The sequence below is a fragment of the Rhinolophus sinicus genome, linkage group LG12 (genome assembly GCF_036562045.2).
Source record: "Rhinolophus sinicus isolate RSC01 linkage group LG12, ASM3656204v1, whole genome shotgun sequence".
Lineage (NCBI taxonomy): Eukaryota > Metazoa > Chordata > Mammalia > Chiroptera > Rhinolophidae > Rhinolophus > Rhinolophus sinicus.
In genome coordinates this window covers 10111561-10183649 of record NC_133761.1, presented here as the reverse complement: position 1 = coordinate 10183649, position 72089 = coordinate 10111561, and the positions used below count along the sequence as shown (strand labels likewise).

The window sequence follows — 72089 nt, the reverse complement described above, 5'->3', positions numbered from 1 at the left end:
TAAATATTAACCTCATCCAAAAATACCCTCACAGAAACATCCAGAATAATGTTTAATTACATTATCTGGGCACTGTGGCTCATCACAAGCAGTCTGCAGGTAACTCTGTGTCTCAGCAAAAAATAAGAAAGCTCAATTGATATCTTCCAACTAAAATAATGAATTCTGTGTTTAGGAATAAGACTAATAGCACAGAATCCAGGATTCAGGGACAAAAGGTGTTCACACACTTCTCCATCTTTCATTGCATGGCATCTAACACACTACCGGTTGCCTGGCTGGGAATTGTTAATGATTTGTGGATGGAACCAGAAGGTCTGGCTTTGAAATGAGTCTACTTACACTTTCTACCAAATGTCAGTGGGGGCCGTCTTCCTGTATCAAATGAGAAATCATCCTAATTTTAATTTTAGACACATTACCATTTTTGCATTGCCATGATTCTTCCTTGCCTTTTATTTTGCTCATGAATTTTCACACGATTTAATTGGCCTTTTGGGCTTTGAAATCCATTTTGCAGTTCTGTGCCCTGGCGTCTTCAAGGAGTGGTTTTCCTGGAGTATTTGACTGCAGATCGGCCTCTGGGGGCCTGCCACCTTTTGGCCAGCCGGCTACACTCCATAGGGAGGACAATTTCTTTTTCTCCTTCAGCACTTTGCATTTTCACAGAAAGTCCAGCATGTGACAAATGGGAGAGACTATGTGGCTTCTATTAGAGAATGCACCTTGTGACTCTCCAAGAAAAGAAAAACGATAAGTAAGGGTATGTTTGTCCAGCATTCAGAAGAGGCTAGAGAGGAAATTTAAAGTGTAAACACCAATTGCCTGTTGACTATTTGCACTGCACTTTGTAGTGAGTTGATGCCACAGGGCAGGCTTGTAAATTTAAACACTTAGAGGGCTGGGCAGGGAGCATAGATTACTAGTTGGGTGTGGTCTTTGGCACACTGTAAAAGCAACTGCCAACTCCCTTGTTGCCAACTGGGAGCGGGAGCCAAGAGCTGGTGGAGTTTTCCACCAAAGCCTGAAATCTGGGGTTCTATGTAAAATATCATTTTTAAGGGCTGGCAATTCATTGAAATTGAAAGTAAGACTCCTGTGAGAATCAACATATCATGTCTGCAGGCCAGGTCCCCACCTGCCAATGGCCAGCTTGTGGCCTCCCTCTGCCTTACACTTTACAAAATTGAGACAATATGCTAGTCTATTATAAACAAACACTCAAAGGACATTTGTTCCGTTCAACCGCATAACAGGATGCTAAGCTGAGACTCTCCAGGCCGCCTGGGAAGTCAAGGTTTTTCCTGAAGCAGATGGAGCTGAAGCTTTAGGATTCCTCAATTGCAGGACCCCTTCCAAGGCCAGGGAGAACCCTGGCAATGTGATTGTATGATCATACGTTTTCACAGAATTTGCAAAAATAAGATACGGTAGCTTCAATTTTTAGAATCACGGTCTATGTCCACTTTGAGTTTTGTCTTTTTCACACTGCCTCCAGTGTCCAGTGGTGGTTTCATGACGGGGGGGCAGATTTTGGAGACCCAGCTCTCAGGATCTGGCTAGCAAGCCGTCTCCGTCTCAGCACGCTTGACTTTTGGGGCTGGATAATATTTTGCTGCGGATCTGTCCTGTCCATTGAAGGATGTTTGCAGTATTTCTGGCTTGACCCCTTAGATGCCAGTAGCAACTCCCACACCCTCCCATCACCCACACCCACTGCTGTGATAGAGTCCCCTGCGGAGGGGAACATGGAAGCCCCATCCACTGAGAACCACTGAACTATGGAAAATTGATTTGTGGAAACATTTAACTTGGGTTGTAAGATAATCATGTGCTTCCAGGTGACAGTTGTGTCAGAGTTTACATTATTGCTAACGGTTCCAGGGTGGACATGGTTTCTGCAAATACTCCGATTGCCCTTAGTGGCATCTCACCCCGCCTCATGACGTAGAGGTATAGGGTCAGGGTGACAAATCCCAGCAGGGGACACGTGGGGTGGACCCAAAAGAGAAGTTGGAAATGATGGAGCTAGAGGGCAGTTTGAGGAAATTTCTTCCAAATCTTACAAATCATGTATGGGAGAAACTTGATAGAAACTTTCCGAGTTCTAAGAACAATTCTAAAAATGTATGTGACATTACAAATGATGTATTATGACTTTGGAAGAAAATTATCTTACCTTATCAATAATAAACATAAATTCCAAACAACCATGCTGGAAGAAAGACTAGATTGCCTTTCTTTACACACTCTTACAAATACTACAAAGTTATTTTGCACAGAGGGGATCGAAGCCTACAGTGAAAAATGGAGCTGAAAATATAGGAGAAAGTACTATAGAAGAGTGTCAGGTAGTTAATAATAATATTATTTTTCTGAGTTTTATGTTAGCAGTATTTGCCAGATTTCTAAAATTTGTGTTATGATTTGTTGCCTCATTCAAGATAAATATTTAGTACCTAGTTTTATATTCATAATTCTACATGTTTTTTTGTTTGTTTGCTTGTTTGTTTTCTACGAAGGCACATCTCCCCCCAGAATTATATAAACTTCAGGCTTCTTTGAATCTGGGATTGCACCTGGATTTTCTATAGCAAAGTGAGAAGGAAATCCCTGGAGTAGTGATGAAGGTAATTCCTATTGTGCCATGAGTCCCTTTCCCTCCAGTGCCCACCTCACCCCCCTCAGTCCCCAAGGCCAGGGAAGAGGACGTTCTGATTTTTGCATCCGATGCAAACAGGTGCTTCACCAGAACCACTCAGAAAGCTTGATGTGTCGCTCCTGTAGCTACAGTGACAGCAGGGCGAGTACCTGACACTTAGCTGGAAACTTCCAAGACAGAGTCAGGCTGACTAGCTGTCCAGGCAACTGCAGCCAAGGAGAGGTGACTGCATGGGGCCATGAACACTCACAGAGTTTATTAGGAGTGAAAATGCACCAGTGTCCCCTGCGCCAGAGAGAGACCAGACCACAAGCTCTCTTACATCCTGCCCAGGAGGCCACTCCGGGGCATGGCTGGGATCCACAGACAGTCCACGTAGGGTGGTCTGCTGGAGAACCGGGGGCTGAGAGACTGCCTCCAGCCGAGGGAAGTGTGTCAACAGGAATTCCTGCTAAATGTTCTTGGGGGAAACCCTGAGGAACCCACAGAGATGCTGCTAAGACACAGGGCCGACCTTAGAGCACCAGGGAGATCTAGATGTGAGAGGCAACGTGAAAATGTTACCAGTAAGTAAGACATGTCCTGTTTCCCTTACCTATTTTCCTCTCCTCAATCCTTCCATCCTCAACATTAGCTGGATAGTTGAGGGAGGGAGGGAGGGAGGGAGGGAAGAAGGAAGGGAGGGAGGGAGAGAGGGAGGGAGGGAGGGAGGAAGGGAAGGAAGGAAGGAGGGAGGGAGGGAGAGAGGGAGGGAAGGAAGGAAGGAGGGAGGGAAGAAGGAAGGAAGAGAGGGAGGGAGGGAGGGGGAGAGGTAAACAGCAGACCTGACTGCTTATACTTACAAAGGCCTATTTATAAGGTTGGCCATGACTGGTGTCTGAGAACTTGAATTTCAGTAGGGGTCCTATCCCTCCAATTGATCAGAGTAGCTCACTAGGCTTACACCATTTATGCCGATAATATGTTTTATGCTGAACTCTTGCTTTCCTTCTGGGAGTATGGAATTTGAGTACATGCTAGGCAAGGGTGCCTATGAGATAAACCCCCAGTAAAATTCTTGGGTGCTGTGTTTCTAATGAGCTTCCTTGGTTGGCAGCCTTTCACACATGGTGTCCCAACTCATTGCTGAGGGAATTAGGCCCACCCTGTGTGATGCCATTGGGAGGGAACTGTGGAAGCTTGCATCCAATTTCCCGAGACTTTGCTCCATGTACCTGTTTCTTTTGCTGACTTTGCTTCGTATCCTTTGGGCATAATAAATCAGAGCCATGAGTACACCTGTACGTGAGTCCTTCTGGGAAATCAAACCAGAGCTCATCTTACGGTGCTCCCAACACAAGGCCCTAGATGTGAGGATAGAGAGAATTTTTACTTTTGGCTGAAACGTGAAGCTCTGATTATACACCGACTAGATACTGTGAGGGATTGAACTGGTGCTGTATTTTTGGCTCAAAATGGGCAGAAATGACATGAGACCGATCAAGTTTTTATGCAGTGATAGAAAAACCAGCCCTACATAATAAGTCGAACGGGGTCATGGAAAACAAAAATAAAATTGCATTCTGATTAGATCTTGCGAAGTAGGCTCGTTCTACTTGTTAATATCATACTTATTATTCCACTGAATTCTCATAGTAACCAGCAGGAAAACAAAGGGCTTTACAAACGAGGAAACCAAAGGGAATCAGAGTTAAAAAGATTTTCCCAGGCTCACATGGCCATGAGTGTATGAGCCATGTATTAGGCTGTCTGCCTCCAAGATGTGAGCTTTTTCCACTTTGCCACATTGACTTTGTTGCTTCGTGTAGAGTGATGGGATCAACCAAAAATCTATAGTTCTATCCTCTGAAAATAAAAGTGACTTTACTGCTCTATGGAATTCCTGTCCATATTCATTAAGTGCGTTATCCTTTGAGATATACATCCTTTCTGCGGCCTTAGTTTAGACCAGGTCATCACCCCTACTTGAACTAATGACGTTGGGGCAAATTGGCTCGTAAGAGAATAGAGCCTGCCCCCTAATCTCATAGACCCTGAAAGCCCCGAGTGGTGGCCTGTGTGTGTTTGTGTTTGCACACACACAGAGTGGGGACTCATTCCTCCCACCTGAATGACATCCGGACTGTCTCACATCTGCTCTCATGCTGATTAATAGATATGAAATCCAGTCTTTCCTTAAATGCCATCAGTTATAGCCTCAGCTGGATTAATTCAACAGGAACAAAATCCAAACCCAACTTCAGCAAACTTCCATCTATTCGACAGTTGAGCTCTCACTTTGCCAGACACTGTGCTGGATATGAAAGATGCAGGAATGCACACCCCATAGTTCATGGATGGCCTGAGGAAGTTCAGAGTCTAGTGGGGGAGACAGACAAGAAAATGAAATAACAATTTCAGTGGGATGTACTATAGCAGAGTCAGGAGGACAGGCTATTTAGACAGGCTGCTTGCTTTGGCTCATCTCCCAGCTCTTCTCTTTTCTGGCTTTGTGATCTGGGGCAAGTTGCTTAACCTTTCTGAGCCTCAGGTTTGTCATCTATAAACACTCAATCAGCACCAAGTATACGTTGGCTGTTACGTGTATGTGAGCACATGAGTATGAGGCTCCGTGTTATTTTAACTGTGACAGGATCACGCCTTTGCTCGTAGGAAGTTTCTCTTCTTGGGGAAGAGGTGCCAGTAAATGGGCAGCAGCTATAATCCAGAATCAGTGTCCTCATGAGGGAAATTTGGGCTGGGTGGGCACACTGCTGCTCAGTGTGATGGCTCTTGGTTAACTGTTCGACCCAGTGGTAGGCCCCACGTAGAACCAGGAACCAGATACCCTGACCACATTCAAAGGAGAGTCCACAGGGTGGTGAAGGGGTGTAAACCAGGTGACATGAAGAGTAAGGGGAGAAGTTAGGGGGATTCATTGAACCTGAGGAAGAAAAGATTCTGATGCCGGAGGGCAGATTTTTATTATCGGAAGGTCTATCATTTGAACACTTCTTGGTTTGGGCTCCCCACTTGCACTCCTCAAATACAGCATTTTGGGAGGTTGATCTTACCTGGGCCCTCCCTCTGTGCTTTGTCCCCATCCCACCCTGCGGCCTCTCTGGACTTCCTGGTATCTCACCTCTCCTACACTGTGGTTCCTTAAATACTCCACGATTGCTTCTTCCTGGGGGCCTTTGTCTGCCCTGTCCCCAGGTACCTGCTCACATGCTCACTTTCCTTAGGAACTCACTCAGTACCAGTGTCTGCACGCACTCCCCTCCCCTGTTTGGTTTCTCTCTGCAGATCACATCTCTTCCCACCTAGCCTGCACACCTCTCTTTATTGTCTGTCTTCCCCAACTGGAAAGTACATGCCTTGAGGGCAAAGCTATTTGTATACTTTGTTTAATGCAGGGTGCAGAGCCAATGACAGTGGCTGACAGTCGGAGATCCCCAGTCCATATTTGTGGAACAAAAGCACATCAGAGTGGACGCTCTAACAGTCAGAGCTCTTGGAAGATTCAATTGGAAGCCTTGGGATAAAGTGGAAATCTTATCATTGGAGGGGTTCACACTTAGGCTAAACAAACCTTGGTAGTGATATTGTAGAGGGCATTTGAGAATTGAGTGACAATTAAGTGTGCTTTGTTCTTTTGAAGCACTAACAGTGCCTTGTTTATCAGTAGATGAAGGAAAATTAGCACCATATTTTAAAAGAGCCAAGCTCTTCCTCTGCAGATCTCAGATTGTGCTGGGAACAGACAGGTACCTAATTGCTTTATTGGTTGGATTTTAGAATAATTAGCAATGATAAAATATTTATCATTTCTATTAATGCATCTTAATTATTAAGTTATGTTTAATGACTAAATAATTTCACTCATAAATAGTTTTTTAATTATTAAAAATATTCAACCATGTCGGCTTTATTTCAGATAAATCACACCATCCTAAACCCAATCTTTACACTTACCTGATTCTAACATAGACACTACTCACCCTGGTGGCGTTTTGCCTTAATTGCATGGCCCAAACTTAAACTGGCATCTTGAGCACTGGAAGTATGAATTCCACTTGCAAAATAAAACAAATATATCCATCTGGGTTGTGTGTTCTATATATTCATTTTCTTTACATATTTGATTTTCTTAATCATGTTTCTTAATGCAGACAGGCCACATTCAATTTTAAAAGAATATCACATGGCAAGAAAATAGGTCATTTAATCACATCTCTTTCTTAATTTTAGACCACTTAAAGTAAGTCTTTTTTTCCTATGCTGGCCATGGCCCCGAAACCCGAGCCCCCTTGTTTGATGCCTTTCCAGAGTGGTGGAGTCTGAAGCATTTTTGTGTCCTCCCCATGAAAAGCCTTCAGCGTCTCCCTCTACAAAACGACAACAGTTTTTGTTAGTTTTCTAGGGCTGGGCTCACCTACCATGTGTACTGTATCCACTTCATTCCCCTCTGTCACATGTGACTCGGCATAAGATCTCTGGGTGCAAAGACAAGACTCTGTAGAATTTTAATGTGTTAGATCTGGGGATTTTCAAATGTTCTACAGTATCTGTAATTTGTTGTTGTTGGTGTATATGTGTGTGTTCTAATCTCATCCTAATTAGTTTAACATATGAAGCACCTTAATTGTCAATGCAAATCTAAATTAGTTAGCCTGCGAATGACTCATCAGAAGCTCACGGGTGAATAGTGTTGTTAGAAGGATTCAACGTTCTTTGTCCACTCTCAATACTAGAGAGTTTGTTCATCGGTGTCGTAGATGTCAGACACGATTTTTAAATAGGTGAAATGACTGGGTTCAGGATGCATAGACTGGCCGGAAGGGTTGTAAGGCCTTTTCCGTTGCATGAGCGTGCAATAAAAATCTATTGATAAAATTACTGCACTTCAGAATTAAGCCTTGGCCTCGGGTTCCAGCCAGCAATGTGTGTAGCTCCTTGGGCAGGATTCTGTCACTTCTGCTCACTGAGGATTTCGAAAAGTTAAATATCCAAGAACTTAAAAAATATAACAATCACCAACCAAGAAATAAGTGAAACATAAATTACATGATTACACGGTTTGTACCACATCAAGTGAGCTCTCAATTTTCTAAATTGACTAAGAGCAGATATCCAAGTAGCAACTATCTTACAAATGAATTGTGTCCCAAAAATGTAATTGTGAGTCATCTGAAATTTATCAACAATACCTACATAGATATTATTGTGATAGTTAAGTATGCTATTTAGTCCACAAACCTGCCTAAACATAATACGACAGGAATATTGTAGCTACAAAGACAAGTCATATTTATAAAAATCCATACATTATTTCTAGTGTCTAAATAATCCCAAAACATGTAAGACTTGATGAAGAAATACAGTTTCATTTATTTGAATCATCGAATTCACTGATTTGAATAACGAGCTAGGAAAATATAGAGAAAGAGTTTTCTGAAGGGGAATTCTGGGCATATTTGCTCTTAACCCACCTGCAAATTATACTTCTTTTATTCCACAAATTAGGAATTTCCTCTTTTATGGTAGATCTATTCTTATAGAAAGCCAAAAATAAATAAATAAATAAATAAATAAATAAATAAATGAATAAATAAATAAATGTAGGGTTACTTGGATATGCAAAGAAGTAACAAGGTGGGAAAGGAGATAGAGCTTCTTGAGATAATTGAATAAGCTATGAATAAGAAATATGACGATAATGTTAGCTAAGGGGAATGCATATAGTTTGGGAATTTTCAAAATGACCTGGAATGATATTAACCTAGTTATGACTAGAGGTGAACCGTGGAGGGGAACAAGGGAACAATATGGCGTGGGTGATTTATTCTGAAGGGGAAAAGAGAAGGGAGGTTAAGGCAGAAGAAAATTGAACTAGGGACTAGAGTTCCACACTCATGTAGTATGTTCACGAGGGTATGGTTTGCTGAAAACAACTGGTCGTTTTTAGCAGTGGCCCTGGGCTGGCAGTGAATGTCGTGGTCCTCTCCCCTTGCATCTCCATTTCTAGGTCTTGGGTTTGTAAACCAGACTTTCTGCATATGTAGAGCGTGATGTATTCTCTGCTTTCAAAACCTCCATTTTCAATCTGAGGTCTTCACGTTTAGGCTCACCACTCATGTCAAATAGGTCCTCCTTGTGACATAATTCATGGTTAAATACAGTTAAATGTAATTATGTTCCTGAGGCAGCCACTACTCAATGCAAAACAAATAAAACAGCAAAATCCTGTTGTCACACAACTAACTTATAAGATTGTATGGGTTCTTGTTTCCAAAAATAATAGTAGGATGGAACGAAGAAGAAAAGTAACAGTGACCAAAGTAATTGAGTACCTACGATGGGACTGACACTGTATCACAGATGGTGTAAACGCCTTGCCCTCATTTATAATTCTATGAAGAGCGTATTATTTTGCTGCATTTTACAAACAATGAAAACAAAAGTCAGATATGGCACGGCATCCTGGAAAGTGACACATGGAAGTCAACAGCACTTGGATCTGACCTTCAGGCTCTGTGTCATTACCCCACGCTGCTACTCCTCGTGCATGAACTTCTCCATCACCCAACAAGCTTCACCTCCAAAGGCGGAACCGATTTATCAAACTTAACCCAGAAGACACAAAAATCATTCACTTCGTAGACTTGGCAAGTTGAATTGCAAGCGGGGTGGCAGTTGTGGATTGCTCTGTCATTGTTGCCAACACCACGGCCAGACAAACGTTCCTTTCTAAATGACCCAAGCGTCCAATAGAGATTGGAGTGACCCTGTCATAACCGAGGCTGGATGTAGGTTCTGTGCCGGCTGCCAGAATTCCCAGTGGTTGTTGGTGTCAGAGGCTCTGTGAGGCCAGTGGAACGTCATGCCCACCTGGGAGCTCACGTGCTAATGGAATTTGTTAACACACCAAGAATTCTGGGCCTTTTTTGTTTTTCCTGAAAGTGCTAATGTCCTAAACAAATGACCCAGAACATTTTGTATTTGTATCAGTGTAGTTTTTACTTAAGCACAAAATCTTCCCACAGATACTGATGGAAACTAGTTTTGATTTTCTGTTGATCTCTAGGGTGGCTTTCTGGGGAAAAAAAAAAGAATAATAATAATTCAGGTTCATTCTCTGTCATCAAGGGTAGTGATTACAGGAAATCAAATCCAAAAGTTAATAATAGCAATTCATGGCTACAAGTAGTATTGAATGGTGCTCATTTTCTCAGCAAAAATGTATTAAGCACCTATTCTATGCAAATCCCTCTAAGGGTACAAATATGAACAAGAGAAGGACTGTGCCTTGGAGAATTTTAGCCTTTAAAAGAGGAGATGAAGAAATTCACATTACTAGTTCTAATAGTGGGTAGAAATGAAATTAGCGTCATAGAAGAAGTACAAATGCTAGTGTGTGTGGTGTGCTTGGAGTTTAAAAGCAGTGCAGGGGCTTTGGGGTCCCAAATATCTGGGTTTCAATCCTGCCTTGTCCATTTACTATGACTTTGAGTACATAGTCATGCTGAATATAAATTTCCTCTTTGTAAAGTGGTCCCAGTAATACCTATCTAATTGTCTAAGGATGAAGTGTCATAATGGATGCAAATATTTACAGAGAACTTGCTCTCTTATAGAGGAGAAAAAGGTTACTTCGAGCTAAGATCATTAGGAACTTTCATGAAAGAGGTAATATTCTAAATGAATCTTGGAAGCTGGATGGAAGAAGTGACAGGCCTATGGCACATTCACAAAATGCTGCTCAGTTTAGCAGAAGTGATAGTATGTTGAATTGGAAACAGGAAAAGCCAATGCTAAGAGATGGCTGAACTGTGAATGAGAATTAATTTGGGTGTTGGACTAATGGGCGTTTAGGCCAGGGAGTCAAGAAATTATGACCTGCAGGTCAAATTCAGTCCATCAGCTGTTTTCATGGGGCCCATGCCCTAAGAATGGTTTTTACCTTTTTAAGTGGTTGGGGGAAAATCAACAAAAGGGTAATAGGAGTATTATATATCAATTTCAGCATTCATAAATAAAGTTTTATTTGAACAGTGTTGAGTAGTTGCAACACACATCCCCTGGCCCCTAACATCAAGAATATTTATTATCTGACCCTGTATGGAGAAAGTTTGACAACCTCTGGTGGAAAATGTCTTCTGTAAGCAATGGGAGTGCAGTGAAGGTTTTTTTGGTGAATAGGGTGGCAATGAGCAAAAGAAGTTTACGAAATTAATTTTACAGTTGAATTTGGGCTGGGAAGGGCATGGCATTTCAGATGAAGGTGGTAAGAGCTGGCTAAGGATGGGCAGGAGAAATAACAAGGAAGGAAATTATTGAAGAAACACTAAAGGCGACTACAAGCCTGCTCGCGCCCTGTTTCTGCGTGCCTCATTTTGGCATTTTCATTCAATTAGAAAAGCCTATGTTCAGATCTTTCACTCACCCAAAATTGACTGAACATCTACTCAATGGAAGAAAATGGGAAGGAATTCCATTTACCCAGGAGTGGAGAGGATCCTAATAGGCTTATTGGCCCAGCTCAGAGTACCAGGTATAGGGTAATGACCCCAAGAAGAGGCAGAGATTGGGTGATGGTCCAAAAGTTGAATTACCTGTTTATTTCCCCCTGCGCAGGACCATGAAGCTGGTCCTCTAAGCAGACTTGCTGTCCTGGGCTGCCACTATCCATCACTTCCCTCCATGGGACAAAAACCCTTTGTGAAAGGGTTATATTTATTCCTATGATACCAGTCTAACCCTGGATGAGGAGGGAATATTTTGGGATCTAGGTCTCACCTAAAAGGAGGCCAGCACCTAGCCAGTTTATCTCTGTCCCAGTGTTAAATATTTTAGAGACACCAGACTCTGGAGCAGCCCTTGTTTACAGACCATTATCAGTAGCAGCCAGAAGAAATTAGAGCAGGCTTATCAGCCTGAGGTGTTTTGTTTAGACTCGTCATTAAAAAAATTAGAATTGCCTAAAGGCTTTCTATACCTTTTGCAATTTTGAAATATAACAGTGTTGCTTTACCATGAATAAATAATAATAATAATAATAATAATAATAATAATAAAATAATAATATGGGCTAAACGGTACATGAAGATTTATCATTATGCAGATCTTGTTATTAAATTTTTATAGCCGAGTTGACTCTCATTGAAAGCAAAAGGCTTCTACTGGCAGGACATTCAGCTGCCTTGGGGAGTCTACCGCTTGCTGGATTTCAAATGTTGTATTCGGTTGTCTCGAGAAGTTCACTGTTCTTCAGATCAAGTGACCTGACATTTTTTCGTTGGGTAAATACGGTTATCATGCGTCTCTGGGGGTGTAGCTGTCAAAACGGATTTGTTGGATTGTAATCAGAAGAATTGGCTGATGATACGGTTTTTTTCCAAGTTGGAGAAACTGGTTCACAGATCTATAAGCTATTTAACTACTTCAACACTGGCTCTGCCATTTGTCAAGCATTTGACTGGGCAAAGGCAGTGATTTCACAGGTTGCCTCTCCAGTCTATTCTCCGTTCTCCACTCTTATGAGTCCCCTAAGTTTTCACACATATGCACCTTTCACATTCCTCATTCAGAGGAAAGTGGTCCCATTCCCAGCCCTAGGAATGGTCCTTATTAGAGTTAGCACTCCAGCACACGACAACCCTTAACAACAGTTATTGATCCAGGAGTTGTCACATGACCTAAGGTGTCCCTGTCGGCTTGAGGGGAAGGAGGTTGTCTATATCAGGAAGCAGGGGGAGGGTGGTTCTCTCTTATGCTGGTCAGAAACAAGCAAACACACGGCTCAGATTGTCACGGTGCCCCGTTTTGCGTGAACAGATCAGATGGTACAGACACAGGGTGAAGCTGACACTGATGACGGAGAACTTAGGTCCTTGTGTGACATCTGGAGACTGGCTATCACAGTTACAGGCAATAATACATTTCCTTGTTGATCAAGTTTAAATAGGGGTTTCTATTACTTGCAGCCAAAGCATTCAAGTGGATGGTTAAATGTCCTTACAGCTAAGCTCCCTCATCGCTAAGTAGCCACCTCATAGGGTTTTTATGAAGATTACATGCAAGTCGGTACTCGGTGAATTCAGCAAACACTCTTTTATATTCTCCTTAGCAGATAGTGTAATTCTGGGCCGAAATAATAGATACCTCATTATATTTGTTGATTCACAGTTTATTATGTGAAACCTGCTCCTTTTGTCAGGTGCTAACTAGCTTTGTTTTGATTTTCTCTTTGTTTCTACATTTGCTTGAATAAATACTTTAACCAAATTAGAGAACTGTGGTGTCAGCATCAGCTTTTCGCAATGAACACTTCCCTTACTTCCCAAGCCTCTTTTGCCCTTTCTCTCAATCTTTAAAATAAGATAGAAATCTGGAAAAGAGATTGCTTTGTCCAGGGTCTCGTGTTGCATTAACCAATCATGTGCAAAAATCGTTTTCATATTTTATTTCTCTTTTCATTTAGCATCATGAGTTAACAGCGCATTTAAAGCCAGAATCCACCTTGCAGCCCTCCCCCCAATTTTGGTCCACTTTTGCTTTTTTTTGTTGGTTTCTCCACTTTATGGTTCTTAAAATAATTCCGCGCTGGGTGGACAGCTTTCACAATAAGCTCTTGTTAATTTTATGTATTTGCAGAATGTATAATTTGTTGGTCGGAATATGTTAATGTGGTGTTATGATTCTCTCCCTGTTGTCTTTCTTGCATGAGCATTTCCTTATTAACCCACATCTGGCGGCTGACTGTGAGTGTGTAATTGAAAGGGTGTTATTAGGTTTGCTGGTGTAGACCACAGGAACCCAGGTGGCACAATCTTGAATAATATGTTTAATTGCTTCGTTAAATGGTATGTATCTTTTAGACCTTTCATTAAGTCAGTTCTCTTTGTGACATGTTTGCCACAATTGCTCTGGGCCAGTCGACTTTAAGCTGCCATTACTCTAGGGAGCTTTGAAGGTGCTTTGGGGAGTCATAGACTAGAATGAGGGGGAAATCAGTGTTGTTTGGGATGCGGGCTGGTGGATGCCTCCTTCGAACATATCTCAACACAGCCTTTCTGATAGTGGTGATATGAGCATTGGAAGAAACATGACGTCTTTTTGTCATTCTGGGTGTAAAGTCATTTTTAAAAGGTATCTGGGAGTCTGGTCAAAGATAAGACAGAGAGGTCTAGATGGATAGCAAGAATCAGAGAGGTCTGGCTGCAGAGTTCTGACCACAAGGCACAGCATCTAACTGACACTTGGGATTAATCACGGCAGGTTCTGCACTAAGTCTTTTTAAAACGCTATTTTATTTAGTCCTTATAACTACCCTACAGAGAGGCATTATCATCTCTGTTTAAGATGAGGTTTACCTCCCTGAATGTGTTCAAGGCGATTTAGCTTGTAAATAAAGGAACAGAAGAATAGGCTTCAAAGCTTGTATCGTGATTTTTCCAAGATCCAACATATTCCGAATATGAGAAGTTTGTGGGCCTCCCCTCCCTGGAGTGAGAAGTTTATGGGAGCAGGGCCTATGGAATTATAAAATGGAATACAGATGTGTGGCACAATAGGGAGTCCAACTTACGTCGGGGAACAACTGGCTTATCTCGCAGGATCTAGCATATACTCCGTTTTCTTTTGTCTGATGTCAACGGGCTAAGACATTTGGGCTGCTTGGTCTGTAAGGGCCACTTCCATGACAAATGCTCTCATGGGCATTAGCCTACAATTCAAAGGTGGTCCCGTGTCCTGGCCCCTGACATAGATCCCATCCTCACGCCTCTTCTCCAGGCCACTTGGGCGCCCATCTTCCGATCTTTCTCCTTCAGACCCCTGACCAACCAGCCACGCCATTTGCCTGGCCACGTGCCTATAATTTCTTTATCTCAGGCCATCTCTCTCCCAACACGAAGTGGATGACCAGGTACATTAACGAAAGCTCTGCTTACAGGGAAAATTAACCTTCCCACCATTTTGGGGGGGCACGCTCCATGTGCCTTTGTTCAGTAGCAATCCATTTTTAGCTCCAAACGACATACCGAGCTAACCCATCATTGAACCATGCTGAGCCCTTTACCTCCTCTGTCAGGTGGTCATAAGGTGCAGACAGACAACGATACACCAGTGCAATAGTGGTGGGTGGCTTGAGGAAATGGGCCACCTCCTTCCTCACAGAGCCTACTTACACCTCATGAACATTTAGTTTTTGCACATTTTTCTCCAACTGTGAGTGCTTTGAGGGCACACCGTGACTGTGGAAACCTACCCTCCAGAAGAGATCCTGGCATAAAGTAGGTCTTCAATAAATGCTTATTGGAGTTAATGATGCATAGGTGACAGAGACAGGACAAGAAGACAAACGTATGCACTTAGTTTAGTGGCTGTTCTGCCATATCTTCCAGACTTATGCCCCATGAAATGCTTAGTGAAAGGGCTGGGGTGGGGATGAATGTGGTGGGGACAGGGACATTTCTGGGTGAGACCTGGGTGACCATCCTAATTGGCCAAATGACCTAGTTTTAACTCTGAAGTTCCTAGTTCTCTTAATCATAACTCACATAAACCCACCAAAGAACCCACAACTTTTGCCTTTTTAAAAATTTCTCTTTGGAACCCAAGCCCTGAGAGGCTTCAACATCAAACAGAACCCAACCTGTGACAATTTCTTTTCATTTCCTCCCTCCCTTTTTCTGTCTTCCAGGAGGGAAGACGTAATACTGAGAACACAAAGACTGAACAAATTGTTACATCATTTCATTAATTAAATAAAAAGATCTTAATTTCTATACTAGAGATTGAGAGTTTGAGAGTGTACGATGAGAGCTAATAGGATGAGGGGAGTCTTCCCCGAGGAAGTAGTGTTTAGGCTGAAGTTAAGAAGACTGTATTAGGTGCAATGCAGCCATGGAGTGGGAAAGGAACGTGACCATAGAGATGGAGGAGGAGATGCATTCAGTGAAGATGGAGAGATAGGCTGTTGCCAGACCATAGGTGGCCTTTGGAAGCTGCATGAATTAAAAGTGTTGGCAATCCATGGAAGTGTTTTAAGGAAGGAGTTACAGAATAGACTGGAAGAAAGCTAGAGAGACTATGAGCATCAAGTCAGGAGCCTATTGGCAACAGAACGGGTGGCTTGGATTAAGTTGGTGGTATGAGACATGGAGAGATTCAAGGGAAATAGATTCAACTTGGTGATTAGTTTGGAGGTAAGGCGCAGGGAGAGGGAGGTATCAGCGTTGAGTTCCAGTTTCCTGGCTCCAGTAACTGGTTGGATGATGTTGCCAGTTATTGAGCTCGGGATAAAGAAGACAGGAGCAGATAGAAGGACCAAAACACGAGATAGTGTGTGTTGCTCTATGAAAGAGATTGTTTTAAATGAGAATTTTTATGTATTTCCATTTTCTCATTGGCTCTTATGATCAAATAAGAAATCTGGAGCCTTAGAATGAAGAAAATCTTTTAAGATTTCACATTACATGAAAACTTATAACATTTTGATGTAACAGTAGTAGAAACCATTATCCATAAAATAGATGTTTTTGATGAAAATGTTTCCATTCCCGCTGCTCTCTCCACATGTCTCTGTGGGCAATTGCATCTCCTCCCACATTTCCCACTATCACTTATAATTTAATGATTCCCAAATGTTTATCTCTCGCTTGGACCTCTCTTTTCATATCCAGGTCTTTATAGTAGCTGTTTACTTGACGTTCTCATCTGGATGTTGCTCAGAGTATCTTAACCTCAACTACGTCTATGCGAGAAAAACTCATCCCTCCTCATCTACTGTTTTGTATTTCCTATCCTGGTGAAAATCTTTGCCATCTACCTAGTCTCCCAAATTGAGCTTGGAAGAGGACTTGTCTAAACAAGTCCCTCCTAAACATCTTTCATCTCAGTGCCTTCTTTTCCGTTCTCCTTATGGCCATCTTGACTCAGGTCTTCGTTTGTTACCTTGATGACCACAAGAGTTCCCACTAGTGATCACTCCCCTGTGTTTTTCTCTCCAATCTGTTCTCTGTACCACCATCATAATGATTTTTCTAAAATGTGCATTGGATCAGTGTTCCTCCCCAGCCTCCCATGGCGTACTGGATAAAACTCAACGTCCTTATTAAGGCATACATGCCCTTCCATGATTCATTTTGCTCCACCCTTGTCCACCTTTCTAGCCAAGGTTGAGCCCTAGGGAGCCACTGTCCTGATCAAACTCTATTATAGCTCAGTGACTTTACACATTTCCCCTGCTTCAAATGACACTTCCCTTCTCGTCTCTGTATGATTAATAGTTTCCTAGTGCTGCTATAATACGTTACCACAAACTGGGTGGCTCAAAACAACAAAAAAATGTATTCTCACAGTTGTGGCCACTAGAAGTCTGAAGGTAAGAACTGGCAGGGTGATTCCTTCTAAAAGCTCTAGGGGAGAATTCTTCCTGCTTCTCCAGCTTTTGGGGGCTCCTGGCATTCCTTGGTTTGTGGGTGCCTCACTCCAATTTCTCCCTCCATCTTCACAGGGCCTTCTCCTTTGTGTCAGTGTCTTCTCTTCTGTCTCATATGAGGACACTTGTCATTGGATGTAGGGCCCACCAAGAAAATCCCAGATGATCTTAAGACCCTTAACTTAGTCACATCTGTAGACTCTTTTTCCAAATGAGGTCACCTCCACAGGGTCCAGGATTTAAGATATAGGCACGTCTTCTTGGGGGTTGTCATTCAATGTACTGCAACTTCCCTACAGAATTCCTAACCACCTTTCAGCACCCATTCCAGAGTCTCCCTGCAGTGAAACTACCAGACTTCTTCAGACCACCAAGCCACATGGCACTTCCCCGTCTTTGGTACCAATGCTATTCTTACAGAGTTCTCTGTTATAGCGCTTACCACACTTGGTTGCATTTTTTTGTTTATCTGTCAGTCTTCCCTATAGGCTATGAGCTCCTTGACAGCAGAAACTCATTTTCTTTCCTTTGTGGTTCCAGAAGCTACCATGGTATAATCTCAATTAGTATTGAGTCAGATTATAAGATGGTGGGGCATTTGCATCTAGAGACTATCACATATGCAAGAGGAAGCAGTGAGTTAAACGTCTTGGAGAGAGACCTCAATGAGAATGAGTCAGATTTATAATGTCTTTTTATGCTCAGTACAGAACCTGCCTTCACTGGTTGAGAACTTTTTCTTTAGTTTACCTTCCCAGAAGAGGCCTAAATACCCTTAAAACCATCTCTCCATTTCCCAAATCCTACTTCACATACTGACTTAAGGTCTAAATGGAATCAGCAAAGGTCCCAGCAGGAAAACAGAGGAGTGAAATGAAGGCCCCCAGGAATTCTCAACGATGAACTAAGGAATGAATCTTCATTCACTCAGAGGTCTAAAGGAAGTCATTAATTATCACAATCTCAGTTTCCATACTTAAAAAATAGGGGGGGAAACCACAACATTTCCTCTTTTCTTAATTTAACTCTTAATGGCTTTTTAATCAAGCTATTTGACTATCTACTATGGGGTCCCCTATCACACAGCCAAGAAGTGTTAAAGCCAGGTCTTAAACCCAGGTCTGTCTAATTGCAGCCACTAAGCTGTATGGGTTATTTCCACTTCTGTGCAAGCAAACAGAGCAGCAAAGAAATCTGGTGGACAAGTGTCGTGCAGGGAGACCCTGCTCGCTGCGCCATTTGTCATGCGGGAGACCCTGCTCGCTGCGCCATGTGTCGTGCAGGGAGGCCTGCGGGGTCTCTGCTCCCGCTCCCCATACAAGAACGCAGGATATGGTGAGGCCGAAAAGGAACACCCACGGAGCCATAGGTAGGGGAGTCATACCACTATATTCTCTCTGGCGGCACTATACTCTCACTGGAGGCTGGATCCACACTGTCCGCAAACCGCCATCCACGCTTGCCAGCCCAGCCGCCATCTTCTTGCTAGGCCCCATTCTTTCTCTTCTCTCATTCTCTCCTCCTCGTAGCCACAGCAGTTATATTGTGGCCAATGGCTCACTGGTTACAGCTGACGGCCAACTAGCCACAGCTGATGGCCATGCAATCACAGTTGGCCATTTACTACCTGAGCCAGCACCTGTCCACGTGAGGCCGAGAGCCTGGAAACCACTCTCTGGGGCTCCGCCCCCACAACAAGGTAGCTGAAATACCTCCCAAGCAGACTAAGAAAGACGACTTGAACGGGACCATAGATTTGTAATAATGTATTATAAAGTATGTTTAAGGAACAATGAGTAAAGCAATACAGGAAATCATAAGACAATGTTCTCTTTAATCAATTCTTGGACTTGGCATTTCAAGTTTATGTCAAAATGTTTGCCTGTGTTCTCTTTTGGAGTATCCTGGGAACACTGGGATTTCTTGCTTCGAAGGGCATTACAATTTGATTCGTTTCTCACCATGTAAGTACGATATAGGCATGTTTCTCTGAGGTGAGTCTATGGAATTATATTCAATAAATATTGCTTTTAATTTACATAGTCTGAGTGGGCAAGTGGTATTATGGCAGAGCGGTGGGAGGCAAGGAGGGTCTACAGAGATATGTAATTTGATTTCAAGTTTGCTTTGCTATGTCAGTTTCAGTGTTTAGTCGGTCTAAATTTCAGGCTGTAATTGATAGAACCGCAGGTAGTCGAGGGATCATGTCTTATACGAACACAAAGGCATTAATAAGCAGGTAAGAGACAAGTCGGAAAACAAAGTCCACTGAGAACAACCTCAGACTCGGTCTGTTTTGGAAAATTCAAGTTGTTTGGTAAATCCCCTGATGATATGCTTTCAGTTTTAGGCTGGAAAATCCTCATAAAAAGTGAAACCAAATAAAAATCAACAGAACCATGGAATTTGGAAAAGGTGGGAAAGATTTACCGACTTCTCCAAGAAACACCCTACTGTTGTAAAATGCATTCTGAGATTGTCGTTGTATGTGAGGTATTTGAAGACATTATGTACAATTACATCTGAATAAAGATGTGCCTCCACTTCCGGGAAGAGTTTACAAGAACTTTTGCACATTCTAGTACTTTAAAATTGAGGTAATATTAATAAGATACGCTGTTTGCCAAGTTTTTACTAGGTGCCAGACCCTGTACTAGACTCTTCATAAACATTAACTATCTTTGTTTAATTTCTTAAAATAACTCACTGTTGTTACGATTTCTCTCCATTCATCTTGTCTCTAGAATACAGTATAGTCGCTTCTACCTTCTGTTTTGCTGACTCATTTCACACTTTCTTGCATTTATCTCTGGCTGCACATCTCACCTTTCATGTTTCATCTCAGTACCACCCCCTCCACACACACACACCTTGCTATTTATAGCTATAAACCTAGCACAGAACATAGTACCCAAGGCATGTGATTTATTTGTCGAATGGATGACCATTTGGATACCCTTGATCTTCAACACTCTTCTTTGGATGTAATGCCTAGCCTCCCTTCTCATGGCTTTAGGGAAGAGAAATTCTTGCTTTCTCCTCTCATGGACTAGTTCCACAAGCTCTGGGCCACCAGACAGCCCTTGGAAGTAATTGGTAGAGGCATCAATGGCTTTTTTTGGGAAACATAATCTGGAAAGAAACTATAGGATGGGAAGGAGGCCAAGAGGAATGCTAGGTGTTCACTGCAGGAGTCCAAAGGAGAGGTAATGCTGAGCCAGGGAGGATGCAAATGGCCAGTATTTTTCACTGTTGGTGCCGCTGCCACAGACATTAAGACCAGGAGGCAGGGCAGATGGAGGAAAGGCCAAAGAGACAGCCAGGGCAGGGTTCAATCTCAGGTTCCTAAATGCCAGCTGTGGGACCTGAGTTCAGTTATTCCTCCCAAGCCTCTCAGGGCTCATCTGTACACGGTGAGAGTCTTCTTTCAGAGGGTTGCTGATATAGCTTTAAATTAGACAGTATTGGTAAAGTACTTAGCACAAGACCTGAGCACATAGTAAGTACTTACTGTCATCAGCCCAGGAAATAGCTTCTACCTAACACGTTCTGAAACATGAAAGTACATAAGGTGCCTTGGCATTTATCTTCTAATGTAAACATTTACTGAGTACTTACTGTGTGCCTGGCACAGCATTAGGCATCAAAGCCTCAGCAGGGAATAAACCAATGTCCCTTAGTCTCATGGGAGGAGCCAACATTTTAGTTCAGGAGCTACAGACAAATATAATAATATTATTATTATTTACATATTTCATTACGTAATGATTAAGTCCTAACAATCAAGTAGCTTAAATGTAGAAATTAAAGGAGGAGAGTTTATTGAGTGATTGGTTGATTGATTGATTGATGTTTAAAAGAATTTTAAGAAGCATGGAAAGTGGCATTAATTTTAAAAATACAAAATTGCATGTAGACTAGGACTATAGAATCATAATGGAAAGCCAAGGGGGGAGAAATGATGCATAGCAATCATAAAAACATCAAGATACTATCCTTGAAGGATCTATTAAGCCCTTAAAATAGTTGTAATTTTCAAAATTCCTACAGTGACCATGCCAGCGTTTTGTTTTTTAATTTCCATTAAAATGCATGCCGTTTATAAATGTAGTTTTTGATTGGCAACATAAAATAGCTCAGCAGTATGAAAGGTAAGCAGTGAAAATTGAGTGTCTCTTTCATGTTGGACACCAGTCCCCTCCCCACAGACGATGGCGATTCTGGTGTGTCCGCCCAGATACATTCTACATATGTATTATCAGTATTTTTATTTTGAACCCCCTGAAACTTACAGCAAAGGTGCAAGTACAGAACGCAGATTTTTTTCCTACACCATTTGAGAGGTGCCAATCCAATGTCCCATCACCCCTGAATTTTTTAATGTGCATTTCATTTCTTATACATAGATTATTCTCTCTATAACCAAGTTGCAACCATCAAAATCAGAGTTAACCATGATACTTCACTGCCACCTAATCCTCAGACTCTATTCAAATTTCTGCAATTGTCCTAATAATGTCTTTATAGCCTAGAACCGTGGTGCATTTAGTTGTCACATCTGTTTGGCTTCCTTCAACCTGGAACAATTCTTCAGCCTCTCCTTGACTTTCATTAGGTCGACACTATCAAACATTACGGGCCAATGACTTTGTAGAGCCCCTCATTGTCCGTGTGTCTCATGTTCCATCATGACTAAGTTTAGCTTATGCATCTTCGGCAGGAATATTGTAGAAGCAATGTGTTTTTCTCATTGCATTTTGTCACGCAGGGTGTCATGCAGGGTCTCTGCTCCCACTCCCCACATAAGAACGCAGGACATGGTGAGGCCAAAAAGGAACACCCATGGAGCCACAGATAGGGGAGTCACACCACTATATTCTCGCTGGTGGCTGGGTGGGAGACACAGGAGGCAGGAGCCACACTATCCGCAACCTGCCGTCCACTTCTCTCTGCCAGCCAACCCCACTTGCTAGCTGCAATCCGCCATGCTAACTGCAATCCGTGCTTGCCAGCTCAGCCACCATCTTCTTGCTAGCCACCATTTTCTGCTAGCGTAGCCACAGCAGTTATATTAGTGGCCAATGGCTCACTGGTTACAGCTGACGGCCAACTAGCCACAGCTGATGGCCATCCAATCACAGTTGATGGCCATTTACTACCCAAGTGAGCACCTTTCCACGTGAGGCCGAGAGCCTGGAAACTGCACTCCTGGCTCTGTCCCCACACATCTTATCAGGAGGCACATGATATTGATTTATGCCTTTATTAGTGACGGTAACCTTGACTGGATAAAGGGGGTATTTGCCACGCTTCTCACTGTGAAGTTCTCTATTCCTCTCTGTTGTTAGTAATTATTTTGTGAAAAGGCTGTTTGAGCTAAGTGCATATGCCATTGTTCATCAAACTTTTATTCACTTACATAGGTATATACTTATGCTCTAATTTATTTATCCAAAAGCAAATGTTGGTATGTCACTCACTGCCCTTCAGTGTTCTCAGGGACTTGAAAATATGCATAGGCTCAGAAGAAACAAACATATGATGTAATTTTTATACCACACTGTAATTTTCATTTATTCACTTATTTATTCAACAAGTATGTAAGGAGCACTTCTTATGAGCCAGAAATAGACAGTTCACATGTATACAAATAACATTAGCAACAGTGTATGAAATTATATATGTGAAAATTACTTAACTTTAGTATATACTTATAATTAGTTATATTGTATTTAATACTTTATAATGCTCATATAATAGATGCATATGTGTATATTTATTTAATTTATTACAAATGGTTGTTAAGTGTTAAGCTAAAGTTGTAGCTAACACATAAGGGTCATGCAACACACATTATTACTAAGTGTGTTTTTTTTATTATGGCCATCCTACCAACAGGAAATTGAGATTCAAAGACTACAAGTGAATTTTCTAAAGTCAAGCTATCATTGGTGACTCAATTCAGTCTGTTTTATTTTAATGGTGTTATCAGTCAGCTTTTTATCTAAGGCTTATAAAGTCTATTTTATTTTAATGAAGTTATCAGTCAGCTTTTTAATCTAAGGCCTATGGGATTTAACATTGACCTAAATCCTAGCGCTGTCTAATTCTAAATTGCATGCCCTTTAATCTAGAAGTGGCCTTCAAGTCTCCGGTCTGGCCTGTCGTATAATTCTCATTCTCTCTCCCTCTCTTCTTTTCTTTATTTCCCCTCCTCCCCCTACTCTAGCAGCTTAGTTGATATTCAATTTAAGATATCAAAATCCCCAGAAATTTGAAGGCAGATTTCATGTCTGCAAATAAAAAAGCGTGGAGTTTGAAATGATGTAAGAGACAACTGGCAACTTGCACAGAAATTATAAGAAGACAAAAGCATCCAAAATGTGTCTGTACTAAAAGAGAAAACACTCTGAATTCAAGTTCGCCGTGTTTAAGGAGGACAATCATTGTCTGTCAAACATCCGTTTCCCATCATTAGCTTTTCTTTTGCTGTGACACAATTCAGCGGGTAGCCTACCATCAGGCACGAGTCAAGTGCCCAGAAAAAAATCCGTTGCATGAATGACCGTATATAGTTCAGGGGTTGGCAAAGTTTTTTCTGTAAAGACCAAAGTATAAAATATTTTAGTCTTTGTAGGACATACAGTGTCTCTCTGAATCACTCAGCTCTGCCACTGTAGCAAAACGCAACCATAGCCAACGTGAGGATGTGTCTGCAGAGGAAATCAAAGAAGGTCAATGCAAAAAGAATAGGTTCAGAGAGGTGGGCTTTGATGGGTGATGCATTTGGCTTTTAAAGGTCTTTGTAAGAACTTTTGACATTTCTCCCAAAGCGATGGGAAGCTACCCAAAGGTTTTAAGCATGTAGGTGACATAACTGGATTTGCATTTTAAAATAATAGTATGGCCTGCGTATGGAGAGCTGAATGGAGTAAAGCAAGGATGGACCCTGGGGTCTTTGAAAGACCTGAGAGCAGCTTGATCCAAGACAGTGGCAGTGAAGATGGAGAAAAGTAGGTAGATTCAAGACAATTTAGGAAGTTAAATTGATTGGACCTGGTGGTGGGTTAATTGTGGGGCGTCAAGAGGCCTCACAGGGTGCAAGTGTAGGTTTCTACTTGCACAATTAGATGGGGGTTGATGTCATTCACGGGGAGAGAAGACACTGAGGAGGATTGGCTGGGGGCGGGGTCTGAAGGTGGGAGTAGTTCTTAAGTTCAGATTTCAACATGTTTATCTGGGAAAGTGGAATGGCTGCTTTTGCCACATTCGAGACACTACATTAGTTAAGTAGGTATTAGTCTAGGATTCAGAGGTCCATTCTAGGCTAAAGATACGACTTTGGCAGTCATTGACGTGTAGTTGATTATGAACCCCAGATATTGAAAGGTGGCATTTCGTAGAGAAATAATATAAAGTGAGAAGAAAATACACACATGCTGTGCTTCTGCAAGTGGGGTACAAGAACCCCAGAGGAATGTCGTCTGTATCCAGGAATGCTCAAGAAAGGAAGGGAGATTTCAGGTCATAGAAAGAGCTAAAATTCATGGAGCACTAGTTCCATTTGAATCTTTGGAATGGAGAATGCTATGGAGTGTAACACAAAATTCACAAAGCTCATAAGACAAACAAAGATAATTAAGTAATGTGTTTGAAGCTGTTGCCTTGGCTAAAACCTCAGCTCCTCAACCCAGGGTGTGAGAAACAGCCAACAAAGTAGTTAGGTCATAATTAAAGCTGCTTATTAAATAGTAGTTCCCTTTCTTTCTGTTCCATGTGTGTAGTCACTGATTTAAAACTGACAGGGAAGAATGTCCTGCTTTTGCATGACACCTGCTTAGAGACTCCTACAGCAGAGTTAGCACACCTTAGTAGGTCAAAGAAGGGAGACTGGCTGCAACCCTATGCCCTAGAAAATAAAATTCTTATCCAAATGTTTCACAAGTGACAGGACTGTAATGTGTTAGTAAGTGAAAAGTTGCCCAGGCTTTTGCAACCTCAGACCATATTACTTCTTTAGAGGCACTAAGGAACAAATAACAAGGAATTCACACTTAATATTAGGGTCAGAGCTAACATGTACACAATCCCTCATCTGTGCCAAGTTCAGTTCTTACTGTGTTTCCCCGAAAATAAGGCCCAGCCGGACCATCAACTCTAATGCATCTTTTAGAGCAAAAATTAATATAAGACCCACTCTTATTTTACTATAATATAATATAATATAATATAATATAATATAATATAATATAATATAATACTGGGTCTTATTTTAATTTTTACTCCAAAAGATGCATTAGAGCTGATGGTCTGGCTAGGTCTTATTTTGGGGGAAACATGGTAGTTCTTCTCTGATATTAATGCACTTGCTCCTGTAACAGCCCTATGAAATTGGTGCTCTTATCTACATTTTTCAGATGAGAAAGCTGAGCCACAGGGAAGTTATGTCATCATCCAAGGCCACACTAATATGAGGTGTGATCAGACAATACAGTGAATGTTTAAATAAAAAAAATTATCACAGTAAAAGACACATTGCCATTAATACCCCTCAAAATACTCCCCTTCGCTTCGAACACACTTATCCCGTTGTTATCCACTTCTGAAGCAGTTCTGGAAGTCCTCTTTTGTGAATGCCTTTAGTTGCGCTGTCATGGCTGCCTCCATGTGCTGAATCATTTTGACTTTGGGAAAGAGCCGGAAGTTGCAAGGTGCCAGATCCGGTGAACAAGGTGGATGAGGACGCATTGTAATGTTTTTATTTGACAGAAATTATCTTACCAGAAGCAATGTGTGACATGGAGCATGGTCATGATGGAGGCTGTTTTACAACACACTTTAAGACACACCTCTCAACCATATCTCACACCCGACTAGCCTCACCAAACAAGTTGAAACTTAACACACACTGTTACTAAGGTTCGACATGCGACTTCCTGTATTCAAAATCCCTGCCTTTCCATTGGATGGCAGTTGGGGCAGCATTCACTGTACTTTTTGATGACAACAGAAAGGCTCCATGTCACACATCACTTCTGGTATATGGCAATTGCTGTCAAATAAAAACATTACAGTGTGTCCTCATCCACATCATTCACTGGAGCTGGCACTGTGTGACTTCAGGCTCTTCCCCAAAGCCAAAATGACCATGAAAGGTAAACGTTTTCAATCGATTCAGGACATCGAGGCAGCCACAACAGTTCAACTAAAGATACTAACAAAAGAGGACTTCCAGAACTGCCTCAGAAAGTGGCAAGAACAATGGGATAAGTGTGTTCGAAGTGAGAGGGAGTATTTTGAGGGGGATTAATGGCAATGTGCCTTTTACTGTAATCAATGTTTTTAAATTTAATCATTCACTGTATTTGTTGATCACACCTCGTATATGTCAGATCCAGGATTTGAACCCTGAAAGTCTGGTTCCACACTGTGTTCTCTTAACCAGGAGTCAAGCCCTGCAGGGTGACTCAGCGATAAATCAGCATCTCAGAATGAAAGAAGCGAGTGACAGCCATCAACCAGCTAAATGTCAGTGCTGGTGCCATCACTTAAGAATCCGTATTTAGGGTGAACATAGTTAAACCCCTCTTCATAGCCCTCTTCTCATATTCTCCCTGGTTATGATTCCACTGTGCCATGTCCAGTATCTACTCCACCACAGAAACTCACAAAGTAGGAACAAACAAAACATGGCTCTAGAAATCAAAGTCAATTAAGCAACTGGCATATCAAATAACTTGAGGCTCCCAGGGATGGTGGATATTATTCAGGGAAGGCGTGATGGAAAAAACTGAGGACTGCAGATACCACCTCTTGGTGTTATCAGAAAAAGCCTTTTATCAGAAGGAAACCAAAGCGTAATCAACATGCATTTCCAACATCCTGACAAGCAGCCACTGTATCAGATGAATGCTGTATAACTTAATTGTTTCTGCCACCTCCTGATACTTTGGCTCTGGGGTAATGTGGTACATTAACAGATCGTTGATGGATAACAAGAATCCTTTTTTTTTTTTTTTCTGCTGCCCAGTCTTTCATTTGAGGCTCTTCTCCCACCCAAATACACACACCAGCTCTCGCATACATAATTTTGATTCAAATCACATAAGCCTATAATTTCCAAAGGCAACGGCGGTGAAGAGCAAAGCCGCAGAGCCACCCCATACACGACGAGGTATTGAAAGGAGCAGAGGTGGACATCACAGGGATGCTCACCTGGGGACAGGTAACAAGTTCAAATTTGTGTCAGCCTATGCTTTCATGGGTCTGAATTAAAAGACAATAGGGAAGATGCGTCAGATCTGAAACTGATCTTATTCGGCCGTGGCCTTCCATTACAACAAAGTCAGTGCAGATAATGAGATGCAAACTCAAATGTGATGAATCAGTCTATAGCAATGAGGGAGCTCGCTGTCACTAGAGTTCAATTTGTCTGGGTTTGAATCTAGACCTTGGGCACATCAACCACTCTATGCCTCAGTTTCCTCACTTGAAAATAGGGATGCAGGGAAGTGAAGCACAAGGGGTGCAGAGGAACTTGTGATAGTCTGACACTGCAGTGGGGTAGCAAATATACACACACGTGTGTGTATGTGTGTGTGTGTGTTGGGGCTGGAAGGATCGGGGAGGCAAGACTATGGAGTCTAGGCAGGGATGTGATCTTAAAAATGTTGTTTTCAATGCTTATGACTTGAAAATGATCTACTAGATGATAGCACACTACCGATTCAAGCCATGAACAAATTTCAGTTGTGCCAAGATAACTGTCTTCTCAGTCTTCGGGATGGTTGGGGGAGACCTAGAAGAGCCACGGCCCATTGCAGGTCACCTCCAGCTGCAAGCATCTTTGTTCTGCGACCACAGCGAGCCGTGCCAATATTCGTGTTTTTTACTGATGCTTTGATGTAAAGTGTGGGAAGCACTGCAATAGGCAGAAAGGGCCCATGGGAGACATTGCGAAAGAGTGTCCCATTCAGGGAGGCTTATGTGACATGACGCACCTAAAGTGTTCAATTAGCACAGAGACTGGTTTATAGTAAGTGCTCAGTTAAGGTACATATGTAGCTGTATATGTGCTAAATTGAGAGAATATACACTGAAAAATATTTGCCATAGTTTCAGTCACAGAATTAAAATAAAGTAGATTAACAAACAATAGCTTATACAACCATTTTTATAGCATTTTATGTATGACACATTAATGACTTGCCCCTTTATGCCGTGTTTACTGTGCATATAGATTCAAGGAGCTCTCAGTCACTCCCCAACTGCTCGGGAGTGCTAGGCCTTCACTTTGAAATCCATCGCCCCAAAAACTGGTCAACCAATCAAGGCATCCTCACCGAATTCTTTCAGCACTGCGTCATTTCTTGCCTTCGGATAAGGGTTATGGAAGATGGGGAATTTAGAGACAAATCACGAATGGTCATTTTCCTTAAGAAGGTTACATTCTAGTAGGGAAATTAGATATATACATACATAGCTGTGATGCATGATAGAAAGTGGTAAATTCCATGAGACGGATTGAGAAAGACCTGCTAAAAGAATATAAAGAAAAACGCTATGAGAACAAAGCAACCTCAGCTATGTTTGGGAGGGTTAGAAAGGCTTCATGGGGCAAGTGTGATTAAGGCTTGCTCTGTCATTCGCAAGAGAGAGAACCCCAAAGGAAAGGGGCTTCCATCAAAAACAGACAGTGTGGATTTCTATAACGGATATTCCAGGGAGGGTGCAGCTTCAGGAAAAACTTGATCCAGGTATCACACAACTGGGACCAGAGCCTCTTTCTTTCTTTCTCAGTTTTGCTTCCTCTGTGATGGCTGTATTCTCAGACAAGTTCTCCCCTCATTCCTTTACCCTCCCAGGTTCAAGTCCAGTAGAACAGGGGAAAAAAAAAAACACAACTTTTTTTTTTTTTCCCCGGATGGGTCTCACAGCAGTCCTAGAACTACCTCAGATTTGACCAATTTGGTTAAATGTCCACTCCTTGGGCAGTTACTATGATGGCGGGGGGGGGGGGTATTGGTATTGAATGCTCTCCTTGATTTAGGAGTAATCGCATACTCTGCTTCTGAGCACATGAGCTGAGGTGGGGGTGGGGGGCAATTTCCAAACAGGGTTCTGTTTCAAGGGGAAAAAAAAGAGTATTATTTGCAAGATCGCCACTAAAATGAAACTATCTACCAAAGAGTTTGCTCTCTGATGTAGGTCTTACATGAGGTGAGAACTGCTGAGACCAGAATAGAGTGGAAGGAAGTAAAGAGAAGTCACTGGCACACTTAATGCTGTTACAGAATTTCTTCATAGTGCTCACAATGTGCCAAGCAGTTTTAACCGTCTTACCTACGTTAACTCATGAACTCCCTCTCGTGACTTTATGAAATACAGATCATCATCATGCCCATTTTACAGATGAGTTAACTAAAGCCAGAGGGGTTAAGTAACTTACCAAAGGCTTCACAACCTGTCTGGGGTGGAATGGATTTGTTCTAATCACTCAGACTGTACTGTCTGTGCTTTTAACCATTAGGCCATGCTACTGTTGTCACGTGACTGCATTGATGCATGAATGACCCAGGGACCCTGACTCTAGCCTGTGCTTCTAACCTTTCATTATGCTGGCCTCCCTGTGCCCTGATGTCCACAGACTGTTCTTCATTGTTTCTCCTTTTGTTGTTCGTTCTTGTGCATTGGTTTTGTTCTTAGTCCAAAACAGATATACCTTCCTTCTCATCATTTGAGATCCTGCTCTTCCTTTTTATTTTATTTTTTTCCAAAGAGTAGGTGCTTCTGAGTCCTGGGTGATTTTAGAGGTGAGCAATTGACTCTAGAGAGTATAAAAAGAGAAACAGTGTGGCCAATATTCGACTCCCCTCTTCAATGGGTTATTACTTGAAGATAAGGCTGGATCCATGAGGAAAAACCCTCTATAAAAACACTGGATTGTGATCACACTTTGAGTCAATGAAATGCATTTCTCATTTGTTATAATCACTTCAGGACTTTCTGTTCATCGTCTGTACCTGACAAAGGTAGAAATATAAAGAGAAAGGCAAAAGGAGAGAGCAGAAGTAATGAAGAAGAAATAAAAGAGTGTGTAATGTACTCCTGCAAGGGCTCGTCTTTAAATTTAGTGGTAGAAACACAGGCACCAGCATTCAAAGCGGTAGCAACTGACTCGGAATGATTTGATCCACGGGCTCAACTAAGAGCTTTGCCACAGGGAAGCCGTGTGCATAAGTGGTGGCTGTACAGCCATGATTTGAATTGTTGTTCCCCTCTGGGAGCCCAAACAGTTTTAAAGAGAAACTGCCGTTGCTGATTTTGCTTTCCATCAACTTACAGCATAGAGGCAATTGCTTCTTTAAAAATTATATCTAAATAACACGTCAAGATGATACATGCTTGTAAAGGAATGCTTGTAGAATGTTCAACACAGCTCTTTCTGGCACAATTCAACGGCGATTTTCAATTTCCTTTGAAAGAGAATATGCAGTATGCAAAGGGAAACCCACAGTCTATCTACAGAGATGAGAAGTGTGCTGCCAGATCGAAGCAATGTTTTTAGTTATGGTTGTAGTATATTAATGTGGATGTTTAGGGGTGGATTACTTTTTCTGTAGTTCACTGAACTCAATGTTAGGATATGCAATTCTTTTTCCCTTTGGGCTCTACATGCATTATCAGAATGGAGACAGTGAGAGCAAAGCAAAAAGCAAGCAAACAGGGTTAATTTTTAAAAAAGAAAGTGATGGGAAAGTACAAGCTCTAAGCTGTAGTTTTGGTGCTACGTAATCAATGAGCTATTTGAGCTTAGATAAGAGACCATTTTTCCAGCTCTCATTTTTATAATTTACAAACAATAAAAACTAGCTCTATTGCTGTAGACATTTGATGAAATAGCACGTATATAGATTTATCAGCTATATCACCTTGAGGAAATTACCTTCTTCATTTTGACAAATATTTATTGAACGCTTACCATGTGCCAGGACTGGGCTTGGCGTCAGGGATACAGTAGTGAACAAAGAAATACTTACTAGGTTCTCCTGCTGTGCGTATAGTCTTCTTACCGCGAAAAACCTTAAACAACTGATCCTGCTAAGAAAGGTATAATTACATGCTGAGCTCAGGGCTTGGCAGGAAAGGGACATGGTCCTCTAAAGCATGACCATAGATACGGACTGGCACTGGAACATCAGGGAAAGCTTGCCTGAGAAGCCAGCCTTGAGCTGAGATCTGAAGGAGATAACAAAATGAAAGAGGGACTGGATGTCCAGCCTGCAGAAACAGCATGTGCAAATGGCCTGAGGCCTCAGAGAATGCCGACTTTAGTAAACTAAAGACGGGGGAGGCTGGAGCAAGAGTGTGAGTTGGAGCACATTTCCAGAGCAAAAGGGGGAGGAAAGCCAAGCCAGAATCAAAAGGCAGCCGGCCAGAGTTTTGGTTTCCTTCCCAGTGACAGTAAGAACCTTAACTTCTTCACTTAAAATGGGGGGCAGGGGAGAGGTGAAGACTTAATGAGCTTGATTATACATGGAAATCACACAGCACTGAGCCAGGATACAGTAACTTGCAAAAAACACTGATCTCAGCCCATGGTCTGAACTATAAAAGGCATCCACTGTTAGTCCCACTTTTCAGCATTCGGTCCTTATTTAATGAACGTTAACAAAATCTGGTTCATTTCCACATGAAATATTTTCCTTCTTTATAGCTGAATATCAAATAGGAGATTAATACTAGTATCATAGTATTGGATCCTTGTATTCTATGGATGACTTGCCAAAAGAAAGCTTACCTCTATTCCTTATGTAAAACACATAAAAAAGTACAAAAATCATTGGTATACAGCTGGATGAATTTTCACAAAGTGTACACATATATTTAACCACCACCCAGATCAAGTAAGAGTACAACACCAGTACCTAAAGCCCTCCCCATGCCCCCTTCCCATCAGCCCTGCTTCCTTCCCGGTGGTAACCACTATACTGACTTTGGCTACTGCTGATTCATTTTGCCTTTTTGGGAATTTTATGAGTAAACTCATGCAGTAGGTATTCTTTTTGATCTAATTTTTTGCTCAACTATATTTGTAAGCTTTTCCTAGATTGTTGCATGTGGCAGACATAGAATTTATCTGTTCTAGTGTTGAAAAACATTTGAGAGCATTGAATAAATATTTTTGAATGTGCAAACTAATAAACTTCCCTAAGACTCCGTTTCCTCATCTGTAAAACAAGTTCAATAATACAATCAATATTTATTCCATAAGATTGCTGTGAGGATTAAATGGGACAACGCATACAGAAAGTCTATTTGGGGACTTACAATAAGTGCTCATTAAGTGGAATCTATTTATAATTATTTCAGGAGTCCCTATCAAAAGGATTTAGACAATAGGGGAATTATTATAAGTAGAAATACTGCCTTAATCAAAAATGTCTAGAATAAGGTTCTAGAATCATGAAGGAATCGAACCAAAAGAAATATTTGCCGTCTATCACAATGCTATACTTGGAAGCTTGGATTTCGCCCATCCCAGTACCATGTTCTGGACAAACAATGAAGCAATTACACGGATGCTTAAGCATCTTCATTGCTTTGGGTCTTTCATGCTCTCATCCTGGCTTTGCAGCTCTGCTGTCCTGTTCTACCCGGCCCTCTACCCTTGGCATTGTCACCTGGTTTCTGCAACACACTTGCTCTTTGGGTTGGCTAACCCTCCTTGACTTGTACAGATTGACATTTGCCGGTTTTTATGCCTAAAACTACATTTGACCTACCCTGAAAGTTCCTTCTACTCCTGGTCACATTGTCTAGGGTCCTTTGCCCTAATTCAAGCCCAGCATATCTAAAACTCTGAAGAGAATTCAGACATTGTGCTGACTACATGTGGGGCACTCAGTCTATAGACATTGATTGGCATCTTGGCTGTCGATTAGAATCATGGTTAACAGGAATCGGTGAAAACCTAATAATAGATTCATACACCAAGGTCATGGGAGTGGCCTTTAGGAAATGGTTTGCTTGGTGTATCATTGATTACAGAGAAAATTGTAACAGCCCCAGGATAACTGTGGAGGGCTAATTCAATTCACGCAATGTTGTCACATTTCTGACTCCTCTGTTTGTGAACCACACTCAATCAAAAGTCTTTCTGCCATAGATGCGATGCCAACAAGATCTCTGAGTCTGACACAGAGCTCTCCTGTGGCTATAGTGAATTCAACTACCTGGTGGCTATGTTGGCTGAAATGACATCCAGACGTGTGAACCTTAACTTGTCCAAGGTACAGTTTATTATCATGTCCTAAGCATTTTGCTTGTATTCGCCAACTCTAGTCAGAATCCAGGGTATTGTCTTTGATACCTCCCAACAGCCCTCACCCACCACATCCGATCAATAACCAAAACCTGTCCATCCTATCAACTAAATAGTCTCTTTAACATCTGCCTACTTCTCTTCATTCCCACTCAGTTTTCTTAGAATGCCTAATTTCTAGTCCATCATAACACATAAGACTTCCAATTCCCTTGGCTGGTTTTTCACTTGACATCTCCACCCCCACCCCTGCATTCTCCATCCTGCAGTCAAAGAGATCTTCTTAAATTTCATACCTGATCGTGTCACTTCCCTGTTGAAAATCCTGCCACAGTTTCTTCTTGTCATTTGGATGAATTGAAGCTGACTGTTTAGCATGGACCATGAGTTATTTCATGATTTGTCCCTGGGAGTTCACCACTTGGAAACTTCTCCTCTCCAGCCCTTCTGAAATAGTTGCTGTTCCAAGCACATGTCATTTTCACACTCATCTGTGGACCTTTTCTTGGAACATTCTTCCCCTCATTCCACCTTCTCCAGGAGAGTCCTAACTACCATCAGGTTTCCACTTCAATAATAGCCCCTCCAGGAGAGGGCTACGGGTCCGTTGCTTCCCCAATGCTCTATGCTTACTCCATCTAGCCAATCGTGGATTTTGCTGAAATTACTGGTTGACCTGTTTTATCTCTTCCTCAACTATAACTGGGTAAGAGCAGAGATAGTCTATTCTTGTTTTCATTTTATCACCAGAATTAAGCACAACACATGGCAGAGTACCAGCTCAAAACATATTTGTTGAATAAATCAGTAAATGCATTAAAAGTTAACCAAAGATGTGCTTATAGGAAAGTATCCGTCAGCTGCCAATTTTGGATGGCAGTGTACTCCATATCAAACCGAAAGCATCTCAGCATATTGTGAAAATATATACTTACTCAAACTTGTCCTGAAGAGACAGATAATCTGGCAAATGCCAGACGCTAATGGGGAGCATTGAAGTAAACACCACATTCCAAGCCAGTCATGTTTTCCCTCATGTACTGTGATGGCATCACTGACCCGATATCATTCATTTTATTCTTTCCACAGACATTTACTATTTTCAGCCAAAAAATCCAAAGACCATAAAATTTGAGTCTGTTCCCACTATTTAAGATGAGTATACATATTCTTGCTCTCAGTGTCTAGGGACTTACAGATTTCTCGGTTGGAGAATAAGGTAGCTACAATGTCGGAAGAAAACGTGTTAAATTTGGAATCAAATACACGGGTTTTGCCATTTATCAGCGGAAGGACATGCTATCAATTCTATCACCAAAAACATCTTTAAATCCTTTTACTTCTCTCATCTTTCTGTTAATGTCCAAGCCCGGGCTACCATTTTTTATCACGTAGTCTCCTCATTGGCCTCAGTGTCCCCAGTGTTGTTGTACCCAGTGCCATTCTCCAAGCTTCAAATAGCCAGGATGATCTTTTCAGAGGACACATTTGATCATGAGATCACTCTGCTTAAAACCCTTCGGAGGTTTCCCATTGGTTTCAGGATACAGTTCAAACCCCTTATCATTGCTTAGAAGGGTTTACGTGATTTGGCCCCTGTCCACCTTTTCCCTTCCATCTAAGACCACATTTCCTCTCGCTCTCCTTGTTTTTTTTTGAGGGGGAGGGTATGGGGGAATCTTTATATGAGCGATGCTCAGAGCTATTCATAGCCCCTGTTGTTTGTGACTAGTCCACACTCCTAGTTATGTGGTCCTCTGCCTTCCACCAACCCTGACGTGGAGCTCCCACTGCTCTCTGCGCAAGCTCCACGCTCTAGGAATGTGGAAAATTGTAGAGTGCACAGCTCCCCAGGGAGACAGACCTGTTTTCAATACCTAAGTGCATGAGTATTTAAAAAATAATAATAAAAAGAAGGTGAATAAAGATGATCACTACTTGTTATACGTGCAGGTACTATACCAGATTGGTTTTCATATGTCACCACTTTTAGGTTTCAAAACAACCAGCCATACAACGATTCCCATTTTATACATAGAAATCAATGTGTAAAGAGGATAAGGGTCTTTCGCAAGTCATCCGGTGAACTAAGAGAAGTAGGGATTTAAGCCAGTCTGATGACTTCAGAGCCAGATCAACTTCTGTCACACACGTATACATCATATACAGGGGGAAAGGTGTAATAAATACTTAGTGTGCTGCCTAACGCATATTAACATTTTACTATAAATAATTGTTCCTGGTATTGCTCCATTGTAGGAGGGACCAATCCTATCTCCTCCGTCTGACCACCTTGTTTTCTGTCCTTCGATGTTAGGCTCAGGCATAGCGTTTCTCAACCCCTACCCTGGACCACTTCTTACTGTCTCCATCATTCGTTTTGGCTTTTCCCCCCACTCACTGTGCAGGATCGTAAACACCTGGAGGGCACTGGTTGCTTTTCATGGTTTTCTGGCGTCTCTCTCAGCACATCACAGAGTGAAATGTAATTGCAGGCCACTCAATAAGTGATTGCTGGATGGATGCATTAAACCTCATAATCAATCTTCTGACCCTGAACTCATTAGTACATACTCTAAAGAGCTGAGATATCTTGAGTTAAATTAAGCACAAGGAAAATAAAATGGAGTTTCTGTTTTTCAAGAAAGAAGAGCTTTGTGAGCCCAATCAATGGTTGTTAACTGGGGGAGATTCCCCCCAGGAGCTATTTGGCAATGTCTGGAGACATTTTGGGGGTGTAACTGTTAGTAGTGGGTAGAGATGTTGCTACCCACCCTGCAATGCACAGGACCGTCTCCCACCCCAAAGAATTATCCAGCCCCAGATACTGGAAAACAATGCTGAGACTGAGAACGCCTGAGTTAGATGAGGCTATCAAAAGAGCATTCCACTTCCATAGAATTTATTACGCAGTTTATAAATATGTACTATGCATGCTTACTATATGTGATGTTAGGTTCTGTGTCAATGGATAAAGAGCAGAACAAAATCTCTATGGCTAAAGACTTTTAAATCAAAACTTCAAAGATCCTGGAAAAACTGATGTATAGTTAAACCTCACTAATTCAAAATAACTTGAGGGAAATCCATTGCTGACTTCGCAATTGATGGAAGAGCAGCCAGGCTTATTATTTGACAAACGATACAATAATTCATTGTGGCAACTAACAAACGATGCTTATAGATTCTTAAAATGGCTTTTGTGAATTGATAAAAATCATCTGTAACTGACGTGTTTATAGTCAAAGGAGTGATAAAGATGTTTTGAAAATAACTTGAAAGCTATTTATAATAACCTAACACTTCCTGTCTCACACCTTTACAATCTCAACTAAGACTTGCAAACTGTGCATCAAATAGCACAAATTCTAACTAGCAAATATTTGATGACAAGATCCCAATCACATAATTCTTCCACTAAAATATATTTAATACATACACACACACACACACACACACACACACACACACAAATCATAGCGGCCAGATTTTTGTACAGAATCTAAGAACAGGGTTATGAATGAAACAAAAAATGGCTCTAAGGAAGCACAGGATAGTAAAAGCAGAGATTATATTTGGTGTATAATTTATGTACCTGTAGGGAAGAAATTTTTATTTTTATATATTTTTTTATTAGTTTCAGGTGCACAAAACAAAGTAATAGTTAGATGTTTATCATTTATATCCCTCACACTGTGTCAACCCCCTCCCCCCATCTACTACCCCTCTGACATCACATACAGCCATTACATTTCCACTGTCTCTATTCCTAATGCTGTACTCTGCTTCATATATATATATATATATATATATATATATATATATATATATATATAATTATAGTTGACATTCATTACTGTTCAGCTTCAGCTTCAGGTGTACAGTGCAGTGATCAGGCATCTACACCATCTCTTAAGTGGTCTCCCTAACGAGACAAGTGTCCATCAGATACCCTACAAAATCTTTACATTATTGATTACATTCCAGGAAGAAATTTTTATATCAATTTTGCTACTATATTTTAATACACTATTTTTTAAGCAGTTTTAAGTTCACAGCAAAATGCAGCAGAAGGTAGAGATTTACCATTCACCCCCTAACCCCATATATGCACAAACTACCCTATTATCAACATCCCACATTTATTATAATTGATGACTCTACATTGTTATACCAGTATCATCCAAATCTACAGTTTACATTGGGGTTCAATGTTGATATTACACACTGCAGGTTTGGACAAATGTGTAATGACATATATCCATTATTATAATACCATGCAGGGTAGTTTCACTGCCCTAACACCATTATTCTAAATTTTAAAATAAAAGTCAGAATAGATGAAGCATATAGTTGTTTCTCAATACCAAGAAGATAACTTTCCTGTTCAAGAAAAGTATGCCTTTCCTTGGTCACTTACACAAAGATATTCCATCTCCAGAAGCAAACTGGAAACTGTAAATTAGACATCAGATATAGAAACGCTTGCTCATTCTGCCCTTAGTTTTCTCTTCAACCACATTCTCCCTTAGAGTGTGGAGGAAATCGCTTGGTATATTTCCATCCTGAAGGATGGAGAAAGTTGTGCAGCCTCTGACAAAGAGGAGAAGACTGCTTACAAAAGAGATATCTTACAAAACAGTGAGAACCAAGAATTCCTCCAATTCTGAACCCCTCAAGACGAGGAAAAACTTGATGAAATTAAAATGTGAAAATTTTTCAGGTGAGCCCGATTAACTTGTAAGAAGATATTTGTATCCCTCTTAGAGAACCTGCTGTACAAAGATGTTATGCGGCAGTTTAGATCAAAAGTTGCCTTAAACACGGGCATGCTTACCAGGGAAGCTCCCTAAAATGAATGTGTCCACATGCTTACACATGTCACCCCTGCAATCAAGAAGAGAAGGCAGATTGAAAAATCACAACTGATATCTCAGCTTGATCTCTGATGACTGTATTGTTCAAAGAATGCAACCACTTTCATGACAAGTGGAATTTCTTCAGAACTTGGCCTAAAATACCTGAGACTTTTGAAAACGAGACTAGTACTGACAGTATCAATTACACATGTGCAAGGTCATAATAATGCATTCCACAGATTATTAGGAGAGGCTTCTTGGTGCAGTGTGATGAGGGCAGGGGGTCAGACTAACACTAACTAGTCAGCCCCACCACCAACTAACCATGTGGCCTTGGACGTGTCCCCTCACTTCTATGAGCACTGGTTTTCACATGTTCACATGGGAATGACTTCGGAAGTGTGTTGCCTGAGACAATGATTGCTTAAATCTCAGGACCAGGAAAAGGCAGAACAGTTGGTGATGAGGGATTGACAAGAAGACAAAGACGAGCTTGATGTTGGAGGCGACACATATTTGGTTTGCAGAGGATTCATCCAAGCTGGGTTCCATTTCCTCACTCAACACGATGTTGAACCTTGATTGGACATGCTGCTCTTATCTATGATGAACGAATTCGCTGACACATGAATACACGTCAGGCCCCAGCAGAGTGTCTGATGGAGGAATTAAACTAGGAACAACACGTGCAAAGTGTCTGCCTTACAAGGCTTATCTGTAAGAGCAAATAGCTACTAACCACGTGTGCCTGTGTACAAGGTTGTATAGAGAGGAGAGATAACTGGGTCCTTTAATTTGTAATATCTTATCTGTCAATTACTGTGTTTCCCTGAAAATAAGACCTAGTCGGACCACCAGCTCTAATGCATCTTTTGGAGCAAAAATTAATATAAGACTCAGTCTTATATTATATTAAAATAAGACCTGGTCTTATATTATATTACATAAGATCCAGTCTTATATAAATAAGACTGGGTCTTATATTAATTTTTGCTCCAAAAGACACATTAGAGCTGATGTTCCGGCTGGGTCTTATTTTCGGGGAAACACAGTATTTGATGACTATCTTCCATTCTAGAACTCCTCAGAGTCCCTCTCATTATAAAAATAATATTAATAATAATTACCTTGTATGGTGATCGCTATCCACATACACGTCCCTTTTAAAACGTGGAACACTCTCAGAAGGTATATATTGTTACTTGCATTTTACAAATGAGCAAATCTACACTCAAAGACAATGGGATTTGACCAAATCCCCACAACTGCTAAGTAAAAGAAGCAGGCATCGTCCCTAGGTTTGACTGCCTGGACATCTGAATTTGCCTGGCATTCTTTTTATGGAGATGTGTGGCTTTGTTGTGTAAAACTGGAGAAGCACAGAATGCCTGGGATGGACTCTGGGCCTACCATTGTTTCTAACAATGAATTATGGCCGTGGTTGCCTTGTAACCCCAGCTTCTTACTACACTAGCTTGGCGACCACCTGGCTGGAGTGATTTATTGAAATATAGCTGTTCTTGTTTGGATGCACATAAGTGCATCGCCGGTGCACCTTGGGGTAATTATATTGTGGTTGAAGACCTGCCATGGCAACCACCCATGGACTTGTTTATGTCCTGGAGCTATGGTGCATGGTCCCCCAGAGGGCGCTTCCTCCTGCTAAAGTTTGCAATGGATGGTGCAGGTTGGGGTCGGGGTGGGGGATGAGCCTATTACCATGGAGACAGAGATGCTGATAAAGAGCAGGCATCCTAAGGAAGAAACATCTGGAAGAGCAGTGTTGCATTCCTCAGAGGGTGCTGGTAGAACTGAGTAAAAACGCTGACCTTTTTCTAAAGGCCCGTAAATAATTTACCACTTATATCCTAAGTGTGTTCCCTCCATCTAGTTTTGCTTCAGACATTCAAGTCTTTAGACAATGATCCTGTGCCAGTTCAAAACAGATTCTAATTCTTGAAACATGCTCACTTTGATAGGCTCTTGGGTTGCAATGAGGTAACGACTTGGCTCAGCTACCTTCAAGCAGGCATGGATGTGAATGGGTTTGTTTTTGCATTTGAATTCCCTTTGGATGGCACTTCATGGCTCTCGGAATAAAAGTTTCACCAGAGAGCCTCTATTTTCAGCTGAATTTAATTAAAATTTCAAGAACAGGTCTTCCCCTCTGCAGTGGAACCCAACCAAATTCTGCAGATAAAAAGTGAAGAAAGTTAATTGGTGTGTATTAAACAACCTCTTTTAAAACTCAGTTTTACTCATCTGCTGCTATGAAAAGGCAATACTTACTTCTTAGAGCTTTTACAAGAATGAAGATGTGATGCAGGTGTGGCAAATTCAAAAGTCTGCAGAACCATCGATAGACGACTGGGTTAAGAAACTGTGGTACATTTATGCAATGGAGTATTACTCGGCTATAAAGAAGAATGAAATCTTACCATTTGCAATGATATGAATGGACCTAGAGAACATTATGCTAAGTGAAATAAGTCAGACGGCGAAAGAGAAATACCTTATGATCTCACTTATATGTGGAATCTAAAGAACAGAATAAATGAGCAAACTAATCAGAAACAGTCTCAGGGATATAGAGGAAAAACTGATGGTTGCTAGAAAGGAGGGGGGTGGGGATGAGGGAGAAGGTGAGGAGATTAGAAATCACAAATTGGTGACTACAATACCGCCATGGGGATACAAAAGATAGTTTGGGGAATATATATCAATAATGTTGTAAAGATTTTGTAGGGTGTCAGATGGGCACTTATCTTATTAGGCAGACCACTTCAGGAATGGTGTAGATGTCTTACCACTGCACTGTACACCTGAAGCTGAAGCTGAATAATATTGTATGTCAACTATAATTTAATATAGATAGTCACAGGATATGGAGTACAGCATAGGGAGTAGAGAGAACGGAATTGTAATAGATGTATGTGATGTCAGAGGGGCAATAGATTGGGGGATGGGTGTTATCACTTTGTGAGGGGTGTAAATGTCTAACTATTACATTGTTTTACACCTGAAATTAATTAAAAAATAAGCTTAAATTCTACAAAAATAAATAAAGAAAAAATAAAACACCTGTTCTTTCATTAACTAAAAAAAAAAAAAAAAAAGACAAAAGAAAATGACTGCAGGGCCAAGCTGATCATGTATGTGGGCAAAATGGAGTGAGTGCCAGGCAATAGGGCAGAGTGGGGCCTGCAGCCAACTGGGGAGCCCACATCAAAACTAATGTAGGCATTTGCTCTTGAGCTTGGTCATTATTTTTAAAGAGAAGCCAGAAATGGGAAAAATGGTGAAATTCCCCCAGTTTTAAACAACAGCTCATTAAAAATATTGCATCATTGAGTAGGTAAAAAAACACACAAATACATTTAAAAAACATACGTCCTGGATTGCCTTTGAGGCCTCAGGTGACACATGTTAAAATCTTAGCACAGGGCCTGGTACCCAGGCAGCGCTCAGTAAATGTTAGCTATTCTTATTTGTTTTACTGGGAGAGATGCTGAGAGGTTTGTACTTTTCATTTACAGGTGAGGCCCAAAAATCTGAGCCCCAATGTGAAAGAGCCTGACCTAAGTCTTTCTGTTCTCACGCCTCAGTAACCTACACAGTAGTGGGTAGTTAAGAATGTTCACTAACAGCTTATAATGTTTTATGCTGACCTGATTCCCATGATTTTTTTAATAGCAAAACATTATTCTTGCTGCTTGCATCACTGTTGTATTGCATGTTTGTCTTAAATTCAGAGAAATAATACACAGAAGCTTCAAGCGACTAACTTCTTTCCTTTTCTCTCTCTCTCTTCCTCTCTCTCTCTTTCTCTCTCTCTGTCTCTCTCTCTCTCTCTCTCTCTGTCTCTCTCTGTCTCTCTCTCTGTCTCTCTTCTCTCTCTCTCTCTCTTCCATTCATTCATAACCAAAGGCTCATGTATAGAAATCTTCAGTTCAAAACATATTCTAATTTTTAAAACATGCTCTATTCACAGGCAGGGAGAGGTGATTTCATTAAAAAAAGAAAACAAAATGGCCCAGGGGCTTATTTTAGATTTACTGCTTCTAGGCTAAATTACTTGCATTGTGACAGCAGCAAGATCTGAATTCATAGCTGTAATACCCCTTTCTTATCTTCAGAGAGAAGCAGTCTCTAAAAGTCTTCTGTGTTCTCCGCCTAAATGCTACTTTCTCCAGTGCTCTGTCACTTTTAGGATAAAGAGATTTCATTCTTGGTATTGCTTTCAAGGCAAGAACTATGAAGGTAATAGTTTATGTTCTGGCTTCTTTGTTTTCTAGGTCCAAACATGTATACATACATTCTAGTTAGGGGAACTAAGAAGCACATCAAGGTCAGTTAAGAGAGGTGAGCTAAGGACCCAGGAATCAGTACAGGGTCAGTGAGTGGAAAAGTGAATGTCTGATGCAGGAAGTAGAACAAGATAAAAAAAAAATAATAAATTAAAAATTTAAAAAAATTAAAAATAAATAAATAAATAAATAAACAAAGGTCAATTCCTGTCCCAGGAAGTAGAAGCTGGTCAGAGAGTGGAAAGGTGAGCTTGTGATGAAGGAAGTAGAATAAGATAGGCAAACTGAGGAAAAGTAACTTAGGTAGAAAGTGGTTCTTGGAAGCTGGGGAAGAGGTTTTCTTTATTTTGCTGTCCCCACGTCAAGCAAAGGCCAACAACACCAGGGGACATTTGCACAATGACTCGTTCCTTTCAAATTAGATTGAGTAGGTTTCCCACCTCTGCAGCTGTGAGGCTTTGGGAATTTACTTAAACGCTCTCTGCCTCAGTTTCCTCATCTGTAAAATTGAGATACCAATGTTGTTTCACCTCACAGTTTGTTGTGAGAATCAAACGATATATGTAAGTGCTTAGTATGATGCCTGATATAGAGTAACTCTTCCATAAATATCAGTTATTGTTATGATCATTTTTATTCACATTTTAAATGTTTCAAATCGCCTTCTTAATGAGCATATGCTTTCACCTACTGGCATGTCTCTCACTTACCTACCAGCTTCTTTACTGCACCGAAGCATCGACTAGTCATTAATTAATAGTCAATAAAAGGATCCATGGTGAGACAGGTTTTCTCATGCTATTAAATGCTATGGAAATCACACCTGCTCATTCAGTGCCAGAGTCCCGCTGCCCCAAGGCACTTTCTTCAGAGTAAATCTATGATGAATAAATTGATAACAAAGGAGTTGTTTATTTGCTGGTAAAAGGATTGTGGAAGGAGTCAGAGAGATTGATTTTGTTTTGTAAAACAGATTTTCATGTAAAAGATAGCTTTAAATCAGAAGGTCTGAGTTTGGTACCCAGAAAGCCTGGGGCTGGAAAGAGAAATCCTTGCCTCTTTTTCTTGACATCATTTGTCAGTTGAGTGGGAATGTCCTCTCTATTGTAGGCGTGTAAGTATGATGGAAATTGTGTCTACTTGGCTTGAGGTTCTTATAAAGATGAGTTTGGGTAAGTGCTATATAAGTATTAATAAAAAAGCACACTGAATCTCTTCCATCTATCCCCATAACGGTGTGTGTTTTCATCCAGTATCTATTTTTGCTATTACCTGCTTGCTTTTCATTGCTCATTGATCGGCATTTTATTTGAATGCTGCAAAATATTTATTGCTTGTTATAAGGTGTGATTATAGGTCCCTGGAAAAGTGAATGTCCACACCAATATATGGCATGTGTCCAGTGATAATGGATGATAATTGATTTCCATTGGTTTGCTGGTTACTTAAACCACTGAGCTGTTATAAAAGCAGGACCACTAGACACAGTGTACACCTAACCCCTGCCCCAAGTCTCCACATTTCACATGACTCAGGGAATGTCATTTCTGCAAAGTAATAACCACTCTTCATATGTGCATCATGCTCTAAAATTTCAAAAGCTCTTTCTCACACATTTTGTCATTTGATTTTCATCACAAACCTGTGAGTCCAGCAGGGCATTATTAGTTCTATGTTATGTAGAAGGAACATAAGCCTGAAAGAATATAATCAGTTCATAAAAAGGAGGAGTGGGGATTTGAGCTCAAGAATATATGACTCCAAGGCCCTTGCTTTATCCTCTGTTCACAGGCAGGGAGAGGTGGTTTCTCAAAAACCTCTCTGCTACTTAGAGTGCCTCTTTTTCTAAAAGGATCCGTGGACCAAAGAATACTTACAGGCCCAATCAGAGCAACGAAATGCAGCCATTTTTATCCAGGGTGGCTCTGATCCTGTTCTAGTTCATTACCTCTTCAAAACTGTCAAGAGAGGGTCACAAAGAAATGGGAATTCTCTCTGAGTTTCAAATTTGTCAGGACAAAAAATCATCCATAGGTTGCTGATGTCACTTGGCACTGGTGTGGTGGCATAAAGAAGTGAAGGAGAGTCAAACATGGGTGTGGAGGATGGATCCATCTGTTTCTAGCTCTGTTATTGTGCACAGTTTCTCTGATCCTCAATTTTGTCATCTGATAAATGGACACAGTAATAATATTTGCCTGGGACAGATGGCAGGAAGATTGAAAATAGTTCCTGTAAACTGCTTAGCAAAGAACTTGGTTTCATAACCACTTAAAATAAATAATATGGTTACTATTATTTATACTAATTTTGCCTTTGCTATTTGAATATTATAGGAAGTTCCTCAAGCATATTTTGCCTGTGAGGTCTTACCTGTCTCTGTTTCTTTAGATTCCCGAAAGGATGAGTAAAGAAACTAATGAATAAGTGTTCTGTGCTCATGCCTTCTGTGACCCATTTTACCTTCTGCAAAGATGAATCATAATAATTACCATATTCATTTCTAAATATTCAATTAACTTTAACAAGTGTCATCTGAGGGCCTACTATGTGTCAGGAGCTCTAGGTGGTTAAGACATGGTCTTCAGCTTCTAGAAGCCTTTAGATGAATGGGGACAACAATAATTCCCACACAGGTTTTAAAACTGCGTTGCAAGTGGTTATATGCCCAGAATGATATAAAAACTCTAATAGGGTAACAGACTAGGGCTTACAAGGCTGTAGTCAGAGGATACTTGGAAGCATTTTCCTATTAGAGTATAAAGTTAAAATCAAGAAGAGGAGGAAAACAACCTTGGAGAGGATTTCTGGAGCCAGGTCATGGGATGCTAGTGACAAGATAGTGGGCTTAAGTCAGAGATCGCAAAACAGTACACTATGAGCCACAAACAGCCCATACAGAATATTTGATCTCCTGGATATTTCGAAAAATGAATTCACATAAATATAAAATGTGGTTTTACTCACAAATCCCAGTTGGCTACCTTCTGCAGAAATCACTCAACCCCCATTTTCACATAGTATCAATTAACTGGGGCTGAAGTATGGCAGCCTATAAAATACTAAGCATGCATTCTCAGATTTGCCACAGTTCCTTTTAATGACACTTGGCCTATTGCACTCATTTTTACCACATGTTATACACCTACTGGCATTTGAGACTACTTTTGGCTTCTTCTGTTATCCAGCCCTTAGCAAGCATTTGAAACTACGCCTATCAGAAAACTAGGTATCATTCTATTTGTCGTGTGGGTATTGCCTTTCAAAGAGTCAGCAAACTGGTTCACTCCCCAGATCCCAACAATCTCATCGAGCCATTTCTATCTAAATCCAGCAGGTTCAGGTAGAGGGGGAAGCAAGAGGCAACAAATTAACAAGCATAACGCCAGTCCTACTGCTTATGTCTATTAATAATCACAGTAGCTAATGTTTATTTAATTCTAAGTACCAGCAACTGTGCTATTATGTTTACCTGTATCATTTCAATTCATACTCTTACAAGAGAAATCCTATTATGATCCTCATTTTACTAATAAGAAATATGATATTCAGAAAGGTTGATAAAATGGTCAAAGTTGGGCTACCTTAAACACACACTCTTAAACAAGCTGTAGTTCTCCATACTGGAGGTATAATACTCTAAGTGGTATTATGAGTGGGAAGAGAAAGGCAAAAACAGGAAGCACTATGATGGAGTGCATATATTGGGTTTTATAATGTTTCTTATTCTGCATTTTATGTGTTCAAATAAATTATCTTTTAACCTAATTAAAATTTCCTACTCAAGGAAAACCTAGTAAGAATTGGCCTAAGAGTCATGCACATCAAGCTCCCATCCAGGTATAGGGCCAGTCTAAGACCTGACCAGACCTGCAGCTGACAGAAAGCAGAATTATTTTGATCTACAAACTCTGTCAATAAGCCTGCCAAGATCTCCTCAAATAGCAAGTAAACAGAAAGCAATTTGAATAACTTTTGAGGAAAATTGCAAGATACAAGAAAGGGAACTTTGTCCTGAAAAGTCAGAAGAATAACAAACTTATGAAAATTTCAGATACCAGTTTGGTATTTTCAGGAGAATGTAAGAAAACATGTCTTTCTGAAATAGAAGGAGGCCACCATAATAAGAAAAGACAGGCTGAGATAAAAGATATTAGAATGAGATGAATATACAGATGTATGTTGTAAAATATGGTGAGAAAGCCAAAAAAATAAATGCGATGGCACAATTAAAAGAATTACTGGAAACAGAAAAAGGAAGAGTCAGAAATTCTGCTTCTTGAATGGCTGACTATGTAGTTCAGGCTGACGTCCTGCTAAGAAAATCTGGGGGAAAAAGTGGAGAAATATTTTGAAAATTAAAAAAAAAAAATTCACATGCAAGATAATATGATATAAAATCAAGAAGAACAAGAAAATTGGATCCAGAGGTGATCCACAACTATAAGACATAGATTAAAGCAAACAAATAACTGCATCAAGTAAAAGAGAGGATTGACAATTTGACAGAAATGTGGAAACTATAAAGGAATCAAATTAAGTTCTAGAAAGGAAAAAAAATATATAATAGCTAAGAATATTAATTTATATATTATGTGTTAAGGAGCATATTAGACAAAGCCAAAAGTAGAATTAGTTAACTGAAAGATAAATCCAAATAAAATATCCAGAATAAAGTATGTAAAGACAAAAGAATGACAATACAGGCAAATGTGTGACATACATAAAGAATCTAAAAAGAAAGTTTTACACTGGAGATCCAGAAGGAAAGGAAAGAGGGAAAAGGCAAAAAGCAAGAAGAATTCCCCAAAAATGACAAAATAAATTATATTAGCCACAGATTCCAGAAGTCCTATAAATCCCATGCAGGATGAACATAAAGAAAAAAACATGTCTAGGAACACCATTAAAAAAACAAACAAACAAAAAACTGCTGAGAACCAAGAACAACAATAAAAACAAAGGGGAAGTAGGGAAGGCACACTACCTTCAGATAAACAGTGATAAGACAGCTGATTTATCTATAGAAACCAGAAGACAAAAGAAAAGAACAACATCTTTAAGGCGCTTAAAATAAAATGATAGCCAACCTAAAACGCTATACAAAGAAAAATAATTCCTTTAAGAATTAATGTGAATTAAAACACTTTCAAACAAAGAAAAGGTAAGGGAATTCATCACAAGCTGAACTGTACTAATAAAAACACTAAAACCAGTTCTTTAATGCAGAAGAAATGTATGCCATCTGGAAGCTCAGAAATGCAAGAATGAATAAAGAACATAAAAAAAGAGTAAATATCTGGGTAAATGTCATTGCAACATACAACCAGAATTTGTAATAAACTTTACAATATAACAAGACAAGAGACATTCCTATAAGAACAGGTACGTCCTTCAACCAGCCCTGTATGAAAAGAGACATTTGTGGACAAAACCATCTGAAAGATTTCATCCTCATTTGTGGAGCAAACTAAAACCAAAGATGAAGTACCACTAAACACTCACCAGAATACTGAAATTAAAAGACTGTCAAAAGTGAATTGGTGATAAGGCTGTGGAATAACAGAACTCTCCTACCCAGATGGTGGAAGTTGAATTATTAGAATCACTTTGGAAAACAGTATAACATCATCAAAATTGAAGATCAGCATGCCTTATGACCGTGCAATTTCTTCTCTTTATATATGCCAGATAAATGTGTGAGTACTTGAGAACCAAAAGACATAATCAAGAAGGTTCTTAGGAGTATTATTTGTAATAGCCCCAAGATGAAACAACTCAAGTGCTTGTCAGTAATAGAATGGATAAACAAATTATGGTGCACTCACTCAATAGGATACTGTAGATGAGGGGGTGAGCAAATTACAGTCCATGGGCCAAATCTGGCCCATCACCCTTTTTGCAAATACATTTTGTTTTAAATACAAATACATGCTCATTCTTATGTATATTTGTAATGGCTCCTTTCGTGCTATGACAGAGTTGAGTTGTTTCAGTAGACCATCTTTTTTGCAAAGGCAAAAATGTTAACTATCTTCTCTTTACAGAAACAGTTTGCCAACCCTTGCTATAGATCGATGACAAGAAATCAGCTATGGCCACATTTGTTAACATGTATGAATCTTACAGATAAAATCTTGAGTGAAAGAAGCCCAATTGAAAAACAAAATGACATGAATAGCATGCTTTAAATTGTGTTTCTGATCTCCTTTCCCTACTTCTAGAATTTTCACTATGTAAAAATTGATCTCTGTCCTTCCAGCTGCCCAGTACAAAGATATATGTTCTCACATCCAATCTATCTGAAAGCATCATTGGCTTTACCTTTGAGAGACATGACGTGTCTAACCATGTATCACCACTTCTTCCCCTGTCATTCTGGTTCAAATCACCATCATCTTACATCAGTACCATGGACACAGCCTTCTCACTGAGGTCTCTTCTGTCCTTTGCCCTATTTCCAGAAGGTAGAGCAATGCTATTGAAAAGAAATCAGCTCATGCTACTCCTTTGCTCAAAACTCTTTACTGGTTTATTTGTTTAGAACAAATGCCAAGATTCTTACTATTACCTAGATGGCCTCACATGATCTGACTTTAGATTAGCGTGCCCGCCTCATCGCCTACCTTCGTTCACTCTAGCACCAGACACACTGGTCTCTGCTCTACCTTGAACACATGAGTGGTCAGGGCATTGTATTCGCTACTTGTTCTGCCTGGTCTGCTCTTCTCTTAGATATTCATTCGTCTAACTCTCTGACCTACCTCAGGTCTTTACTCAAATGTTTCCTTCTTAGTAAGATAAAGCTTTCCCATCTTTTTACAAGTGAAACCTGCCACACTCCTGGCATCCACTTGCCTGCTTCAATTATTGATCGCTCTCTAAAATACTCTATTTTATGTTGTAAGCGCCACAAAGACAAAGGTTTTTGTTTCTGTTGTTCACTCTCGTATCCCGGACACTTCCAACAATGAGATGCACAGAATAACACTTAATGAATGTTGTCCGATAAAGAAATGAACTGAGACGTTTTTCTGGAATGCTAAGCAAAAGTATAAAATGAGAATACTTGCAGCAGAAATGATAGATGTAGAGAGGAAGGAGACATGACCTCAACATAACACGTGTTTATAAGAAAAATTCAGAGTAATTACAACATAGGCATCAAAATATATATACTTTTAGTCCTGATAAGAAATTAGATTAGAAAAGGGTTCTTGCTTCTCTGATGAAATCAGTGAGAAAGAACTGACAAAACATGTTCCAGCAAAATTTATGATGGACCAGGATATAGGAAACTTTGACAAGTACTCAGTTAAGGGAAAACAAACAAACAAACAAACAAACAAACAAACAGGTTACCAACAAAAGAACACAAACCCGTCTGGCTTAAACTTCAGTATTTCAAAAGTTAGAATGTAAGGAGTGACAGCTGAAGGATTTTAAAGGAAGAAGGTTTTGACCCAAAATCTTTCCACCTATCCCAGTTATCTTTCATGTGTGCTAATACTCTCAGATGTTCTCAGACAACATAGAGCTAGGCCACTGGTGTATTTTTCTTGCAAAAAAGAGTGACCTGAATTGATATTTCAATTGACTACAACATAAATCCAAATAAAAAAATATTAAGAATGAACAAATAACAAATTAAAGATACTAATCCCTCTGTTTTTATCATCACAATGTCTAATATTGAAGAAGAAGTATGCTGTAGCACAAAGAACATAAAATGAAACGTCTGGGTGTAAATCCCAGATCACTCACTAATTAACTCTGTGACTTTGGGCAAATCACTCAAGCTCTTTGAGTCTTAATTTTTTATTTATACTATTAAGGTAATGATACCTAACGTTCACAGTTGGGTTGAGCAGATGAAATCAGATAAGGCATGTAAATGGGATTAGTAAATTACTCTAAAAATGTTAGTACTTGTTATTGCTCACTTATTATTACCCACTTATGGGTTTATGCAGCTTCCATCAGAGTAGCTTTGTGAAGGACTCAGCTTTTGTGTTCCCCGCAAATTCATAGGTTGAAACCCTAATCCTCAATGTGATGGCACTAGGAGGTGAGGTGGAGCCTTTGAAAGGGAATTAGGTCAAGGATGCAGTGAGAACACAGCCATTGAGGAATCCTAAAACAGGCTCTCACCAGACACCACATATGCGGACTTCTTAACCTTGGATTTCCATAACAGTGAGAAAAGAAATGTCTGTCGTGTAAGCCACCCAGTCTATGGTATCCTGCTTTGGCAACCTGAACTAAGACTGGCTTTTAGTTGTCTTTTCCAGGAGAAAGCCATTTCCACGAATAAGGGATTTGTTGCGGATCAGCGAAGACAGCTCGCTATATTTGGAAACAGAAATCTTTTTATTATAAGTCTCATTTCCATAATCCACATCTAGCTACATAATAAGAAGCGTTGCTTTCTTCTGCAGAATTCTCCGGAACTGGGTCTCACCCTTCAGTCTTTGTGATATCTTATATTAACCAGTCAGGTTAATCTCTTAACAGAAGTGACAGTCCCTCAGCATGATCATTTCTTATTCAGGATGTGTGTGCATGCTTCAATCCTGGCCCGGGCTGCCTCCATCCTATGCCTTTCAGTTCCTTTTCTGCATGAAAGCTTTCCTCCTGTCTCCAGACATCCATCATCTCTGGTCAGTTCCTTTAAAATTTTTATTGTGAACCACACAAGTACATTATTTCCAGGTTAGTCACAGTCTTTACTAGTCTCCGTTACTAATTTAGGATTGTGTTGGTTACATTTTGCACCAACATTGATGCCGGAAATACAACTAAATTGTAATTAACTGATGTCTATAAAAATCTGACCCATGATAAAACTATGTTCATGACATAGCATTACAGGAAAAAAGGAAGTGAAAATCACGTGTACCGCATGATCTACACTACGGAAGAATGCTAGCAAAAAGATTAGAAAGAATTGGACTTCGTGTTAAGAGTGGTTATGTCTGGAGAGTTGAATTAGCACATTATTTCAGAAAATTGGTTTTATGAAGCAATAGTTCCCTGAGATATTCCAAGTTGTCAAAATGTTTAAGAAATTCTATAAGTAAAACCCTCACCTTGGAAATTTACATCATAAGTAAAATTATTGAACACTTACTATGTGTCAGTAATGTGAGATATTTAAAATATTAAATCCGAAGAAAAATGGTACATTTAGGAAGTCAATAAGTATCAATTTTCTCCCCATATGTAAGAAAGTTGATACTGAGTTCATTGAATTATAAATTTCCAGTTCCCTGATGATAACTTTAAACTGAAGTTATCCCATTACTGGTCCATTAATTTGGGCCTTTATGATGAAAAGCACTATCTTATTACCTGGGAATTGACTTGTGAGTTAATAAATAATAACATTCACTGTCCTGAAAACCCCAGGAGAGAAATGCTGCAGAGTGTAATTGAGATACTCTCTGTCAGTTTATTTAGTGACTACTGAGACGCAAGCGTAAAGTTTTGAAGTCCTATGCACACTACCTTGCACATATGACAGAGGTCAATACTTGATTTTCTGATCACAATCTTTGTCATTTCAAATGGGATCCTGTAGATTGAGTTCTGAAAATAATAAAGGAATCATTTAATCAGTGTTTCTTTAACAGTTAGTCTATAATGTGATAAACAATAAAAGTCACTCACACTCACACACAACACTCACACACACACCTACCTCAAAATGTTGATATATTTCCTTAGGAGTGGAGCAGAAGTCATGACTGAAACAAGCTCCATTTATAATCACTGTGTTTTCCATGTTCCTCCACCAATCAAGATATAGCTTGCTATTTTCTTTTTTTTATTGTTAGTATCAGGTGAACAAAACATAATGATTAGACATTTATACCCCTCACAAAGTGATAATCCCAACAAGTCTACTACCCTCTGACACAGTACATAGCTATGACAATACCTTGTTATATCCCCTATGCTGTATTTTATATCCCGTGACTATATATGTGTGTATTTTAATTATACTTGACATTCAATATTATTTTACATTAGTTTCAGATGTACAGCACAGTGGTTAGGCATTTATATAATTTATGAAGTGATCCCCCCAATAAGTCTAGTACCCATCTGGCACCCTACATAATTTTTACAACATTATTGACTATATCCCCCATACTGTATTCACATTCCCGTGAATATTTTGTGACTACTGATTTGTACTTCCTAATTCTTTCACCTCTCTCACCCATCCCCCCAACCTCCCTCTCATCTGGCAGCGGTTAGTTTGTTGGCTATGTCTGAGTCTATTTTTGTTTGTTTGTTTTATAATTTCTTATTTTAAAATGATGACTACAGTGGACCCTTGAACAACATAGGGGTTAGGGATGCTGACCCCCAGCACAGTTGAAAATTGGTGTATAACTTTTGGCTCCCCCGAAACTTTACTATTAATCTACTGTTGACTGGAAGCCTAGCCAATTACATAGAAAGTCAATTCACATATTTTGTATATCATATGTATTATATACTGTATTCTTATAATAAAGTAAGCTAGAGAAAAGAAATGTTATTAAGAACATCATAAAAAATAGGATATACATTTACAGTACTGTGCACATTTATTTTTTAAGAATCCACGTATAAATGGACCCGCACAGTTCAAACCCACATTGTTTGAGGGTCAACTGTATTTTTTTGGTTTTCCAAGTATAAAATTGCATCTTAATATTTTCTCTAAAAATGTGCCCTGGAACATCACTGGGGAAACTAGTCTCCAGATTTTGTAAATCCGGAAGTTGAGGCTCAGAGACGAGCTACGCTCTATCTGTCCAAAGTACACACAGCTTGTGCACAGTCAGAACAAGATGTGACGCTTTCCCTCCAGCCCACTGCTGCTCATTCTATTTCTCACTCTGCCTTCAAGAAAAATGATAATGGGGTCTAAAAGAAAGCCTCTCTCAACTTCAGAAATTTACTTTGAATAATTGAATCAGTAGGTTTGAGGCTTCTTGGGAATAGTAACGTTAGACCTGGGATAGAAATAGCCTATCCCTTAGCTGAGATGTGTTACATTGAAATTGATACTGCTTTTCCCCGATGTACAATTAGGAGAGACAGAGACCTACTTTTGTAAATGTTGTTGAAGAAAAATGGAGCAGGTGTCTCCTTCCTCTCGTTTCTCTAGGTCAGTTCGGTTCCTGAAGTCTCTCTTTGTCTAGATGTCTCTTGCTGTGAACTGCCCAAACGATTCTCCCGATGGCAGCCCAGGGTTGCTTTAGGTGAAAAGACAAATTCCCAGGGTCCGGGGCTGGGGGCACCCAGCATGTGTCCCACGCTTCTCCTGCCCTGGGTCCCTCAGGCTTCACAACCTGCCTGCAGCCCAGGCGTTACCATTCCTTTGTGTATTTATCACCCATTCATCTTACATCATCATCGCCAGCCCTGTGGACATGCTGCTGAATAAAATCAACATTGTTCCCATTTGGGGAGACCTGTTCAAAGCACAATAGTCAGACGATAAATAAATAATGACATACAATTGTCACCAGTAACACCATTTTTCAGCTGAGGAATCTGAGGCTTAGTCGATTAAAGTGCCTTCCCCAAAGCCCGTTGACCAGTCAACTGGGAGAGTTCAAGGTCCACAGCTTGGCCGAGTCCCCCACACTGACTCTTAGCTTTCTGTTTCCAGAGGAGAAGGAGACGTGTGGATAGGGCTCTCCAGGGGACACTTCCTTTCGCAAAACAAAGAGGGCTGAGCCTTCATCAGCAAAAGCAGACAAATGCGTAGGGTCAATAGCCTGAGACAAACCTGGAAAGGGGAATCACACCATTTTGAAAACAGAACTCCTCACGTAGCCTTTTCATTTTATTTTATTTCTTAAAAGATTTTATGTTGTCGGTCAGGTTTAGGTTCACAGTCAAATTCACAGCAGGAAAGGAGGAAGTTCCCATCCACCCCCTGCTCCCACACCTGCATAGCCGACCCCGCTATCATCATCCCCACCAGAGAAGCACATTTGTTATATGTGATAAACCTACATAGATACATCATGACCACCCCAAGTTGGGGTCAATCTTGGTGTACATCCTATGGGTTCAGACCAATGAATGAAGACATGTACCCACCATTATAGTATTATATAGAATACTTTCACTGCCCTAAAAATCCTCTGTGCTCTGCCTGTTCATCTGTTCCCTCCTAACACTTGGCTACCACCGAGCCTTTCCTTTTCTTCATAGTGTTACCTTTTCCCAGGATGTCACACAGTTGGAATCATACAGGATCTAGCCTTTTCAGATTGGCTTCGTTCACTTAGTCGTATGCTGTTAAGGTCCCTCTGTGCCTTTTCATGGCTTGATAGCTCGTTTCTTTTTAGTGCTGAATAGTATCCCATTGTCTGGATGTCCAGCTGCACAATTTTAATTCTCTTTGCCCCAACAATTATTTTTGAGATTTGAATCACAGGCTTAACTATAGTGGGGACAAGGGAGGGTGCTAGGAGCCCAGAAGGCACACGTCATGCATTATGTAATTTCTCTGACCCTCAATTTTCTCATCTGTAAAATTTCTATGATAATTTTCCCCTCACCCTGCTTTTGTGAAGAATAAATGAGTTGAGCCTAGAAAATGCATCAATAGTAATTTTTTCCAGACTGTGCTTGAGGGATGTCTTTAGGGCCTTTGCTTATGTCTGCGTGATGTTTTTCTCGGGGAAAGAAAGATTTTTCTATCCCCTAGACTAGACCTTCCCAGTATTTGCCGGACGAATGTTCTGGGGTCCATGTTTTGGGGAAGCAGGCTTTGTATTGTACAATTTCTCCAATTTAGATTAAATTATGTTTTCTTCAGTATATTTATTGGAAACTGTTATCCAGAGACTTTTATTACACATTCATTTCCTGTGATAGGCCAAGCTTCTAGAAAACCCAGTATTATGTCTTACTCTCTTCACGTTCCTGGCCACTAGTTTGCCACATACGAGATGCTTAGTAAACACTTGCTAGACAGAGAGTGAAATTGGATTATTAAAGTCACGCAGTGTTAACATAAAAATCCTAAATATGTCCTTTTGTACTCTAGCCTCTAATGTAGGGGTTTTCAACTTCACCACTCTTGACATTTTGGGTGGAATGGTTTTTTGTTGTGGGGGCCTGTCCTGTGCATTGCAGGATGTTTAGCAACATCTCTGGCCTCTACCCATAAGAGGCCCATAGCATCCCCTTCCCCCCACGTAAGTTGTGATAATCAGACATGTCTCCAGACATTGCCAAATGTCCCCTGAAGGACCAAGTCAACCCCGGGTGAGAATTGCTATCTAAGCTACCTTGATGACTTGGTGGGTGAGGTCACCCACCATAAGTTCCCAATTCAACTTTTATCATCTCCACAAAAACGCCCTTACTTGCTTTTCTTACAGCGCAGTATCCCAAGGCCCCCAGAGATGCAAGCTGAAAACTTCAGACACATCTGTCGCTTCTTTTTGCCTTTGTTTCCCTCATATCACATCCATGGTTAAGTCTCGAAGACTTAACCCCAAATTTGTTCGGCTCTTTCTGTTCCTGAGGACATTGGTCAAACTCAGGCCCTCATTACCCTTTGCCTGGACAGTTGTAATGGTCCTTTAATCCATTGGCAAGTTTTTGGCTTTCAGTAATATAAAACTTGGATCCCACTGGTTTAAATGATAGGAGATGTATTTATCTAGAATAAGGAGTCCAAGGTATCTGCTGACATAGTCTGGGTAGGGCTGCAGCTCAGCTTGTTGGCATTCCCTTGGTTCTGTGTCCCTTATTGGTCACCCACACCCACAGACTGGTTGCATGATGGCTGTAGCCAGTCTAGACATCACACACAGACACAAAATCAGCCAGAAGGAGAAAAGGGTCGATCCCCTCTTCCCTGGGTTCCTCTAGCAGAATTTCCATCTGCTGCGTAGGCCAGAATTCCTACACCTGCCCATGCTGAAACCAGTTCCTGGATGGACCTCCAGACTCATTCTCTCTAAGCAGGACCCAGTCCCCGAGGCTGGGGCCAACCTCCTCCGAAGGATATGCCTTCATGGAGGAGTCAGGGAGCCAGAATGAAACTGAGGTTCTGTTTGATGGGGTTTGGGTATGTAACCAACAGCCTCCTAATTGGACCTTCTACTTAGTGTTCCTATTTTTTTTTTTTTTCCACAGTGGGTTTTACTTTGCTTCCATTCATCCAAAGAACATTTGCTGAATATATGTTCTGTGCCAGACGCTGATGGGTACATTTCTCTGACACAAATCGGAACATATTCTGTTTCAGTTTGAAAGCTTCAGGCCCCCCTTTTGCCCACCTAATTAGATACTCACTTTTCAGCTTGTCATTGTAGGTCCGAATCCTGTGCTCCTGTTGACACATACTATGCTCGACCAAGATGTACTGTTTTCTCGACGCCTTAATGTTTTTCTGACTCTACCTTTTGTTTATCATGTTTCCTCTGCTTTGAGCACCTCCATTCACCACTCCCATCTCCTCCTGTCAAATGTCTCATTCCTCTTTCAGAGACAAAAATGCCACTTACTCCATCCCAACCAACCACATTTTCGCAGCAACAATAGTGACTACTTATTTTGCCTGCTGTGTTACTAGGTATTTTACACGTTATTCATTTTACACAAAGTGGACAGGAAGCGGTATAATTATCTCCATTTTCTAAGAAACAATCTCTCTCTGTTGTAGAAATGACTGGAATGATTTCTCCCTCTCTCCCTTCCACTGCTGTAAGGCTTGTGATGGTGTGGTTCACGCAAATCTTACTCACTTCTCCATCTATTGCAGCGAGCAGCTGCTTGGCAAGTCATCTACACTCGGGAAATAATTCCTGAGCATATGACTGAAGCACGGGACAGTCAGAAATGACATCTCCTGTATCATCACAGGCTGGCAAACAAATATCTGTGAGAATTTACTGAGTGTTAAGATGCTGTTCTCATTGCTTTCCATGTATCATTTCACTACAACACCACAGCAAACTTTGAGTGACATGCTAATTAATAAGTGACATGGTTTCCATCATACAGAGGAGCCAACTGAGACTTAAAGAGATGCCATCACTCTCCAAAGCAGAAGTCTTGTAAGAATTTAGGAGAAAGAGATAGTAGTGGACCGGAGAGATCCGTGAAGGCTTATTACAGGAGAGGAAACCACCCTAGGTCTGAAGAGTACGGGAAACGGGGGCAAGGCAGATAAATAAGGGAAGCAGCCTGTGTTCCGAGGTGGGGGTGGAAGAATCAGAATTCGGCTCACAGTTTGCCTTGAACGTACTCTAACTCTCACTATAGCATCAACATAAAAAAAAAAGTAAAAAGCTCCCTTTCAAGTTAAGCAAAGCAAAGAGGTATCAGATTTAATTCCTTCTCACAAAAGCATCAGCAAGTAAGGCAGGCAGCTGGGATGACAAATGAGGAGAGGATAGCAATCTGGCAAGTGTCCCTTGTCAAGGACTAAATTTCCTTCTGGGTTTTAGTGTTCATGAAATGTGAAGTTACTGCACCATCTAGTGGTTTTACTGGACATACATTTACGTCAGTGAGCTTTCTCGATTATCACTGACATTACCTGACACGATGGAGACTCTAGTTTTCTGAAGGATCAAGATCAATCTTTGTCCTTCAAGATTCTCAAGGACTGAGCTGTATTATTAATACAGAGAAGTGAATTAAGACTCTCAGGCACTCTCGTGGGAGGAAATGTCTTGAAAGATCTGTTTTCCTGTTCCAAACACAAAAAAAGGATAGATTTCACAAGAAATTTACTGGTAATGCTATTGATTTTGAATTCTAGAGAGAGAAAATTTCTGTGTGAAACACAGAAAGAGATCAGTATCAGATGGGCACTTGTCTTATTAGGGAAACCACTTCATGGATGGTGTACATGCCTGACCACTGTGCTGGACACCTGAAGCTGAAGCTGAGTAATATTGAGTGTCAACTATAATTTAATATATATAGAGAGTCACAGGATGTGGATTACAACATAGGGAATAGAGTCAATGGAATTGTAACAGCTATATACAGTGTCAGAGAGGTAGTGTATTGGGGGAAGGGGTTATCACTTTGTGAGGGGGGTAAATATCTAATTATTACATTGTTTTGTATACCTGAAACTAATAAAAAAATGAAAAGAAAAAAAAAGAAACAGAAAGAGATCTCAACGCCAACATTGTGAGCCACAGCTCAAGTCAGACTCTCTCGGGTTATGGGAACATTTCTATCATTAGTCATTTCTGGGTCAGTTTTAAGTTACTGATATATATCCTTACTGTGGTTTGCATCATGCTGCTTTCCCATGCAGGGCCATTGCTGAGTGGCTGTCAAACATTGTGAATCTTACCTTGTAGGGCCCTGACATTTTTGTAGTTTTGTAAACATTGTTGAGCTTTGTCTTAGGACCCAGTTAAGTTACCGAGAAATAGGTTGATCCTTTTGAGTTTTGTTTTTAAGCTGAGTTGGGTGGTACCAAAGCAGTGTTCAGTTCAGAGAAGGGGCTGTTTTTTGTACCACCTACATGCCAAGAATGGTTTTTACATTTTTAAATTGTAAAAGAAAAAAAAAATGCAGCAGAGAATGAATATGGCCAATAAAGCCTAAACTATTTACTACTAAGCCCTTTATGAGACATTCTCCAGTACTGAGTCAAGACCCTGTTGCCCTGTCTTTTATGATATTTTTTCACTCTGGTTCCTGATGATTCTTCTGACTTCTGCTTGGATGTGTTATGTGTCACATCCACTGGCCTGCCATTAGCCAAAGCAAACCGCATGGTCACATTTGACAATGGGATGAAGATGTAAACTCCCTCCATAAGAAAACACTTCAACTCATGCCACTTTATGTCACCAGGTGGGAATCTGTCATCATTTTACTGGAAGGAAGTGTGCGTAATTCTACATCAAATCTATCATACACGCCTAGCTCAACTAACACAAAGAGATTCTTTTTTAACACGATACTAACTTTGAGTCTTCATATGTTATTGCAGAGTTTCTCGTAATGCCAATGAGTTCCCAAGAAGAATTTTTGTTTTCATTTTGTGTTTATATTCCTTTTATATAAGGTGATTTGAAAATATTAATGGCAATCCCGAGTTTAACTCTTAGGAGGAGATTTCAGAGCCCACATTTACATTCATATTTTCACAATTTTGATGAGAAGGGATAGAAGCAGGAAACAAACAAATGTGCAAACATTTGGGTATCTGTGACCTCCCAAGCACGGTGTAGAACCTAGATATTTGTTCCTTCTTTTTAGTCTCACTGGAACTCTCCATGGTAGGTGTTAGTAACTCTATTGATGAACAAGGAACTTGAGTTTTACATGGACTAAATTAGTGATCGTTTAAATTATCAGGAAATGGTGAGGTAGGGGCTAGAGCTCAGGTTGGTCGACCCCAAACCCCTCACCTTATCTGCCATGACATGACCTCCCCACAGCAGTCAGGGAGGGAAGTGAAGTCAGCCGCCATGCCTAGTCAGCAGCTTATAGCCCCCTGACTTCCTCCCGACTCATTCATATGTAGTGGCCGTTGAGGAAATGAGACCCCTTTCGATGAGAAAAGGCCTGAGACTCCTGGCTCGCAGTCACTCATGATTCTCTGAAGAAGAATCCAGAGGTTATACTTCCTGACTGACCAGGGCTGAGAGCAATCATCTGGTCAAAACAGTGCTTTGGGGGTAGTGGCTTGATTAACACCAGCCATACCACAAAAATTCAAATGCTCTGTATACTTAAATATTTGAGATTCTCAAAAGAAATCATTGCTCACGACTATTTTACATGAATCTAGTGAAACGGCAGTGGCTGTTGCTGTTTAAAAAAAATTTAAGCATAGCGCCTAATCATCCTTTTTGTAGTTTTCCCATCATTTATTCAATCGGTGCCCTACTGATGGGCATTTGGATTGCTTCCAGTTACTTGCTGTTGCAAGCAATGCTTCCTTTCTGTCAGTGCCTGCTACAACACGCAATGTAGCAACAAACCACCAACCTCAATTGAATGTATCAATCATTATTTATTGTGTACGGGTACATCTCTTAAAGCCCAGCTTTGTAACTGGCACACTGTCACTTCATTCACGTGCCATCGTTCAAAGCAAGCCTCAGGGTCAAGCCCAAGGTCAAAGGTGGAGCCTGGCTCCTGATCAGGCCATGACAAGATTTTAGATATAAGGAAGGCTGAAGAATTGGCAGGAATAACGAAATCTACTGCAGTTTCATGCAAAATCTGGTCAATGCAGTTTGAAATATACTCCTTGAAGATGACGAGGACAAAGGTAAAGGGCGTGTGTCATTTTTCTAGATGTTAGCAAATTCTCCTTCATAGTAGTTTAAATATATGTTTTTAAAAATTTCTACAAGCAATATACAAGATCGTTTTCCTACAGCCTGTTTTGTCAATCAGTACAGGTTTACCTTTTAGTTTTCTTTTTGAGCGAAGTTCAGGATTTTCAAATAAATTGAATAGCCATCCATTTACATTTCTTGTACTGTGAACATTTTGTACTCGTTGGAGGAGGTAATGGAGAGGTCGTGACTGCCTGTTGACCTGAAAGCTGGACCCAGCCGATCAGAGGTTCCTCACCCTGCCCTGTCCTTAGAATGTGCCCTCTGCCCACCATTCCCACCGTGGGAGCCGTTTCCAAGGACATAGCTGCGAGAGAGTAAGGTGTGGAGACCATCCCTGTGCCTGAACCCTGTGAAGACCCCTATACAAACTTTTAAGATTCTGACAGGTGACTGTAGAGATCTACTTGTCTTGCGGTTGCCCAGGACAAACCCTCAGACGTAAATTCCCTTGCTTATTAAAACTACCACCTACCCATCTGGAGCGGTCTGCCTCTTTCTTCAGGTTCAGATTTCATGGGAACGTCCTGAGTTTTCTTGAACCAACGGTATATCTGGCCCTTTATTTATTTATTTATTTTGGGGTAGTAAGATATTGACATTGTATCTGGATTAAGGATTTCTTAATATTAATCTGCATTTCAAACCCTGGAATAAATCATCATTGGTCGTGATATATGTTTGTTATTGTGCTATTGGATTCTATTTGCAAATATTTTATTTAACATGTTTACATCAACATTTAAAATTGAGGTTTTTCTCTAGATTCCTTTTTTTTTTTTTGGTATAATGTTTATCAAATTTATGAACCAACTTTATTTTACTTCATTAAACTAAGTTGGAGTTTTTTGTTGTTGTTTGTTCTTTTAAGTAGCGTTGGGTTTACCTTAACTTTAAAGATTTGGAAGAATTCCCCTGTGAAACTATCTGGGCCTGGTGGGAGGTTTTTTTTGTTTTGTTTTTTTAATGGAGGCACTTTATTTTATCTATTTTTCATGCATATTGATGTTTTTAGATTCTGTCTTTACTGGGGTCAATTCCAGTTAGTTGTATGTGTGGTTCGTTTGTTTGTTTGTTTGTTTTGTTTATTTAATTACAGATCCCACTTAGATTTTGTAAAGTAATCTCATGATTTTTAAAAATTTTTCTCTATGATTTCTACTTTTGTATACTTGCATTTTCTCTGTATTTTTTTGTCCAGTTTAAATTAGTGATTTATCTACTTCTTTCTTGATTTTTATACAAGAATCAGCTTTTAGATTTATTAGTTTTACTATTTTTCTCTTTTCCAACTCATTATAATATAATTTAATCTTTATTAAACATTTCCTTCTGCTTTTATGTGGTTTTTGTTATCTTTCTAACTTTTGGAGTTGAGCATTTATATTATTTTCATTTTTTCTTTTTACAGATATGGTTATTTAGTACTATTAGAACATGGCCTCCGATGAGTATTTTAACTGCGTTTCATAGAGATGGGTATGCTATGTGGTCATTATCATTATTTTTAAGAAATTTTGAAATTTTATCTTCCCTTTTGAACTAAAACTTGGTTAATGGCATATTTTAAAAAATAATCTAGGTAGAAGAGCCTTTTTTTTTTTTTTTTGCTACACTAACTTATAGTTTCATTGTATTATTGTCAGAGAATGATCTTATTGCTGTTTCAGTTCTTTAGGATTTATAGAGGTTTTCTTTGGGACATAGTACGTATTTAGTTTTTGTGGTTATTCCATGTGTGCCTGTAAAGAACGTACATGCTCTAACAGATCAAAGTTCAAAAGTAAGATATCTATATATGTTATCTATATTCCACTTTATATGTATTTTCATATCTACTTGATACATATCTACATCTAAATTCGACTTTATTGATTCCGTAATTGTCTTTGTTTGGAGACCCTAATAGAAGGACTTGCATTGTACACCTGGCCTGTTTACAAGGTCACCTGGGAGCAGAAGTGAGGACTAGAAAGAGGGAGGGAAAGAAGAACAGTCAATATAAGAGTGTGGTGTGCAGGTGCCACTTGATGGAATGGGGCTCAGGGCTCACCTGCCTTCTCCGAGCATCTGTAAAGCCTCTCACAGTTGTCCGTTCTGGGTTAAGTGATTCCGTGATGATCCCCAATGTTTTGGCTTCTCCTTAGAGGCTTCGTTTCCCTGAGCTTTGGGGCTGTACACACGTGCTTTTCAAGGGGCTCCTGCTAGGGTTCACATGTAGACTTTCTGCAGCAGAAAGTGGAAGACGTATGGAAATACGTGCCTGACACAGGACCCCGTCAGCAGGAGTTGAGTCAAACGCCACCTGGTGCTGTGTGCCACTCGTGTGGCAGCAATCAGAGGGGAGGTCCAAGGCGTGGCTGGGGGACATAAGCAGCATCAGATGTTGCTGTCTAAGTCTTAAACACGCTTCCTGGTTTCTGGTCGGTTTCATCTCTTTTGGATTGTGATGTGTATGTACGTTAAAATCTCCTGTTATTAGTGTGTGTTGTCTCTTTTGTCTCATTTACACCATGATTTATGGAAAGTGTTGTATGTCATTAGATGAGCCAATATCAATGCCTGCAATTGCTTTATCGTATATTGTTGCCTTTAGCTTTATAAAGTGACTTTGAATACTTTGAGATCTAAATTCTATCTTGTTCATCACAAATCGGTTATGGCCCCTACTTTCTTTCCTTTTTTTTTTTTTTTTTGCCTATTATTAGTATTTTACTATCTGTCTGTTTGTTTGTGTCTGGCTATTTTTTAGAGCAGTTTGAGATCCACAACTAAACTGAGCAGAGAGCACAGCGATTTCCCACATACCCCCTGCTCCACACACACGGCCTTCCCCATTGTCAATATCCCACGCCACAGGGGTACATTTGTTATCACTGATGGCCCTACATGGATACATCACTATCACCCAAACACCATACTTTACAATTGGGTTCACGCGTGGTGTTCAGTCCATGGGTTTGGACAGATGTCTAATGATACGTATCCGTCTTATTCTGGCCACAGAATCATTTCATTGCCCTAAAAATCATCTGTGCGCTGCTGACTCACCCCTCCCTGTCCCCAACTCCTGGGAATCCCTGATCCTCCAATAGTTTTGTTTTTCCAGAATGTCGTAAGGTTGGAACCATACAGCATGCAGCATTCTGAGATTGACTTCTTTCATTCAGTAACATGCATGTACGGTTCCTCCATGTCTTTTCACGGCTTAATAGCTCAATTTCCTTTTAGCCGTGAATAATATTTTATTGTCTGCATGGACCATCTTTTTGTTTTTAACCTTTCTGAATCTCTTTGTATACAAGTATGTCTCTTGTATACAGCATAATATTATATTTTATAAATCTCTCTCTCTCTGTCTCTCTCTCTCTGTCTCTCTCTCTCTCTCTCTCTCTCTCATCCATGTCTCAAGTCCAAGCAGAGAGGGATCAATCTCTCAGCTCCCGAGTTCTCTCTTTAACTCCATGGTTGTGTGTTGATATTAAATTTGGAAGAAAAAATCTAAGAATTTTTTTCTGTTTTCAGAAATTCCTTCTCTGTATTATGTTGCCCAGAGAGCACATTCCAATCTTGTCAACTAAATTTAAGGGAATTTCTTCTCACCAACCGGGGTGTGACCCCCTTCTGTCCTCCCTGACTCAAGAGCTGAAAGCCCCTGACTATCATCTTCTAAAATAACCCAGAGAAAGCCCCTTGTTTCCTGACATTTGCTGTTCCAGGTGTCCTAGTTCTTGCATTTTTGTCTGTAAAGCTAGGTAACTTTTGGGTTACACTGGGATGTCACACTTTTGCACAATTACTGGTTAGATGTGGTCACGTCATTATAATTGCTAACCGTTACACAAATCATGACTGTGGCATCTGGAAACAATAAAGATCATGGGAGAGGAAAGAGAATTACATAACCTAGAAAAGAGCTAGCAGACAGCAGAGTGGTAGAATGTTGTAGAGGGAACGATAATTAATTTGGATCTGAATGGAAATGGGACCATGCATATCTGCCTTTGCTTTAGAGAGAAACTACTGTTGGGCGACTTGACATCTGTGCTTTGGTAGAACTTTATTGTTGAAATATTCAAATGCAGAAAGAATCTTCCACATGCCATCGTTAAACAGGGTTGAATGCCAAATCTTATCACTCTTAATCACATGATCTCAATGCCCTATCTTTTGAGGATGGAACTTATAGATGTGGTTGTAAAATACAAGACCATTAATATGAGAAATTATTTGTGTTTGTGTGTGTGTGTGTGTTGATAACAGAAATGTAAGAAAATGTTACTACATCCAAACCATTATCTGTCCAATTCGACACTTGTCGTAAGGTAGAGCACACAGAAGGTTCAGAAATAAAGACAGTTTATTACTCACTTGACTAGAGGGCTATACTACATATTGTTTTCTTTACTACTATTGAGACATGAATACATATTTTTTTAACCAGAAATGGGATTTACTTGAGAGTTTCATTTCCAATGGTGCTGAGGGGGAATGAAATAATTTCAATTTGTCTTATGAGGGATTTTCCTTTTAGGAAAGAACTTTTGGACCTGATGAGGTTGATTGCAGTCAAGTGTGGGACTGCATTGTGGAATGAACTTACTCCCCATAACACCTGACAGGGACCAGAAAACAATTTACTCTCCAGTGTATTTGAAGTCCGATTTCCTATTTTGCTCTCATTAAATCCGGGGCATCTGGGAACTTTGGTTTCTATCTACCTTAAGCTCTTAGACATCTTTCTATTCACTAAGCAGTAGCCAAATCTTTCAAGGTCTATATGTAGGTTTTTCTTCTAAACTTAGATGGGGCTTCTTGTTCCTACCACCTACTTGGCACACAGCACAAAATACACTCAGAAGAATGCCTTATTTATCCAAAAGCTTGACGGGGGCACAGGGAGGGCGAATGACATCTGTTTCAAAACAGGCTTCAGGATTATGGGAAATTTGATCCAGTACCATCCCTTCCTGGCTGTGTGTGCGTCGTCAAACCATTTGGCTTCCATATGTGTCACGGGGGCAGTGGCCTTCGTATCCCAGGTGCTGTGCTGAACGTTTCACATTCATCAGCCCATGTAGCATCACAATTACTGTATGATGAGGATACAGGCCTCCCTTGTTTACCTGTGCTTTGCTTTATTGTGCTCACCGATACTGCATCTTTCACAAACCAAAGTTTGGGGCAACCCTGCCTTGGTCAAGCCATCGGTGCCATTTTTCCAACAGGCTTAAAGGATGGTTAGCGATTTTTAGCAACAAAGTATTTTTAAGTTAAGGTATGTACACTGTTTTCTAAAGACATAATGCAATTGCACCCTTAATAGACTACAGTATGGTGTAAACATCCTTGTTTATATGCAATGGGAAACCGAAAATGTGTGAGTTGCTTTATTGCGATATTTGCTTTATTGTGGTGGTGTGGAACCCAGCCTGCGATATCTCTGAAGTCGGCCTATTCTACTATTATCCTCCTTTGGCAGAGGAGAAGGTGGCACAGAGAGGTTAAGTGAGGTGGGGTTGAAACCAGAGGGTCAGCTTTCTGTGCTTTTCACCTCTGTTCTGAACCATCATGGGACAGTGCCCTGCAGAGTAACTAGTATACAGAGGATATCCAACACACGTGTGTGTCTCCAAAAATAATCGTTTAAAAAGTATGACTGGATTGGTAGAAAAGTAATCTGCATGCTAGAGCATAGTATCTCTTCCAGTGTTGTCTATGGGCCACAAACCTCAGAATCTTGCGTTGTGTTTCACACCTACTGAGAATCTTGCGTTGTGTTTCACACCTACTGAGTCAGAAATGCAGGAGCTGAGGCACAGGGATGCTTGCTTGCTCACGGCCGTCCTCCGGCAAGCGTTTTGAACACTGAAACTGGAGGGCTACTGACATGGTAAAAAGACCGTGAGCTGGGACTCCAAGTAACTGGGACATGAATATAAAATCTGGCGCATGTTATATTACATTACTCTCTCAGACCATTCTCTCTAGTTTACAACTTGCTTGTGTGTGTGTGTGTTCGGAATTATTTAAAATATGTATGTGTGTGCGTATTCAAAATAATGTAATAGCACAATCCCAGGGAAACAGTTGACAGCAAGTTTTTAAGGGCAGCTGTTGCAATCAGCAGAATGGGTTATGGTGACAAAGAGGAAATAATCGAATGACACTTGACCGACAACCAAGCTTCCTGCTGTACTAGAGGATTTGTGGGGTCACAGCCAGTCTCTTGCTCCCTGCGTACCCTATATGGAGAACAACATATTACGCCGACATACAGACGTTGTTTAATAAACATCTGTGTAAATGAGGACAAGAGTTCTATATAATAGAGAAATCGTTCTTCAATTGATAGCCAACTGAGCCGTTGCACTTTTCCTGCCTAAAGTTAGGAAGCTCCATAAAATACTTTTTACCAGGGCCAACATTCGTATAATGACTTTTACAGGCAGGTGGAATTTTTCAGATCAAGTTTCCATTGGAACTTGACATGCCTTTTACATTTTCTGAATTCACCCAGGTTTTGAATTGCCAAATCAACATAATTAAGGACAAAAAATGCATAGTTACATGAAAAGATTCCAAGAATTTCCTGTAATTAGAGTGTTAGCTCTGAGATAAGAAAGAAGTGAGTGAACCTGACTGTGATGATGCCAAAATAGGGGGAGAGAGAGAGAAAGAGAATATTCAGTCACTGTTTTTTAAGGGAGGAAGATGTCATAATAAATTGGTAAGGAGGGCTGGTAATTAAAACCACCTCTGTACTAAGGTTATATGGATTGTAATTTGCTATAAATATGGGCGCAGATCAGAGGTGTGCAGCAGCACTGTTATTTATATAACTTTAACTAAAGAACTGTCATCTACTTCCCACCTTATCATTAGCCCAAATCGTAGAGAAGTAAATAGGGAGGGGAGCCCATCAGCCTTGGTAACTTAATTATCCAAGCCACCTGATGATGCCAAGGCCAGACAATACCAGGTAAATAATATCTTTCAAAGGATAGTATCTTTTTAAATCCTTTCAAAACCAGTTGATCTTTATTATCATCTTGTTTTGGAGACGGGAGAGAGGGTCAATAATTTGCTAAAGGACTTAGCTAGTAAGGACATGTACAGTATTCAAAAGGGTTCCCGAAGGCAAGGTCTTCCTCAGACCACAGCACAATTCCCATTAACAAGATAAATGACTTTACTGAGTGAGACTCTTCAACGCTGGCTTCTTTAAAGGAACCTAGTGGAATAGATGAAATCTAACGTTTGATGACCACGCATCCTTTCCTGGGTGACGCATCTCAGCACAATTGCCAGCAGAGGGCGCTAGAGCCCTTTGAAAGTTGATTCTTGTCCGTCATCTTTGCATTCAGATTACTGAGCCTGCATGAATCAAATGCTTGCTTGAGGGTTTTGGGGGGGTGGAGGGGGTGGACTATTGCAGCGTTATCTGATTCCCTCTTTCACTTTCTTAAGGAGGAAAAAAAAAAAAAAACCTTTCCATTAAATTGTAAGAGATATGCCATTACAGCTTTACTTGTTAATCAAAACAGGAGTCCCAAATCCAGATGCAATTAAAACTGAGTTTTCAGACCTTTATCTCCTTCCTCCCGGGTGTGTAGCCCCCTCTGGGAACTCCTGCTGGGAATATTGCTTTGAAAACGCTAATACATGTAGCAAGGCCCGTAGGTTTGGAACCAGGAAAAAGGGAGGGGGGAAGCCCACCTGTCAATTACAGTGAAAGGAGTCTAACAGATGAGAATAGATTGGCATTCTGTGGTGACAGAAATCTCTGGAAGGCATGCCCCAGAGACGAGTAGCAGAATCATTCTCTCCTGTGGTCTCAGACTAAAGAATTGCCTATAAAAATCCACATGCCAAATTCATGGAGAGGTTTTGTTGAGGGGTGGGGCGGTGAGGGAAGGAAGTGCTATGAAAGAAGGGTGCTATCTAGGGTGGATTCATGTCTCATGCCTCAGGTAATGTCCTTCAGCACATTATAGAAAGCTTTTATCTAACTGTGACATTTCCAGTGAGGTGTCTTTGTAGAGCAATTGGACTTGCAGAATCTTTGGGTCATCTTATTAGACACTTCTGACTCAACTATTTCTGAGAATTGTTTGAGGAAATAAAAATGTCGAGCTCTTCAATTGTGGTGAGCCATTCTGTTAAGGCTTTAAAGTTAACTGCAACCATGGCTCCCCACACTCCTTGGAATATTTCTCTGAGAATGAGACTGCTTTGGGGAGGTGACATCAAAATCAGTGCATTCTATTTGCTCTGCTTACTACCCAGTTAGGTTTAATTTCACATGGGCATTACTATTACTTCTCTTTCAAGGGTTGGTTTTCAGGGAGACTGTGGGAGCAGGAAAGAAATGTCATTTGCCCCAGCTTGGGGAACACTTAGGGAGCCTATGAAAGTGTTACTTCAGTTGAGACTTGAAGGGTGAGTCAGATGTAGCCAGGCGTGGACAGGTTTGGGATGTGTGTTTTGGACAAGCGCAAGGCTCAGAAGGGAGATCGCGTTGCTGGCTTTCCCGCGAAGGCAGGGCAATGGAAAATAATCACTGTCCATGATACTGCTGTGACTCAAAAGAAGAATTAAATCAATTCGTCCACAATATTAAACATCAGCGATGGAAGAATTTGGTCAAATAGCATTGGTTTATTCTAAATCAAGAACTGGATGTTTGATCAAGTCGAAAAAGAGTTTTGGGGGGACAGGAGACTTTGATCGGATCTGAAAACTCTAAGGACAGTGTATATTTCAACCTACACTTCTACGGTATGAAATCAGAGAGAGAGAGAGAGAGAGAGAGAGAGAGAGAGAGAGAGAGAGAGATCGTTGACCTCAATTCCTGTAGGTTTAATGGGGACTAATTTTGACTTAATTACCCACAATGCCAGCCCATTTCCAGCTTAAGATCTTTAACTTGGGATAGTTCAGATCAATTGTTTTATGTGTGACTGATTATTGGATGTCCTTCCCCAAGCCTAGGGACATGTGCATTGTTTGTGTTGAAAGATGCCCTTTTTATCATCACAATTTCCTAGCAACACATGGAAAAGATCTCAGTACATTAGAATCCACATGTTAAATCCCTAGTTTTGTTTTATTTTATTTTATTTCTCTTTTAATTACCTGGCTAAAGGGTAGTCTACGAGCAGCGAAAAGGCCATCATCACCAAAGAGGTGCGATAGAGACAGACCTGATGAGAAGTCTCAGGAACTTACAGCAACATGCAGTCCTGCGGTTGCTACTTTTGTGTCTAGAATCTGAGGAATTGGTATGGGGTGCAGGTGAGGAGGACAAGGGCTGTCTTCTGGTGGAATCTGGAGGAAGGTGGGTCCAGTAACATGCGTCCTCTGGCTCTAGAGAGCATATGGGAGCTTTGAAAGAACTGTGGGTGTTCAAACACTACATGTGCTAAAACGAGAAGTGAAAGCCCAGACGGGTTAACCAAGGGGATAAATGGTTTCTCAGTACCTATCTATGTTTCAACAATTATGATCAACTTTGATTCCAAATGTATCATTCCCTCAGTTCCTACTATGTTCATGGCAGAGGTTTTAGAAATACAAAGATGTTTAAGACGTGGCTATTGTCTTCAAGGAGACAATACACAGAAAATTCATGAGACTAGGAATCACCATGTTTCCCGAAAATAAGATCTTTTGGAGCAAAAATTAATATAAGACTAGGTCTTATTTTACTATAATATAAGAGTGAGTCTAATATAATATAATATAATATAATATAATATAATATAATATAATATAATATAATATATGACAGATTGGATCTTCTATTAAGTTTTGCTCCAAAAGATACATTAGAGCTGATTGTCCGTCTAGGTCTTATTTTCTGGGAAATAGGGCATTTGATGGCACAGACTTTCTCTTCTTCTATATGTCCTGGACTTGGCATTGCAAAAATGCTTCTTGAATGAATGTACTGGGTAGTGCAGACATATGCAAGGGGGGGATATGTGTGTTGGAGGCTCAGAAATGGCTCCACAGAAGCTGTTTTAGCAGCACTGTAAAGGATGAGAGAAACTCTCTAGACAGACAAGACAGAGAAGGGCATTTCGGAGAGAAGAATTAATATGTACACAGTGTTTAGAGAGCTGTCAAGGAGCTTCAAAGAAAAGGGAAGGGGGGAGTATAGGAGTTTCAGAAGATGTTGGAAGAACCACAGACATAGACCGACAATGAAGGATTTGGGGTGACATCTTTGGACTTTCTCCCGGAGCACCATGTTTCCTCAGCTACCTGTGGTGAAGGGCCAGGTGTTGCCTGTATGCCCCCATCTTTCACAGACTCATAGGAGTATGGAGTTTGGGCCACAGATGACTTACTGTGTGCGTCAGCAGCATCCTCGTTGATTCACTCATCATACACTCGCATTCATTATTACATGGCAACGCCAAAGGTCTATAACGTCTCCAAACACTGGCTCTCAACTTCTGTGCTTACCTTGTCATGGACAAGAACAAAGTTCTTGGGGGGGCTCCTGACCCTGGACCATGCTTTCCGTGGCATGGCTGAGGATGAGGAACCACCAGGAATCCAAGAATGACCTAAGAAGGGACATGCCTTCATCAGATATGGGTCTTGGGAAGTCACACTGGCAGCATGTTGGAGAAAACGTTAGAGGTAGAGACTGCGTCAGGAAGACAGGTGAAGGGGTTTTTCTTAGGACAGAACAAAGATAACACTCAAACTTGAAGAATCCGAACCAGCTCCAACCAGCCAAATTGGCTTAAACGTTATATGTTTAAACATATAATATTTAAGCCAATATATATTTTAAACATATACGGAGGGTGCCAAAAAATGTATACACGTTTTAGGAAAGGAAAATAACTGTATTAAAATTGTAATACTCAATATATACCGATAACAAAAGATGAATACAAGTCACTTTCGACTTCTGCAATTACAAGAGGTGCTCAAAGTAGTTACCAATGGCGTAATTTTAATACAGTTCTTTCCTTTCTTAAAATGTATATACATTTTTTTAGCATACTCGTGTGTGTGTGTGTATCTATCTATACATATATTTAAGCCAATGTATTTTATATTTATAAAATTACTTATGCATACATATATTTTACAAATATAGGTAAAATATATTTGTTTTATATGTATATGCCAATATA

At 40.5% G+C, this 72089-nt stretch overlaps 1 long non-coding RNA gene across 2 annotated transcripts; it reads right to left on the bottom strand.

Annotated features, from left to right (window-relative positions):
* Window positions 1-22890: 22890 nt before the first annotated feature.
* On the bottom strand, window positions 22891-54283 carry LOC141567833 (uncharacterized). 2 transcript variants are annotated; one of them, XR_012490695.1, is made up of 4 exons: window positions 53683-54283; window positions 52278-52396; window positions 52085-52165; window positions 22891-23685 (listed from the first exon to the last, which is right to left on the bottom strand). It is a non-coding gene; the product is annotated as an uncharacterized LOC141567833 (long non-coding RNA). The 2 variants fall into 2 exon arrangements; XR_012490696.1 differs by lacking the exon at window positions 22891-23685 and adding an exon at window positions 29164-30109.
* Window positions 54284-72089: the final 17806 nt, after the last annotated feature.